General features: G+C 35.2%; 4 protein-coding genes across 5 annotated transcripts; 3 read left to right on the forward strand and 1 right to left on the reverse strand.

Moving 5' to 3' along the window:
• Window positions 1-935: 935 nt before the first annotated feature.
• LOC104105946 (probable histone-arginine methyltransferase 1.3) lies at window positions 936-12,882 on the reverse strand. The gene is made up of 15 exons (XM_009614383.4): window positions 12,547-12,882; window positions 11,567-11,629; window positions 10,861-10,963; window positions 9,800-9,943; window positions 9,484-9,587; window positions 9,253-9,351; window positions 9,004-9,073; window positions 7,330-7,426; window positions 6,518-6,572; window positions 5,640-5,723; window positions 3,545-3,622; window positions 2,732-2,835; window positions 2,482-2,654; window positions 2,232-2,362; window positions 936-1,258 (listed from the first exon to the last, which is right to left on the reverse strand). Exons 1-15 carry the CDS (start codon window positions 12,733-12,735, stop codon window positions 1,169-1,171), a joined length of 1,584 nt encoding a protein of 527 aa, XP_009612678.1. The 5' UTR covers window positions 12,736-12,882; the 3' UTR covers window positions 936-1,168.
• Window positions 12,883-20,705: 7,823 nt separating this feature from the next.
• Window positions 20,706-24,396, forward strand: LOC104105947 (heat shock factor-binding protein-like). Its single transcript, XM_070191929.1, has 5 exons — window positions 20,706-20,850; window positions 22,938-22,991; window positions 23,425-23,448; window positions 23,530-23,577; window positions 24,047-24,396. Exons 1-5 carry the CDS (start codon window positions 20,848-20,850, stop codon window positions 24,182-24,184), a joined length of 267 nt encoding a protein of 88 aa, XP_070048030.1. The 5' UTR covers window positions 20,706-20,847; the 3' UTR covers window positions 24,185-24,396.
• An 18,465-nt stretch (window positions 24,397-42,861) lies between these two features.
• On the forward strand, window positions 42,862-44,997 carry LOC104121400 (WAT1-related protein At3g30340-like). 2 transcript variants are annotated; one of them, XM_009633391.4, is made up of 6 exons: window positions 42,864-43,180; window positions 43,260-43,322; window positions 43,428-43,544; window positions 43,661-44,069; window positions 44,303-44,454; window positions 44,562-44,997. In XM_009633391.4, the coding sequence occupies exons 1-6, from the start codon at window positions 42,999-43,001 to the stop codon at window positions 44,716-44,718; spliced, it is 1,080 nt and encodes a 359-aa protein (XP_009631686.1). In that variant the 5' UTR covers window positions 42,864-42,998; the 3' UTR covers window positions 44,719-44,997. The 2 variants fall into 2 exon arrangements, with proteins under 2 accessions (XP_070048263.1, XP_009631686.1); XM_070192162.1 differs by lacking the exon at window positions 43,428-43,544 and having other exon boundaries at window positions 42,862-43,180.
• Window positions 44,998-51,788: 6,791 nt separating this feature from the next.
• LOC104121399 (probable protein phosphatase 2C 40) lies at window positions 51,789-56,108 on the forward strand. Its single transcript, XM_009633389.4, has 4 exons — window positions 51,789-51,971; window positions 53,556-54,674; window positions 54,929-55,193; window positions 55,761-56,108. Exons 2-4 carry the CDS (start codon window positions 53,562-53,564, stop codon window positions 55,886-55,888), a joined length of 1,506 nt encoding a protein of 501 aa, XP_009631684.1. The 5' UTR covers window positions 51,789-51,971; window positions 53,556-53,561; the 3' UTR covers window positions 55,889-56,108.
• The last annotated feature ends 15,981 nt before the right edge of the window (window positions 56,109-72,089 follow it).

Genomic DNA, 72,089 nt, shown 5'->3' on the forward strand with positions numbered 1-72,089 from the left:
CTTTAAGGGCCACCTATGTATTTGGCCAAAAATAAATCTGAAGATCTAGTTTTTGCTTAACAGCTTATTTGGATGGTTGTATTATATGATGACCAGAAAGGTTATCTTTAAATTTAATGTTTATTTCTGTGTTATGAGACCTTGAATAGCACCTTTCAGCATTCCTCGACTTGCGTGCGCAGTTCGTAAATTTTACCAAAAAGTTTTTATGTAAAAATTTGATAAAAAATGTGAAATAGATCTTCAAAACTCATTTGAGTGACTTAGGAACACTTTGAACAAACGGACCCTGATTAGTATTTTGACAGTTCCGATAGATCCATATCGTGATTTGAAACTTGGGCGTATACCCGTAATTTAATTTGGAGGTCCCTAGCTCGAGTTATAGCCAATTATAAAAAATTAAAAGTTTGAAAGCTTAAAGATTTCAAAGTTTGATCACAAATTGATTTTTATTGATATCGGGCTCGAATTTCGATTCAGAAAGTTGAAATAAGTCTGTTATGTCATTTATGGCTTGTGTGCAAAATTTGATGTCAATCGGACTTGATTTGATAGATTTCAACATCGAATGTAGAAGTTGAAAATTCTTAAGTTCCTTAAGCTTGAATTGAGGTATGATTCGTGGTTTTAGCGTTGTTTGATGTAATTTGAGGTTTCGAATAAGTTCGTATGATGTTTTAAGACTTCTTGGTGTATTTGATTGGGGCATTGTACCAAACGACCCCTAACAATATATGTTGCTTGGATCCTCCAAAAATGCTACTGTGTCGGTATCAAATCCTCTAAATATGCATTAATTTTCAAAGATCCACATAAGAGTGGCAACATTTTGGCGGGGATCCGAGCAACATAGCTAACAACGATGCCAAACCCGAACAAAAGGTCACGTAAATGGCATTTGAATGTCCAAACGCCACAAGGAAAGAAGGAAATTGAAAAAACTGTACCAGTAAAACTGGGGAGTATATACTACTGCACAGCTCAAATAGCCACATATATGAAGTTTAATATGGAAGCATTCAACATGCAGTCTGTAATGTCAATTGAAGATGTAAATGGTAAATTATTCAGGTTAGAACTTGGACCATAGCTTAGCCAAGACATTTATAATGTTACACATACAAGAGAGCGTCGACATGCACATCCACATAGTTGGATTTTAATATCAGAGTGAATGTAGCTCAGCGCCTGAATTTGGGGAGGGTGGTTGCATCAGGATTGAGCCATCTTCATCTCGAGATGGTAATTCTATGTCCTGTTCAAGATAGAAAAGGTAAAACTTGAGCTCACTAACAGCAATAAAAGGTACTCCCTCAGTTCCAGTTTATGTGAACCTATTTCCTTTTTGGTCCGTTCCAAAAAGAATGAACCCTTTCTAAATTTGGAAACAATTTAGCTTAAACTTACAATTTTATCCTTACTGAGAAGCTTTTATAACCACACAAATACTATGGGCCCCTTTTTGACTTGTTTAGGACCACAAATCCAAAAGTCTTCATTTTTTCTTAAACTCCGTACCCAGTCAAACAGGTTCACATAAATTGGAACGGAAGGGAGTAACAAATAAACCCTGCTTGTAAGCCAGCCTACAAATACAGGATATCATGCTCTATAAAAGTAAAGAACATGTATTAAAACTTTTGTTGCAAATTTACAATTAAACTAATTTGTGCTCTCTTTAACACTTTAAGCTTTTAGAGAAGACAGTTACAAACTTTAACATGGTGATAAAACATGCAGAGGTGCTTTGCCAAGAAAAATAGTTGGGATCGCACATGATGTGGCGTGTTGCAGACTAAAGTAAATAAGGTGGCTGCTCTTGAACAACTTAAAACCTTTTTTTTTCATAATCAAGAAATCTCGAGGGCTATGGGCACATGGTTCAAAACTTGGTGGATAATGAGTCCGTTCCTCTACCTCTCTACTTAACAACTTGAACTTTTAGTCCCTTAGATGAGGCTCATAAGAGAAAGCAAGTTTAAGAAAAATGAATTAGATCAAGCAAAGTGTAAACAGGCCCAACTGAAGCCATCATTTGCTATTATAAAAAACTGGAGCCTAAAACTACCACTGTACAGGTGTGGCTCAAAAGAATTTAGCACGAATCTCAACACCTCAAATATATTCAAAATCACCAAAAGCTTAGGTACACCTAGAAAATTTGGATAGGGGGAGGGGGGCAGAGTAGGGCATGACAGCGAAAATTGTGATTATGAAATCTGCAATACCTGTGTTTGTAATAGCTGATTAGGTTGTTGATCTTGTGCTAATGAATATGCCTGGGGCTGGGACATCCGGTAATACGGTTCCTTCAGATCAAGTTTAACAGATGACGTTTGGAGCATATCTCCAACAAGAGCTATTCAAATTAATGACATGTTAGATTCTTGAAGAAACATCAGCAAATCTTGACTGGATAGGAGTTAGAGATAACCAAACATGATGGACATGTTGCAAATAACCATAATAAAGACCTACCTGACAATGTTAAGTAAATGGTATAACTTTGTGCCTTATGGGCAACTAGGTGAAGCCGACCAGTTATCTCCTGTCCCGGCATGACATAAAGTGGTTGTGGTAAGACACACCGAAGCTGATACCAATGAGTTGTTGCTGCACCCGGAGCAGTGGTCAGCCACCTTTGCACAGTGCTGCAGAAAAGAGGAAATGATTTAGCAGCAAAAGTAAAAAGACCAAGTGCCAGAACCCAGGGGATGAAAAAGTTTACCTTCCATTAAAAAGTACATCAAACCAGCAAGCCAGCCCATGAATTCTAGTGCTAACAGAAGAGAGAAATCTCAACGGGATGTCAATTTCATATAAATCTTCTTCCTGTAATATAGATGCGGGAAATATCATGTTTCAACAATTTCTGGATAGAATGCCCACAATCTGTGTTACTTATTCAGTAAATCTGATAACTCTCAGTTAAAAGAGCAATATCACTTCAGCTAAATCTTCCCTTAATTAACACCTCCCACTACACGGTAAATACATTTTTTGTTCATTTCAAGAATATCATAAAGAATAAATATAAATGGAAAGCATATCAGTAGTAGATTTGGAAAAGCATACTTTACACCTAAAAGTTACCGCTACCTTGTGTTTATGTTAAGTTTATTTCTTTTCATGATTATCCATCAAATGTTAATTTCACTATCTTGAACCCTGAAATTGAATCTCTGTGAAGCCTTTATTCAATTTTCATATAAAGAACAAAGAGTGTATCTTTTACTTTAAAGATCTTTTTAAAATAACCCACGGACAGATAAAGACCTAACCTGCAGTGCATTTTTTGTCAGAACTACGCATTAGGAAACAGTATCTGTATAGTTTCCTCCCCGTTCATTTCCTTTACATTTTAACCAAGAGACCCCCAAGTCAGTAAATTGTTTTCTAATTCAAACATTGCCATACTTTATCTAATAGTATTTTTCCTGTATTAGAAGGAAAGAAAAGGAATAGTAGGCCTACTCAGAATTCAGAATGCATCGTCACTTCTTTTGCACGCCATACAGAATAAAATGTTGATTGATAATACCTTTACAGAATTGAAGTTTATCACATGGGACACTGCAGGAGCTACCAATAACCTAGGATCAAAAGCATCAACAACTGGCTGCAAAAGGACAAGAATATCCAAAGAAAATGGAAAAAGAGTATGAGTCAGAAGCATGCATACCTCAACCAAAACATTATCTAGTATTTAAGCTTGGACTATAAATCACAAATACACAAAATCTTTGGCTAACAAGTACATCTATTGCATTTTTTTTTCCTGAATAAATTACATCTATTGCATCTTAGAAGCCAAATTATTAAATTAAAAGTAGCTGGTTTATTGCATTTGAATAAGAAACCAATTGATTCATTCACCAGTTCAATATCTTGGACAGAAAAAAACAAGTAGCCCCTCCTATCATATATTCATATTGAACTAAGATAATACCCCTCATTAACGCTTTTTCTTATGTCTTATGTGGCATATTGATTGGTTACACACATTTTAAGCGTTAAGTAAGATTTGGTAGGACTATTCCCTTGATCAAACTAGTAACCTAGTATACTTTATAGCATCTGGATCTTTCAAGTTCCTTCAATCAACTTCCCATTAGAAAATGTTAAAGACATAACACAATAAATAGAAATGTCCCCTCTCCAATGATGAGGCGTTTGAAGCAATTTGACATGGTGTTAAATCAGGCAGAGGTCTTGAGTTTGGTATCACATCTACACATCAACAAAAAAACATTTTCACATGCTTGACGAGAGAGTGAGAGCGAATCTATCCCTCACGTGAAGGGGCATCTTTTAATTACCCTCTATAATAAATAAACTTTTATATGATTAACACAGCCAATCAAAATAGTTTCTTCTTAAAACATTGACTTTGAATAAGCCCAAGCCTCCACACACTCGAGGAGGGGAAAAAAAAGAATACATAATGTGTTAGTATAATGAACTTTCAAGGAGCATTTTTGGGAGTTTCTAAGCATTTTTGGGAGTTTCTAAGGACCCGTTTGGCCATAGATTTTGCCAAAATAAACTTGGGTTTTATTTGGCAAACACATGTTTGGCCATAGATTTTGCCTACATTTTGGCCAAATCCCAAATCCCAAAACCAGCTCAATAGCTGGTTTTGGGCCAAAATATCTCTATTATATTTTTTAAAAATTGCCCCAAACTTTTATATTTTATAAAAGATCCCACCATTTATTATTTTGTAACGATTTTGCTTCGTCTTCTCGGTTATATGATAGTGTATCATGTAGTTCATTATAAAAATGATAATTTTGTATCAAATTTATTTATGTTCAGGACTATGATTTGGGATAATATAATGAATGTTATTGATAATGGTACTGTTGGGTATTTGTGATAATTTTTAGAACTTGTGGGTATAAGTCATGTTTCATGTTTTTCCAAACCAAAATTCACCCAAAACAGATGTCCAAACACATTTTTATCTTCAAACCAAACTTCACCCAAATCAGATTTTTCAGAATAAATTTGGGAATCTATGGCCAAACGCTAGCTAAAACCCAAGAAAATATCTGAAAAGTCATTACAAAATACAACGCTCTCACACATGCCAAAAAACGAATGGATGGATTTAACACTGGCGCAAGCTTTCAAAACAAATATGGAACCCCTCCCCCCCCCCCCCTTTCTGCACCTAAGCAAGTAATGCAGTGACCATTAATATGTAGACATATTCCAGACGAATGTTTTTTAATTTCCTTTTCTATTTTTTTCTTTGATAAGTGAGACTTGTGTAATCCAGACTTGTTTTTTTTACCCCCAAGACATCTAAAGACTACAGTTTTTCTCCTTCCAAACTGACCACCAAGTACATGTAGGGATAATTCTAGATACATAGAAGTCAAACAAAAGTGACACTTCTAAAACACCCTTATTTCTGAAGTTTCCATAATACAAATTGGATATTCTAGCATAGATTGCACATTTAGAAGTACAAGTAACTAATCAATAAGAGATTCCATACAGCAGGAAAATGAAACATTTAAGAAAGCCCTAAAAATGCTGCCAAGTCAAAGTGAAGTATTCAGAGATCAGACAAGTATAGTCATTAAAGCCAGTCCAAGTCAAAAGTTCCTAATCTATAGGATATTGACCTGAGAAAAGTATCCTTGGTAAGCAGATCCGTGCAAAGGTGTCAAGTCAACCCCAAAGTAGTTTTGTTGCTGCCAAAAGGTCGCCTGGATGACGAGGAATAAAAGTAATATCAAGACATTGTCTGGCAGTTCAAAAAGATAATGAAAACAATGGTAACTAAATCATATCATCCAAAAGGAAGAAATAAAGCGTATAAAAACAAAAGAAAGCCAAAGTGCAGACTATCAGACATTTGTAGAAGCTAGTGGTAAATGCTAGTAGTAATTGGAAAATGGTTTTGGACAATGAGATTTTTGCCAATAAACTTTGCCTGAATCATTCAAACTTGTTAAAAAGAAAAAGGAAAGAAAATGAAGATTTAATAGACAGCCACGGTGATGTTGAAGCTTGAATAACAAAAATTCTATTTGTCACACTGAATTTAGATGGCATTCAGTTTGCTTCCCAGCCACAGATTCATAAGATATTCCGTTAGCAATCGAGGTCTTATTCTCTTAAGAGCACAAGATGAACAAAATTTCAGTACTTTTCATTGGCAAAACTGCAAAAGAACTTTTACAGGAGGTATACAGTGCATTCAAGAAAAGTTTCAGATTCTTCTCTGGGAACCCCACAATTACAAATGAACACTATCCACCTCAACAACTACTACTACGCCTCAACAAACCTCTTAAATCAATCAAAACACTTAATATGGAAAAACACATAGTATCCATCAATCTTCCTTCCCTGAAGAGAAGGAGCTGCGGTTTTCTTTCCTCTCTTTCTCTTGGTTGGAGGAGGGAAACATGAAGGGCATCCAGAGAAGAAAGGAAAAATTTTTAGAACAGAACTACTCCAAGATCAAGAAAAAAAGGTGATATGATCCAGTGTGTACCTTATTTGCTATTTCCATATACAAATATTCGTCACTAAATGGTGCCATGTGTATTCTACAAGAGTAAAAGGAAACATAAGCTAAAAATGGTGATAACATCATATCCAAGACAAAACAAATGAAGGAAAATAATAAAACGGTTACATGCTGGTTTATGTAATGCACGCTAAGACACTTGATGGAATTCGTGCAGAAATATGTAAATGCAACCATTAAAGAAAGGTAGGAAATATGCATTAGATTCAGCCCAAATGCTATGAGTAATCAGGCAAACATGTGCAAAAGGGGAAAGAAGATCTTTAGAAAGAAAAAAGGGGGAACTGGCAGCCAACATATACACACACCGGACGAGACTGAGAATTAAGCTTGAAAGTTCATATAATACCCTGAGAAAACAAAACTAGAGCGGATAGTTGAAACTGTGGGTCAATTAGTTATATCAACATACTCCAATCTCCTAAACTAATCCATTTAAGGAACAAGCTGCGCTACTCAAGATGAAGCAAATAATCATTACCAATGCAACTCACAAGCAAAAGTTGAGATATTATATCTAACACTAATATTAATTTCACATTTCATTTCTAAATTAGCAGCACACTCAATATGCCAGAAAGATAAGACAGTAAAATAACAATTTAATGAAGAATATTAGCTTCAAATTATTTGGCATGACAGAGACGTTTGAAGGGATAAAAACAAACAGTTGCGCGAAATGACTATGAGAACAAAATTTTACAAGAAAATTGCAGACATCATCATTGATTTGACAAGGCAAGGCTCCTCAATGTGCTGACAAGAAATAAAATTACCTTCCGACACCAGGAAACATTTTTCCATTTTGAACAAGAAATCGGTCTCTTGCAATCACATAGGACTCCAACATTCTTTCATTAACCAACAAAGTACCTGTAAGGTATAAGCACTGTGTCACACACTCAGCAGGTTTAAGCATGTCTCTTTTGAATATTTTATTAATTGCATTCTGGTTATTCTGGATTAACACGTTCTACCATATCTTGGAAGATTACAATCCTATTTTTTGCTTGAACTGAAAAGAGAACTGAACAAAATTCATATCACAAGCAAAGCAAGAATGTCCAGTTAAATAGATGATAGCCCTTCTTTTCTTCTTCTCCGCCCAGTGTTGCCAAAGGCTCATTTAAGGCGCGTTTAAGCTTAGAAAAGCTCAAGGAGGGCGTTTCTCTTAAGTTGCGCTTCAGTGTAAGGCAAGGCACTAAGACATGCGCCTCATTGCCCATGAGTTGTATTGGGAATCAAGTGGCACCAAACAACAAATATAATCAGAAAATAAATGTATTAGGTGTAAAGGAAAACATTATAAATGAATTGGTTACTTTGTTCTTGAATAATATATATATTTTATTTTTTCCCATAGTCGCGCCTTTTTTTACCAAAGCCCACATTTTAAGCGTGCTTTGCGCTTAAGACCCTAATAGACCTACATCGCTTTTTAGAGCTTTTCGTTTTTGATAACACTGTCTCCACCTACACACACACACACACACACACAGAGCTTTCTTTTTGCAAAATGCTGGACTGCATTTGACTCGTAATGAACAAAGCAGCCTCTCCTGAAGTCCTCTATAACTTTGACCTCCCATTTCATTATAAGGAAAAAAGACGGAGACAAATGACAGAACCAAAATTATGTTGTTCAGATAACTAAAATGAAAACCAGAATTGAAAGAAAATAACAGAAAATTATTTCTTGGACTTAAAAAAGAAGTGCTCATTTTTAAAGGCCCAAAGAACCCTATTGTTTTAGTTAGCTATAAGATGCAGATGCAAATATTACAAAAAAGGAAAAAAAATTCTTTCATGATTGATGCATCTGAGAATGAAGTTTCTGGCAAAAGCTGCAGCTGTCTGTAGTAAAATAGGACTTTAGATTCTACAATATGAAAACAAATATAGCAAATGCTGAATACTAGGAATTCTTCACCCTATAAGGAAAATAGTGGACAATCAGGCAATACAAATTTAAATGCAACTCAACTTGTAGTATGTATGAAAGTTGGTTTTTAGGATGTGTATTGGCTACTGGACATGTATATTTGTGTTTATTGCTCTCAGCTTTTATAGACAATCGGAATTGTTCCTAGCACATAGGAAAAATGGACCTTCTCTTCATTTTTGTTTGGTCCATAGATTGCACAAGCATTCATCAGATCAGATGTTGCCATTGTCTTAATCTTTCATATACTCTCCGTCTTTAATAGTATAGGTTCTTGAAACATACTCTAACAGCAAGCTTATCTTTACTCGCTTTGCAAATAATTAATCAAATAATTAACACTGATATAGTTTTAGTGATGTTTCATAAAGAACTTAGCCGTCAATCCAGAGGAATAACCTAAAGTTCTAACAAACTTGCAGCACGACCAAAGTATACACAATGCTTCATCTTAGAAGTTAACATGATCTATAATGAATTAAAAATGAGACTAACTAGACAAGCTTACCCATTGGCTCAGAGATCAAAATATCAGCTTTCTCAGGTAACTCTACATCTTCAACCTTTCCTTTGATTACCTAAACATCCATGGATGAAACATTACAAAAAAGCATAAGAAGCACTACCAAGACACTATTTGAATATGTCGGATAGCATTGGAAAAGACATCGAAAAGACAAAAGAACAATCAATCCATAAACAGCACCTCAATACCATACTAAGAGGGATCAGCTTAAACAAATAAAAGAACACTTACTGTAATTCTTTCATTCAGTGATGGATTTCCAGCAATAAGTTTTCTTGCATATTCGGCCATTTCAGAAGCCTCTATGGCATAAACATGCTTTGCACCAGCCTATGAGGATTTTTGGGTGTAGAGAGGTGGGAAAAAGAAAAGATTTAGAGTAGAGATATCAGCATAACTGGCTGTGCCATGGTTGATATCATTTATCGAAATACACAAGATGCATTGGTACAAACAGATCACCTGAGCAGCAAATAATGACAAAATGCCACTACCAGCACCAACATCAACCACTATGCGACCAAGAAAATCGGCACGGTTCTCAATTACAGCAGAATAATAGGTTCCTGCAAGTTTTCATACTTGCCAAGTCAAACTCTCCATAGTGCGATTTAACTGTATGATCCCTTAGAAATGCAAAAGGGGAAGAGTTCCGTAATATTCTAGGAGCAACAAAAGGGAGCACATCATCTCATGACACACTATGAACCTCTATAAAGAAATTCCCAGGTCATGACCAGAGGAAAAACATAGAAAATATTAAAGTTCAGAATACTACCTGTCCTTACAAAATCCTGCAACATATTCTGCTGATGCAATAGCTGCCCATAGTAGTGAAAGTACATTTTGGCAGAAGATGACTCTATTTTGTCATCAAATTTGCTTTTCGAAGTTGATATTGCTCCATTTGTCAAAGGACATTCTGAAAGAAAGACAAGAACAAGTTACAGTTACACAAGTCAGCATTATTTATTCTTATATCAAAAATTTCATTAGCCCATTGTGGTGCTTTTGTGGTGTAAGAAACAAAAGTTTAATATCTTAAGAGATTGAAAAGCAGTTACATTGCAGATTCATTTTCATTAAGTAATTACAGTTAGCTTCACTGAGTAGAGCAGTACTATAGATGTCCTTAAATGCATTGATCTTACGTAATTAAGCTAAACATAGTCGGTATCTTCTTTTGTCTTTTTTGATAAGATAAACATAATCAAATATCTAAAACCAGCTTTTTCTTATTAGGAAGTCAAGTATCTAAACTGTAGTTTTTGTGGGGAATAAAAGCAAGTGCTTTAGAAAAACTCAACAAAGGAATTAGTAATCCAAGGCAACCCATAGTAGAATAGATGACAATAACCAATCAAATGTTGATAACACTTGGCAGATTATGAGGCTCTTAATACCTCAGGACATGTTAGGAAAGTAACTATCTAATTTATCTAATTCAATAACTATGCTTCCATCTCAACACTGACAATGGATTAATAGCACTTTGCTGCACTTTAATAGAATACCTTTATCAATCGGAAAAAAAAAAGAAGCCATAAACAAAGTCCAGTAAAAGTAAATATTCTTTCCACAACACTTCAAACATTCACAATTTGGTATCTAAGTAAATGTCACGTAGAGAATGCTATAAAAAACAAGTGTTATTTCACCACACAGAATCATGAGACTAGCATCTCAGTAACAACAATATCTAGACAACTGCAAAGAATCAAATAAATCTTGAACAAACATGAAAAGCTGCAGCAGTTGTTGGAAAGGAGAATGTGGCTACTCCACAAGGTAGCATGGAAACTTGTTACAGAGCAATTGCAGACATACATCAAAACAGACCTTGAACAACCACTTCCTTCTTCCATTGCTCAAATGCACAATGGAAGGCCCTACTTTCCTCCTCGTTTCTAAATTGAATGGAGATTCCCCTTGAATATGTTTTCTGGTTCAAAAGACCAAAGTTAATGCATAACATTAATATGACAACATCAAATTTCACAAACATATTCCAATTTAAATTTAAAGTAAGTACATTTGACTTATTTTCCAGGACAAGATAAGTGATGTATACCAATTGACAAACACACATATTTTACACATACATAACTGTGTAATCCTAATGCAACATGTTAAATTAATAATATGTCGAACACAAGTTTGCAGTATTGCATGTTTTCGGCATTATGCAGATTGCAGAGTAGTGCTTGGTCATCTACAAACAAATATGTGAGCATGAGACTCGTACAGGCAGCATATTCTAATAGATAATCTTTTAATGCTACTGCAATTATGATAGGTAATAACCAGATTTTGTTCTTGCTAATCAAAATCAAATGAAGTGGAAGCATTCCTAATAGTCTGTTGATTCCATTGATGGTATAACATTCACTAGAAAAATCATCATTGACAAAAGGTATCGCAACATCACAACATTTCTAGAAATCCTTACCGGACTGAACAGGATTCTAAATTGATTTGCAGGTAAAAAACAACTAACCGGTCCAGTATCACAATTTAATACGACCTTATGCTCTATATATCATACCTCTTTATTGGCTTCAGAAGCTTCAGATATGCATAGAGATTCAGCAGGGCCTAGCTTGAATAACTGGAAAAATGAAAGAAGAACCAAGGCTAAGATAATGCCCCTCAAACACATAGCTAAAGATAAATCCTAACGAACAAGCATCAGTTAAAATTATCACGTTTTCAGTTTTATTCTCCATTTTCTGCACTTCTCTGCTAAAAAACACTGGTCATTCTGTTTGACTGTTGATTACTGACTAGAAAACGTGAGAAAATGTACTAAATGTGAAAGCCCCACCACAACTTTAACTAATTCAATAAGGTTATTCATGTATAAGAAAATGCAGAAAATGTGAGCCAAAAGATCACCATCATTATTATTACTTCATACTTCCCATCCATCCCAAATATAATATTAACATGGTTTGGTTATTCAAATGGCTTTTTCAACTTTTAAAGTTTTGTTCTTTATAGTATATTAACGTAGTTTCCGAATATATAGTAGATTTATCTAAAAGAAATTTATGAGTTTATAGTATTTTTACTAGTTTTAAAAAATTACTCCCTTCATCCCAATTTACGTGATACTCTTTACTTTTTATATTTAAATTTAATTTTAAACTTTCTATTACCCTTAATAAGATGATTTATAACAACACAAATATCACTGACTTACTTGTTTTAGAGCACAAGCTCTAAAAACGACTCTTCCTTTCTTAACTACATGCCCAGTCGTCAAATTGCATCACGGTAAATTGTGACTGACGGAGTAACATGATTTGTTGGTTCAAATGGCCTTTTTAAAATTAAAATGTTTTGTTCTTTATAAGATTCTATGAAGTTTCTAAAACATACGGTAAATTTATCGATACGAAATTAAGAAATTTTGTGATTTGTAGTGTTTGCGTAGTTTCTAATAAAAAATAGTTTTTATCTAAATCCTCAATATTCATACATGAACAAAAATGAATTATATATACAAAATATATAAAAACTTGCCTGGGAAGATTGAAGATTAAGCACAATGGCGTCAGTTGAGCCTTGACCAAATCGAAGCTCAGGTGAACCGGACTGTAAAGTGAACCGAGAAAAAACCGGTTCGGTTTCCAAAACTATAGAATACGAAGAACGTAAAACCTCCGATACAGATGAAACTAAAAATTTCTGCTCTTTCTGTTTTTGCTCCATTAATACAAACTGTTGGGAAAGATATTCGACAAAAATTACGAAGAATTAATAGAAAATAGCATATGAATCGATGTTAGGGTTTTGAGTGGAGAGTGAAGGTGTAAAAGGTGGTGTGGGACTGAGAGGGAGTGTGTTTATGGCGCCGCAATCTTTTCTTTCTTTCTTCTTGTTTTTTTTTTTTTATAGGAATATACGAAGAGGTAATAAAAACATAATTAAGGAGAATTAAGTACATCATGTTATAAATATATTATATTATGTATATTTATTTATTATTCCGTTGAAAATAAACCTTTTATATGAGACTCCGCCGTAAATATATTTATCTATTTAGTACTCTATTAGAAATAAATCCCTTGAAGGAGCTTATCATTTCAGTACCCTATTATGGATAAATATCACACCGGTAGAAGATTATCTATATCTTGTAGAATGAGCTTATCCTTTTAGTACCCGTTATGGATAAACATCACAGCCGATAGAAGATTATCTATATCTGTTACAATTAGTTTATCCTTTTGGTACTCTGTTATGAATAAATATTACCACCGGTAGAAGATTATTTATATCTAGTACAATGAGTTTATCCTTTTGGTACTCCGTTATGGATAAACATTACCACCGATAGAAGATTATCTATATCTGGTACAGTAGCAGCTTACACGGCAGCTTGCAAAAGCAGCTTACACATCAGCTTGCTTTCTTCTATAAATAGAGGAGATTTCAGTTCATTATATACATAAGTCTGAAGTTTGAATAATATATCAGTTTCTCTCTATACTTGTCTTTACTTTACAGCCTTTATTTTATAACACATTATCAGCACGAGACTCTGCCATCTCGAGCAAATACTTTGAAAGTATCAGAGGTACGAACTTTCTTTTTCTAAATAATGTCAAATCTTTCTAAACTTGAGTTTGTAACCCTAGATATATCAAGCAAAAGCTACATGTCTTGGGTGCTTGATGCTGAAATTCATCTTGATGCGATGGGTATGGCAGACACCATCATGGACAAAAATCAAACATCAACCCAAGATCGTGCCAAAGCAATGATATTCATACGCCATCACCTTGATGAAAGCTTGAAAATGGAATATCTCACTATTAAAGATCCAGTCGTACTGTGTAATAATTTGAAAGATAGATATGACCACCTTAAGATGGTCGTTCTTCCACAGGCACGTTATGATTGGACTCATCTAAGGCTACAAGATTTTAAATCTATCAGTGAGTATAATTCTGCTATGTTCGTAATTATTTCCCAATTGAAACTATGTTGTGATAATATTACTCATCATGATATGTTGAAGAAAACTTTCACCATTTTTCATGCCTCGAATATGCTCGTGCAGCAGCAATATCGAGATATGGGATTCAAAAAATATTCTGAACTTATCTCACGTCTTCTTGTAGCCAAGCAACATAATGGGCTATTAATAAAAAATCACGAAAGTCGGCCTACTAGTTCTTGTCCATTCCCTAAAGTGAATGAGACGAACTTCCACCAAGCTAAGCGTAGAAGAGTACGTGGCCCCAGTCGTGGTCATGGTCGTGGTCGGAAAAGAAACTCTAATCATGGTAATAATAATGCACCAACGAACCCTCCTCACCACCAGTAATGGAAAATGAAGAAACAAAAGCATGAAGCGGTGCAAGTAGCAAAGCCAAAAAATGCATGATATAGATGTGGAGGAAAAAGGCATTGGTCACGTACATGTCGTACGCCAAAGCACCTGGTTGAGTTGTATCAAGCCTCCCCGAAGAAGACAGAGAAAAATGCTAAAGCAAATTTTATTTCTGAAGATAATTTAGACTTCATGCATTTTGATGTAGCTGATTACTTTGCACTCCTGGAATGAGAAACAAGTCATGTGATCGGTGATGAATCTGTAGAGATGTAAATATTTTAATTTTTGTTGTTTGTAGTAGATAGTATGGTTATGTAATTGTTGTACATAAATAAAAGTTATGTTTTGATAGTGATGTTTACTATCATATTTATTTTGTTTATGTCATTTTGAAGAATATGAATAATTCTCAAATTATGTTTGGATCAAAAACCAATCATGTAGATATTTGTGTAATTGAAGTGGAGCAACTCATGCCATATTCAAAGATCAGAAATACTTTTCTTATTTGCATAAGGAAAAAGCAAATGTTTCAATAATTTCTGGTAATATAAGTTTGATTGAAGGTTCCGTAAGAGCCACTATATTTCTGTCTAAGGGAACAAAACTTATTATAGATAATGTATTATTCTCCTCCAAGTCCCAAAGAAACTTGTTGAGGTTTATAGATATCCGCCGAAATGGGTCTCATATGAAATGAATATGGAATATATTTGTATTACAAAGAATGTTTCTAGTCAGAAGTGCATTGTAAAAAAGTTACCAACTTTATCTTCCGCTTTATACTATTCAAAGATTAATACAGTTGAAGCACACTCTATCGTAAACCAGAAGTTTACTGATTCAAATATTTGTGTGCTTTGGCATGGCCGTTTGGGCCATCCTGGATCAATAATGATGAGATGAATTACTGAAAATTCGAGTGGGCACCAATTAAAGAACGTGAAGATTATTACAAATAATGAATTTTCTTGTGATGCTTGTTATCAAGGCAAAATGATCACTAGACCATCACTAATAAAGGTTGGCATTGAATCCCCTGCCTTTTTAGAACATATACGTGGGGATATATGTGGACCTATTCACCCATCAAGTGAGTTGTTTAGATATTTTATGGTCCTAATAGATGCATCTTCAAGATGGTCTCATGTGTGTCTTTTATCATCTCGCAACCTGGCGTTTGCAAAGCTATTAGCCCAAATAATTCGATTAAGGGCACAATTCCGAGATTATCCTATAAAGGTTATTCGCCTTGATAATGCCGGAAAATTCTCATCTCAAGCTTTTGATAATTATTGTCTATCAGTTGGGATAAAAGTTGAACATCCTATAGCTTATGTTCATACTCAAAATGGCCTTGCAGAGTCACTTATTAAACGCCTGCAATTGATAGCAAGACCACTATTTATGAAAACAAAATTGCCCACTACTGTTTGGAGCCATGCTATCTTGCATGCAACATCACTTATCCGTCTCAGATCGACATATTATAATAAATATTCTCCGTCATAATTAGTTTTTGGTCATGAACTAAATATTGCCTATCTACGAATTTTTGGATGTGCTGCATATGTGCCAGTAGCACCACCACAACTTAGTAAGATGGGCCCGCAGAGAAGATTAGGAATATATGTTGGGTTTGAATCACCCTCTATTATTCGCTATCTTGAACAATTGACGGGAGATTTATTTACTGCTCGATTTGCAGATTGTCGGTTTGATGAAACAAATCTTCCACAATTAGGGGGAGAAAAAAAGGAAATCAAAAGAGAAATTGTGTGAAAAGTTTTATCATTATCCAGTTTTGATCCACATACCCCTATATGTAATCAGGAGGTCCAGAAGATCAATCATTTATAAAAATATAGCAAATCAAATGTCAGCGCGTTTACATATTTGAAAAGGATAACTAAGTCACATATCTCTGTAGAGAATATGCCTATCCGAATTGATATCCCAACATGACCATTTACTAGCATGAGAGCTAGTGAACCTAAAGCACGCCTGAAGCTTGGTAGACCTTTGGATTCTAAGGATCGAAATCCTCGAAAAAGAAAAACAACAAATGATCAAAACGATACTATGAAGGGATCCCCTGAAGAGACCCAATATCTGATTAGTTTTGAGATTCCTGAAGAAATCAATTAACCGAGACTCAAGTGAGTGTGAAGGTTTTAATAAGTTCTATTGGTGAAGGGATTAATTTAAATCAATCTGAAATAGTGGTGGATAGTATTTTTGCATACAATGTTGCACTTAACATTATGCAAGATAGTGAGGATCTCGAACCCCGATCTATCGAAGAATGTCGACAAAGATCTGATTGGCTAAAATGGCAAGAGGCAATTCAATCAGAATTGAACGCACTTGCTAAAAGAGAGGTCTTTGGACCAGTAGTCCAAACACTTGCTGATATAAAACCAGTTGGTCATAAATGGATTTTTGTGCGAAAAAGGAATGATAAAAATAAAATTGAAAGATACAAAGCTCGCATTGTCGCACAAGGATTCTCACAACAACCTGAAGTCGATTTTGATGAAACATATTCACCTATTATGGATGCCATAATATTTCGATATCTAATCAATTTAGTACTACATGAAAAGCTTGAAATACATCTAATGGATGTAGTTACAGCTTATCTGTACGGTTCACTTGATAATGAAATTTATATAAAAATCCCTGAAGGACTTAAAATGCCCGAAGCAAATCCAAAATCTCGAAAAATATATTCAATCAGATTACAAAGATCTTTGTATGGTTTAAAGCAATCTGAGCGTATGTGGTATAATCGCTTCAGTGAATATTTGCTTAAAGAATATTACATAAATGATATTATTTGTCCATGTATTTTTATAAAGAAAATGGCATGAGAATTTGTTATACTTGTTGTTTATGTTGATAACATAAATCTTGTTGGAACTCCAAAAGACAATTGAATATCTTAAGAAAAAATTTTGAGATGAAAGATCTTAGAAAGACAAAACTTTGTCTTGGTCTGCAAATTGAATATTTAGCAGACGGAATTTTTATCCATCAATCTGTCTATACATAAAGAGTCTTAAAAAAAGCCTTTACATGGACAAAGCGCACCCATTGAGTACACCAATGGTTATTCGATTACTTGAAGTGAATAAGGATTTATTCCGACCTCCATAAGAGGACGAGGATCTCCTTGGTCCCAAAATACCTTGTCTTAGTGCAATTTGTGCACTTATGTATCTTGCTAATGCTACAAGGCTTGACATAGCATTCTCTGTTAATTTACTAGCAAGATATAGCTCTTCTCCTACATAAAGACATTGGAACGAGATTAAGCATATATTGCGATATTTAAAGGGAATACTTGATATGGGTTTGTTTTATTCTAACAAAGGTAGTGCAAATCTCGTTGGTTATGCAGATGCAGGTTATTTATCTGATCCACATAAAGCTCGATCTCAAATCGGGTACGTGTTTATATGTGGAGGTACTGTCATATCATGGCGCTCCACAAAGCAATCTATTGTTGCTACGTCTTCAAATCATGTTGAGATAATAGCTATTCATGAAGCAAGTAGGGAATGCGTGTGGTTGAGATTAGTGATTCATTTTATTCAAGAAAAATGTAGTTTGGAATGTGATAAAAAGATCCATAATTTTATACAAAGACAATGCTGCATGCATAGCCCAATTAAAGGGAGGTTTTATAAAAGGAGATAGAACGAAGCACATTTCCCCAAAATTATTCTACACACATGATCTTCAGAAAAATAGTGACATTGATGTGCAACAAATCCGTTCAAGTGACAATCCGACAGATTTATTCACTAAATCTTTGCCAACTTTAACTTCTGAGAAGATGGTATACAAGATTGGAATGCGGAGACTCGAATATTTGAAATAAGGTTTTTATTAGGGGGAGTAAAATACGCACTATACTATTTTTCCCTTACTAAGGTTTTTCCCATGAGGTTTTCCTTATAAGGTTTTTGATGAGACAACTAGTTATGCGTATTACTAAATATGTGTATTCTTTTTCCTTCACTAAGATTTTTTTCCCACAGGGGTTTTCCTAATAAGGTTTTAATGAGGCACATTGTCTTTTAATGAACATCCAAGGGGGAGTGTTATAAATATATTATATTATGGATGTTCATTTAGTACTTAGTTGAAAATAAGCTTCTTGAAGAAGCTTATCTATGTGAGACTTTGCCGTAAATATATTTATCTATTTAGTGCTCTATTGGAAATAAGTCTCTTGAAAAAGCTTATCCTTTCAGTACCTCGTTATGGATAAATATCACACCCGGTAGAAGATTATCTATATCTGGTACAATGAGCTTATCCTTTCAGTATCCCGTCATAGATAAACATCACACCCGGTAGAAGATTATATATATATGGTACAATGAACTTATCCTTTCGGTACTCCGTTATGGATAAACATTACCCCGGTAGAAGATTACCTATATCTGGTACAATAACAGCTTACACAACATCTTGCAAAAATAGCTTACATAATAACTTCCTTTTTTCTATAAATAGAGGAGATTTCAGTTCATTATGTACATAAATTTGAAGTTTGAATAATATATTAGCTTCTCTCTATACTTGTCTTTACTTTACAGTCTTTATTTTATAACACATGATTACTTCTTTTTTACTTCTTCAGTCAAAGTCAAGTATTTCTTATTATTAGGAGTTTAAAAAAAAACGCAAAAAAATTAGCTGGTCGGCCAAAACTAATTATATAACTAACCAAAAAATTTATAATATATATATATATATATATATATATATATATATATATATATTTATTTTTTAGAGCGACTAAAAATATAATTTTACAAAAGATTTACTTTTATATAATCCTTTAGAATGACCATGGACTATGAACTCTAAGAACTTATTTGGGTAGAGTGTTAATGTTAAGATATCTCTAATCCTAAATTTTACTCTTTTTTGTGTTAAAGGCGAGTTCATTTATTATCTTGCTCAAAAAGTGTTTAATTTATTTCGGTTTAATGCTTATAAATGTTTGAAGCTAGTGTATAAAAGTAAGTGGATAGACATTAGTGCAAAACACATGTTAATTGTCCATAAATAATGACAAAAGCATAATCTATATCTATATTATATTAAAAGCACGAAAGCCTTTAATGAAATATCGTTAGCCTTTTTAACCCTTTAAAAATAAAACTAACACTGGATAAAATAGTTATTTGATTATTTTTTTTAATATTTAAAAATAGTCATTTAATTAATTCCCTAACATTTAGGAGTTTGTATAATAAACTTTTTTCTTATTTGAATTGTATTAAATATTCTGACATTTAAAACTTTAAAATCATTAATATTTTACTTTATATAAATTTTACACTTAAATTATATATAAATAATAAATAAAATAAATAAAGGATAGAATAAAAACATTAAAGAAAGAGGAAGTACGTTTGGCTTTGGATAATATGGAAGTTTCTTTAAATTTCTTTAAAACTTGTTTACGTTCTAATTTCTTTGAAACTCTTCTATATTAGAATACTTACAATATATAGAAGACTAATCCACTAATAATAGTATTCTATATTATATTAGTTTTCAAAGTTTTTAAATTAGTTATTACAATTATTTGGAATATTGAACATAAATTAATAACAAACTCCAAAAGTATCAATTATTTCAACAAGATAATTTATGAGATCTTTTAATTTCTCTAGATAGTATTAAATTTAGCTGAATATAATCGAGTTTCTTGACTATAATTATGTCTTTTAAAAGGATATTTTAATTGTAGATTTTATTTATGGTATAAAGTGATTCTTAAATTTTTGAGATTTACAATGAATTATCATTTCTTTTTTCTGTGGATGATTTTTTACCTAATCGACATTTTACTATTTGAAAAAAAATTGTTATCAAATAAAAATATAATTGCAATTAAATACTTAAAATTTGGTATGAACTAGCTAATTAGTATTATTTAAATACTAATCTCACTTGAAAAATGATACTTCCAAACTAAATATACATTTCCCATTCTAACTTCAGTCATTCTTTGAAATGCATTTTAAGTTGAATTATTTGACTGATGATTGAGTATTTCCGTGGAGCAATTTTATTTTTTATTAGTTATATACGACCAACATTCATTATTTTCAAGAACTTATATTTTTATTTTATATCTCAAAGAAAAATTTTAAATAAATTTTTTATTGAGTTAGGTACACACGCAAAGCGTGTACACTAAGACTAACAAGAAAAGAAAAACACATTTCATGTTTTTAATATAATTGAAATCTAATTATTATTGATTCAAAAGGTTAAAATAAGTGAATTTTACTTTGCTTTATTGCCGAGTGTCGGGTCGGGTCACTGCGAAAGCACCCATTTTGGTCATTTCAAATTCAAATTATCTTTCATTTTAGACCCCCCAAATTTCACCATTTTTGGTATCCCAATTTCTGTCTGTCTCGTGGCGCTACTATCGAATTCTGAACAAAATGGTAAGCTCATTTTCTCTATCAATTCTAATTTTCAGGTTTTCTACATGTAATGAAGTAATCCAAAAAAAAATGTTACCTTTTTGCACCTTTTCTGCTTTCAGATTTAGGCATTATATTGACTCCGTTTCTGTTTGCGTTGTGATTTATTTTGTAATCGGACTGAATATTATTAACGGAATTGCTGCAGTTGTTTCGGAGATTTGATTCAATCGAGCTGAAATTTTAGCAATTACGAAGATTAAAATTTTAACCCGTAAAACTTCCTCTTTTCATTAAAAATGTCATTTTTTTGTTGTATTTTGTTTTCTTTAGCTAAAGGAGGACTGGAGTTGAAGCAAATTTGTGATTATTGATTTGAGTGAGCACAATAAATTAACCAACAAAAACAATTAGGGCTCCCAAAGTTGAGACTGGTTATGCGAATTGTTTATATCCATATTGTTCTATTTGCAATATTTTCAATTATAAGACAAATTAGAGGCTCTTTCGAGGTGCTCTAGATTTTGCACTTAATAATACTGATCACTGAAGCACAAATCTCTAGAGTTCTCAAGGTACTCGAACCCGAGAACTCTAGTTAAGGGTGAAGGTATAATATCCATCCCACCACAACCACTGGTGGTTAGCGGAGGCGGATCTAGGAAATAACTCGATGCGTTCAACCTTTAAGGTGTTTAGCGTTGAGCTCATTTGTTTTTATAAAATTATGGGTTCGGAACTGCTATTTGTTGCAAAAATTAGATACTCCCTCCGTTCACTTTTACTTGACATGTATACTAAAAATAGATTTTTATTTTTACTTGTCACTTTAATATCAAGAGAATGACAATTTTTTTTTTCCTGTTATACCCACCGTATTTATTACTCACTTCAAATCATTTTCTCAAATCCAATAAAGTATGCATCAATTAATATGGGTATCATGGTAAATTATGCACTTCATTTATTATTTCTTAAGGGGCGTGAAAAGTCAAAACGTGCCAGGTAAAAGTGAACGGAGGGAGTAATTTTTACTCATAAGTTTATGCTCCGCGCCTAAAGTACTGGGTTCAGATGAGCCGTTTGCTGCATCTGCCTCTGAAGTTAGTAGACTCTATATTTTGTTTTTATAAATGAAAAATTTCTACCACTTCTGTATAATGTATGAATTAGGGGTATAGATTGCTGTTAGAAGTGTGTGAAAAGGGTTACTGAGGTGCATTCTGCATCACCTTGTTCTTAATGAAGTCAGAAATATGGTACTTGCATTCATTTTGGGAACCTGCATATATTGCAGCTTTCTTGTCATGTGTTGGTTGTCCCGAGGCTACCATGTACTCTGTTACTGTGTATATCTTTGCTTAGCATTCTTTTTTAGTTGATGGTTATAATTTCAATAACAATCCCACGTTTTGAATACTTGGGAAAGGATTATTGTCGCGAACTCTTTGAGATACTTTATTTTTTATATCCAATCAGTTGCCTTGATGAATTAAACTTAGCAATTCAAGATAAATATATTTGTTCAATGCTGTTTAGGGCATTTAGTTTAATAGAGTTGATACCCTAAACATGTTTGGAAAAGTTGCCAGTGACGTTGTAAAGCTTTCTAAAATACTAGTAGTACTTAGATTTTTTAAAACAGTCCTAGAAAATTAGAACAGCTTTCTTTACACTTCACAATGTGTTCTAATTCTGAGATCTCTTATGAAACTTTCCTAGTACTACTATTGCCAACAATATCATCTTTCATCGTGGGAACTTTAATTCAGACTCTTAAGTGAATTAGTTTTCATGTTAGTCCTTGACTTTGCAGTGTACCTTGTTAGCATATGTTTGCGTGTGGGATGGGGGAGGGCAGTTATGGATTATTCAATTCTAATATTTCCAAATCTTTTTCTTGCTGAAAGTAGTCCATGTGGAAATAGAGGTCAGGTCATTTGATTAATTCATCTAGACCACCCCCCCCCCCCCCCCAAAAAAAAAAAAAAAAAGATTAGAGAATGAGCTCTCAATCAGTAGTATGTTTTATTCAAATGCATGTTCTTCTGTGTCTGAGCTGCCGTATTGGCACTCTTCTAAAAGTAACTATCACAATTTTCTGGCAGGATGGGCATGATGGAGATAATTCAAAGCAAAGCACTGCTGATATGACTGTGTTTGTAAGTTTTCTGGCAAAGACAACTCTAATTTCTTTAATTGATTAGCTTAAGGCTCACTCTCCTGCGCTTAGCTTGCTAACAATCTCTAAAATTTCTAATCATCTCAATCTGTTCACCACACTGAGTTATCAAGCGTGATTACTTTGGAATTTGGAGTCAAAAGTTACTTTCTTTTTCATAATCAAATTAAAATTCTAACATACAACCTTGGCCCTTTAAAGAGTTAGCTTTATTCATAAATATGGCTTTATCATGATGCTAATACCATGACATTTGGATCAATGTTGTGCACTTGACATATAAGTATAACATATTTGGTATCGCTGTCCCTTTTTTTGGTCTCTGATAGCTTTCACTAGCACATCATTTGACAGAAACGAGAACATGCATTTATGCTATCTAACTCTTACTACCGCCCTTCCTTCTCTTCCAGGTCCAGAATCTTCTTCAGCAAATGGTGAGTCCGGTCACTCTGCAACCCCTTGGATTCTTCACATGTATGAATTAGAGTTATCTAACTGATATTTTCTCTTTGCAGCAAACCAGATTTCAGACAATGTCTGAATCAATCATCTCGAAAAATATCCTTTTCAAATTTGATGTTCCCTATCTGATCCAGTTGTTGCTTACATTAGTGTCATCTAAAATGCATTTAGTTATGTATAGCATTACATAGAACTGTGAATTCAAGAATGTGTTAACTGCCTTCTTGGTTCTTAGGCTCTTGAGTGGCTCATGGTTTCCAGCTCGCTGTCTTTCAACTTTTTAGGTCGGTAGGGGTTCTGGTAATCCGTCAACATAATCTAACCTTCTTTAGTCTCTTAGAAAAATTTAAAAGGGGTTTCATTACTGTCATCAACTACAATTTTTTAGTCTGTCGCTCTTGCTTCCAATCCACTTTCATACTGGTGAGAGTTCTCATATTGGATGGTTTGCATATCAAATTGTTCCAAATACAGTCTTTATATTGTACAGGGCATCTACCTCTCTTTTATAGTTTTATTAGATCAAGCTTGAACAAAGTACGTTTAGTCCTTGACAAGGCTGCACTTGACGAGATGGGAAACCGGATTGATGAACTTGAACAAAGCATCAACGATTTGAGAGCTGAAATGGGTCAAGATGGTGCTCCATCGCCTTCAGCGTCTTTGAAACCAAGAGAGGAACCCAAGACACCGGATGATAGTGCATAAGCAAGTGATGATACTTCACGTTTGTTTTGGAGCCAGTTGGCTATGTTTGTTACAATTGTTTAGATTTGAAGGTCTTGTCTCATTTTGTCTACTATGACATTTGGTTTGTAATGTGATACATATAGTGTGTACATGACTTCTTGGGTTGAAAGATATTGACTTGTGTTGGTCATTGTTGAGGTTATCAAAATATGCTATTACCATTGGATTCATTTTAGACAGTATAATTTATACATTTTCGTCAACTAGTTATTTGTTGAGAGGTGCTAAATTTGAATATCTACACATTTTCTCTTTTTTCTACTTGCTTTTGTATAATCCTTCTTTGTATCTTCTTTTAGATTTCGGACCAAATATATCCCAGTACTTGAAAGATTGTTTACACCGTCAAATCTTTCTACAATTGCTTTGGTTGTCCTGATATTTTTTTGGTTTTTATAGCGATCGGCTGTTATAACAACATTTGATGTTCAAATGTTATTTGACTGTTATAGTTAAAATTATCCAATAAATCACTTTTTTTTTTTTAATGTTATAAAAGATAAAAAAATAATATATGTGCAGATCTTTCAAGGGAATGAAATATTTTAATTAGAGGAGCAAGGCATGCTTAGAAGGGCATAGAAATCATATCGAATTGTTAATAAGTATTTGTATAATCTCTATTTCTAGTGTAAAAGCAGTCCCTTAGTTTAAGGAAATTTTCAGATTCATTTTATGACTAGAAAAGTTTCAGCAATTTGATTTGGAAGAAGGCAGAATGTTGAATAATGCAAGTTTTGTTCTCATTATTATGATTTTTTTGTGATTTGAAGTACTTAGCATTTAACATGTATACAAAATGATGCTCCAGTTTATTCGGTGAAACTAGTTGTATACGGTCGAAATAGATTTCGGCCTTAGCACGTCCGATCGAGTTCGAACGATGATCTATCGAAGTAAGATCCCGAAGGTGGAACAAACTAACCTCGAACCCGGGGAGGCCGATTCGTGTCGAGGTCGATATAATTATCAAGCTCGAATCTAAATCGAACCATGATGCAGAGTAGATCTATCATGCTGATAATCCAAAGACCAACCAACATTGACCTCGAATCAATTCGAGGGCTCGAGCCAGGATCTGGCTCGAACCAAGATCAAAGAGCTCGAGTCGAAATCAAGCTCAAACCAAAATCGAGGGTTCTAAGCAAGATCGAGCTCACAGACAAAAGCCGTTGCAATCCCACTAGAGAGAATCTTGGCAGAAATGGTGGAAAAGCTGACTTACTATGGGTCTCCCACTGAATGTTTATTTTATTATGCTTAGAGCCAAATTCCTCTACTATAAAAGGGCTTGGTTATCATTTCTGTAAAATAAGTTTTTTCTCAGGCTTATATTGTAATAAAAGCGCTATATTCTTCTACAGTAAAGAATCGTTCTTTCAGATTTCTTAGATTGATTCTATTTGTTGAATCCTAAGATTCATTGTTCCTAACAACCTTATCTATTTCACATTCTCTACAATCTATATTTATATTTCTATTTATCCTTATATTTTGTGTTAAGTTACGCCACATATCCTCGGAACTGCGTATAAATTTAACTCTATCCATTTTTCGGGTAAACAGTTTGGCGCCCACCGTGGGGCCGAGGATAATAGTGGTTATTTGATACAAATCTGAAAAACACGCCATTGTGCTTTGCGCTTATTTCCGAAAACATCTTGAATTTCGGATCAGCTACGAATAACCACCAATCAAATGGCTTCACTGATGGATAACAAAGCCGGCCTTCAAGATGAAACCAATAACTTGGCACCCGGGGCCGGAAGGTCAATTAACGATGGCACCGAGGCTCGAATCGAAGTACCAGAAATTCGAGCCGAAATACCATTGGATGTCAATTCACAAATAGCTTTGGAGGCGAATTAGCGTTCCGAACCGGAAAGAAGCATTCAGGGCGGTACTCGATCCGTAGCCCGAGACACCTAAAACGCTGAAAAAATCGGGGCCAGCTTACGTATGATCTTCAGGATGCTACAAGTCCAACAAGTAGCGATAGCTCAGCTACAGACCCAAACTCGCGCACAAAGCAGGCCGGATTCCAATCCACTTCGAGAAGTCACCCTCAGAACAGAGCCTGCCATAGTGAAATCTAACGAGCAAGAATCGGGCACTACTCCCGGAATTACTAAATTGCTCGAGGAACTCACAAAATGAGTCGAAGCCAACGACAAGAGGGTGGAAACGTACAATGCCAGGGTCGATCAAATCCCGGGGGCTCCACCAATGATAAAAGGGGTTTCATTGTAAAAAAATCATACAAAAGCCTTTTCCGTCGAGTGCAGCGCCGAAGCCAATCCCCAAAAAATTTTGTATGCCGGGAAATCCCAAATATAATGGTACGACCGATCCTAACGAACATGTCACCTCTTACACATGTGCCATAAAAGGCAACGATTTGGAGGACGATGAGATCGAATCCGTGTTGTTGAAAAAGTTCGGGGAGACCCTCTCGAAGGGAGTGATGATTTGGTATCACAATTTACCACCGAATTCCATCGATTCTTTTGCCATGTTAACAGATTCGTTCGTAAAGGCATATGCTGGTACCATAAAGGTTGCAACAAGGAAATCAGACCTCTTTAAAGTAAAGCAAAGGGAGAATGAAATGCTAAGGGAATTCGTATCCCAATTTCAAATGGAACACATGGAATTACCACCGGTCACAGACGATTGGGCCGTACAAGCTTTCACCCAAGGGTTGAACGAGCTAAGCTCGACAGCATCACATCGGCTGAAATAAAATTTGATCGAGTATCCAGCGATAACTTGTGCAGATGTACACAACCGATACCAATCAAAAATTAGGGTCGAGGATGATCAGTTGGGAGCTCCGTACGGACCCGTGCATCAGAACAGGACAGTTACTAAAAACCAAAAGAAGATCGACAGAGAACAAAGGTCAAACAGAGACCGATATCGACCGTACGTCGCAGGTCGGGTAAACAACGGTTCAACACGTAATGCAATTCGGAACAATCGAAGGATTGATCGAGGGCAAAATTCTCGGGGACTTATGAGTAAGAGCGGCTTCGATAAATATGCCGATCCTATAGAAGCACCTCGATTATCAGAATATAACTTCAGCGTTGGTGCATCCGCTATCGTGTCGGCCATCGGACACATCAAAGACACTAAATGGCCTCGACCCATGCAGACCGATCCTGCCCGAAGAAATCCCAATCAAACGTGCGAATATCATGGTACCCATGGCTACATAATGGAAGATTGCAAGCAACTAAGAGAGGAAATAGCACACTTATTTAACAAAGGGCACCTTCGGGAATTTCTGAGTGATGGGGAGAAGGACCATTTAAAAAACAGAGATTTCAGCAAGCAAAACGAGCAAGAAGAACCGCAGCACGTTATCTACATGATCATCGACGGCATCGATACCCCTCAGGGACCAGTGCTTAAACGTACTAAAACATAGATTGTAAGGGGAAAACGATCTCAGACTCAAGATTACGTACCCACGAGGACTTTGTCCTTTGATGATGAAGATGCAGAATGGGTCATCCAACCTCATAACAATGCACTGGTAATATCCGTACTCATGAATAAAACTAAAATTAAGCGTGTGTTAATCGATTCAGATAGCTCAGCCAACATCATCCGATTGAAGGTGGTAGAGTAGCTCGGCCTACAGGATCAGATTGTACTAGCAACTCTGGTTCTAAACGGGTTCAATATGGCATGTGAAACCACCAAAGGCGAGATAATCTTACCACTAAACGTGGCCGGAACCATCCAGGAAATAAAGTTTCACGTGATCGAAGGCGATATGAGATACAACGCCCTTTTCGGAAGACCATGGATCCACAACATGAGAGCTGTACCTTCGAACCTACACCAGGCCCTCAAATTCCCGACATCAAGAGGTGTCAAAATAATGTATGGAGAACAACCAGCCGTGAAGGAAATGTTCGCCGTCGAGGGAGCTAAACCAATGTCCTCACCTTCGCCGATAAAAGGATCGGGCTCGGAAGGAGAACGGGACACCAAATAGCAATCACAGACATCGGCTTCGACCCAGCCAGACAACTAGAAAATCGAAGAGGATGATGATCAAAGGGTCCCTCGATCTTTCGTGATTCCCGAGGACTCCGACGCCACCAAATCACCAATCGAGGAACTAGAGCAAGTCACATTAATCGAGCACTGGCCCGAGCGAAAGGTATACTTGGGAACGGGGTTGAGCCCCGAACTCAGGAAGAAACTCGTTCAATTTCTTATCGATAACATCAATTGTTTTTCCTGGTCCCATTTAGATATAACAGGGATCCCGCCGGACATAACGACGCATCGGCTAAGTTTGGACCCCAGGTTCAGACCGGTGAAGCAAAAGAGAAGACCCCAGTCCGAAGGAAAGCACACATTCATAAAGGACTAGGTAACCAAGCTTCTCAAAGCAGGGTCCATTCAGGAGGTAAAATATCTCGAATGGTTAGCCAACGTAGTTGTAGTCCCTAAAAAAGGGAACAAACTTATAATGTGTGTGGACTATAAGGATTTAAACAAAGCATGCCCCAAAGATTCCTTTCTGCTGCCCAACATCGATCGCATGATCGATGCCACGGCCAACCACGAGATCCTCACTTTTCTCGATGCCTATTCCGGGTATAATCAAATCCGGATGAACCCGGAGGACTAGGAAAAAACTTCATTTGTGACTAAATATGGAACGTATTGTTATAATGTGATGCCCTTCGGGCTAAAGAATGCAGGGGCTACTTACCAATGCCTAGTAAATAAAATATTCGAAGAACAAATAGGAAAATCAGTGAAAGTTTATATTGATGACATGCTAGTTAAATCCCTGCGCGCAGAGGACCATTTGACCCATTTGCAGGAAACGTTCAAAATTTTGAGGAAATACAACATGAAGCTCAACCCCGAAAAATGTGCTTTCGGGGTCGGTTCGGGCAAGTTCCTCGGCTTCATGGTGTCAAATCGGAGAATCGAGATTAACCCCGATAAAATCAAGGCCATCGAAGACATCACCATTGTGGACATCGTGAAAGTTGTACAAAGGCTAACGGGACGGATTGCAGCCTTAGGCCGATTCATTTCGAGATCATCAAATCGAAGTCACAAATTTTTCTCTTTACTAAAAAAGAAAACCAATTTCGCTTGGACCCCCGAGTGCCAACAAGCATTAGAGGAACTAAAGCGATATCTATCAAGCCCACCACTACTTCACACTCCAAAAACAGACGAAAAACTTTGTTTGTACCTGGCAGTATCGGAAGTCGCCGTAAGCGGTGTTCTAGTTCGAGAAGGGCAAGGTACGCAATTCCCCGTTTATTATATAAGTCGAACCTTAGGAGAAGCGGAAACTAGATATCCGCTCCTAGAAAAATTGGCACTTGCACTGATAAGCGCCTCTAGGAAGTTAAGGCCGTACATTCAATGTCATCTTATATGTGTGTTAACCACTTTCCCGCTTCATAATATTTTGCACAAACCCGAGTTATCAGGCCGACTGGCCAAATGGGCCGTCGAACTCAGTGGGTACGATATCGAATATCAACCCCGTACGGCCATCAAGTCTCAAATTTTAGCAGACTTCGTGGCCGATTTCACGCCAACCCTCATACCCAAAGTCGAAAAAGAACTTTTGTTGAAATCAGGTACATCATTGGGGATATGGATCCTTTTTACGAATGGGGCTTCGAACGTGAAAGGGTCCAAGCTTGGCATAGTTTTGAAACCACCCATGGGTAACACTATTAGGCAATCTATTAAAACTATCAGGTTGACTAACAACGAGGCCGAGTATGAAGCCATGATTGCAGGTCTCGAGCTAGCTAGAAACTTGGGAGCAGAAGTCATTGAAGCCAATTGCGACTCCTTGCTGGTGGTGAGTTAAGTAAACAAAACCTTCAAAGTTCGAGAAGGTAGAATGCAAAGGTATTTAGATAAACTGCTTGTCACTTTGCACCGTTTCAAACAATGGACTTTACAACATGTACCATGGGAACTGAATAATGAGGTCGATGCGCTTGTGAATTTGGGGTCGTCGGTCGAGGTAGATGACTCGGGCTTGGGGAATGTTGTTCAACTTTCGAGATCGATAATCGAAGAAGTTCACGCCGAAATAAATTCTACAAGCTTAACCTGGGATTGGAGAAACAAGTATATTGAATACTTGAAGAGCGAAAAACTCCCATCGGACCTTAAAGATTCCAGGACCCTACGGACAAAAGCTGCTCGATTCACATTGGCTTTGGACGGAACGCTGTACCGAAGAACATTCGATGGACCGTTGGCAGTATGCTTGGGTCCGGGAGATACCGATTACATCCTACAGGAAGTGCACAAGGGTACTTGTGGGAATCACTCTGGAGCCGATACACTAGTTCAAAAAATAATCAGAGCAGGGTATTATTGGATCGATATGGGCAAAGATGCGAAGGAATTTGTTCGTAAATGTGACAAATGTCAAAGGTTTGCACCGATGATCCACCAACTCGGAGAGCAACTCCACTCAGTCCTATCCCCATGGCCGTTCATGAAGTGGGGAATGGATATCGTTGGCCCTCTGCCATCGACCCCAGGTAAAGCCAAATTCATTTTATTTATGACTGACAATTTTTCTAAATGGGTTGAAGCGCAAGCGTTCGAGAAAATAAGAGAGAAAGAAGTTATAGACTTTATTTGGGATCATATCATATGCCGATTCGGGATACCCGCCGAAATAGTGTATGACAATGGAAAACAATTCGTTGGCAGCAAAGTAACAAGATTCTTCGAAGACCACAAGATAAGAAGGATACTATCGACGCCATACCACCCTAATGGGAACGGACAGGCCGAATCAACGAACAAAACTGTCATTCAAAACTTAAAGAAGAGGTTGAACGACGCTAAAGGGAAATGGAGAGAAATCCTGCCCGAAGTCCTTTGGGCATATCGGACGACGTCAAAATCCAGTACGGGGGCGACCCTATTCTCCTTAGTATATGGGTCTGAAGCATTGATACCAGTCGAAGTTGGTGAACCCAGTGCCAGATTTTGATTCGCGATGGAAGAATCAAACAACAAGGCTATGAATGCCAGCCTCGAACTATCAGACGAAATATGAGAAGCTTCTCTCGTCCAATTGGCCGCCCAAAAGCAGCGAATCGAAAGATATTATAATCAAAGAACCAAGCTCCGCCATTTTAAGCCTGGGGACTTAGTGTTAAGAAAAATTACCATCAATACCCGAAATCCGAATGAAGGAAAACTAGGACCGAATTGAGAAGGACCATATCAGGTGCTCGAGTACATCAGAAAGGGATCGTACAGGCTCGGCATTATAAACGGCAAACAACTATCAAGCAGCTGGAATGTATCACATCTAAAACGGTACTACTGCTAAGGTACGACCTTTCCATATTCGTTTATATTTCAAAACTGACCCCTGCAGAAGTCTGAACAAGGGCTAAGATGGATCTCTCACTTGAAGGCACGCGTTGCACTCTTTTTCTCTTAGACCATTTTTATCCCAAATGGGTTTTTCGGCAAGGTTTTTAAAGAGGCAACCATTGATCGTGCAGCATTTACAACAATATCTGAGGCCTCGCAAGAAAGTTATTTCACAACAACAGGGTTCCAATAGGAAAATTTTTAAAAGAGCCAAATGGTCGAAGCGAACCATGCTCATATAGATTGGCCCGAACCCAGGCGTGTAATAACGTGCGAAGAAAGTTCTCTTCTTTATCGGCATCTTATATCCAAGGAAAATTCCTCTATTTTGAGATTTATTATGCAATCTGAATTAAGATAAACTCGACCACTAAGCTAACGGGCTACTTTTATTTCGAGTTCGAGCAAACACTCACTTGACCATTACGCCTACGGGCTACATTACTTCGAGTTTGAATCATTCACTCGACTAAGCCTACGTGCTACTTTTATTTCGAGTTCGAGCAAACACTCACTCGACCATTATGCCTACAGGCTACATTACTTCGAGTTCAAATCATTCACTCGACTAAGCCTACGTGCTACTTTTATTTTGAGTTCGAGCAAACACTCACTCGACCATTACGCCTACGAGCTACATTACTTCGAGTTCGAATCATTCACTTGACTAAGCCTACGGGCTACTTTTATTTCGAGTTCGAGCAAACACTCAATCGACCATTACGCCTACGGGCTACATTACTTCGAGTTCGAATCATTCACTCTACTAAGCCTACATGCTACTTTCATTTCTAGTTCGAGCAAACGCTCACTCGACCATTATCCATGCGGGCTACATTACTTCAAGTTCGAATCATTCACTCGACTAAGCCTACGGGCTACTTTTATTTCGAGTTCGAGCAAACACTCACTCGACCATTACGCCTACGGGCTACATTACTTCGAGTTCGAATCATTCACTCGACTAAGCCTACGAGCTACTTTTATTTCGAGTTTGAGCAAGCGCTCACTCAATCATTATGCCTACGGGCTACATTGCTTCGAGTTCGAATCATTCACTCGACTAAGCCTACGAGCTACTTTTATTTCGAGTTCGAGCAAGCGCTCACTCGATCATTACGCCTACAGGCTAGATTGCTTCGAGTTCGAATCATTCACTCGACTACTAAGCCTACGAGCTACTTTTATTTCGAGTTCGAGCAAGCACTCACTCGACCATTATGCCTACAGGCTATATTTCTTCAAGCTCGAATCATTGACTCAACTAATAAGCCTAAGGGCTACATCGCTCCAAGTTTGAGTAAGCGCTCGCTCGGTTATAGAGGCTACGAAGTCCAAATTTGATTAAGTTGTTTAAATCATTGTGAAAATATTCATAAGGCATGAATAAAGTCCTCACAAGACAGGAAACAAAAACAGAAGCAAGTCGGCAAAAAAAGGGATATATCTATATACAAATTTATTCGTATGGGTGATTACAACATAAAAACTAAGAACTAAACTTCTCGGTCAGGAGCAGTCTCTTCTTTATCAGGCTCCCTCCCTTTCTCGGATCTGCTCTTGCTCCCATCATCATCATCATCGTCATTATCATCGCCATCAGAAACCAGAGCTTCAGCATCGGCTTCGAGTTCTTTGGCCCTTTTTATCTCTTCAGCGAGATCGAAACTACGAGCATGGATCTCCTAGAGAGTTTCCCTTCGGGATCGGCACTTAGCAAGTTCGGCGACCCAATGTGCTCAAGTATCGGTGGACTCGGCTGCCTCTCTTGCCTGGACTTGGGCAGCTTCATCATCGGCCCGATAGACGACCACGAGCACATCCGCATCGGTCTTTGCCTTTTCGGCATCAGATTCGGACTTGGCAAGTACAGAGGCCAACCGAGCCTCAAGCTCTTCAATTTTTCTTGCTTGAACCAGGCCTTTTTCCTTCATTTTCTGAAGTTGGGTTTCGGACGATGATAACTGGGCTCGAGCAGTCTCTTTTTCTGCAGCAAAGCGGTCCATACCTTCTTTCTACCGCAAAGACTCCTTTCTTATCACGTCGACCTCCTCACAAAGCTTCCCGATCATCTCGATTTTTTGCTGTAGCTGTAAGACCGAAATGTTAGCTATCGTTCCGGTATCAAGCCCATAGGCTTTCAAAAGCATCATTACCTGCTCAGACAAATCGGTCTAATCTCGATAAGCCTTGGCCAGCTCAGCTCGGAGGTCTTTTATTTCCTCTTCTCTCTGCCCTAAGGAAAGTCTAAGGGAGTTCCTCTCGTCAGTAGCCCATTGTAGGTCGGCCTCGTATCGATGCAACTCATTTTGGGATCGAGAACATTATTCTCGATGAACTATCGCTGCCTACAAAGAAACAAGAAGCGAAGTTAACGAAAAATGAACATAAAGATAGTACCGACAAAATAATTTTAAAAATCTCACCTGATTCAAAGCCTGCCGCAATCCGTGAAAAAGATCTGATTCATCACCATCACCGGCAACGTCCTCAATGCCGATAAACAGGTCACGAAAGGGATCTTCTTCATCGTGAGGCCTGTCTAGATCGAGGGCTCCCAGAGCTTGAGCTTCCCGAATCACCCCTGCGGAAAAAGTGGGAAAGGTAGGCGAATCCTCGATTGTTGCTGCCCCAAATGAATCGCCTGGAGCATTCTCCTCGGTTCGAAGGGGTTCGAGGGCCCCTTCGGTCATATCCCCTGCCCGTTGACTCTGATGAGATGCGTATTCGATATCCTATAGTTCGGGGACTCTACACGAATATCTCTCCGGTATATCCTCAGTTCAAGGCGGAGCCTCATGGAGCATCATCGATCCAGCCGCTGATGAGGCATCGGTGGTTCTCTTCATTCGGACCACCGGCGCGGACTCATCGTTTCCTTTTTCTTCTTCTTCTTCATCTTCATCCCTTAGATGCAGAACGGATTCCACGGTCAAAGGAATGACATTCTTGTTCGGCTTATGAGCCATCCTCTTCTTCGGTTTTGGATCTTCGGGAACGGAGGCTCTTTTCCTTTTATTTTCCTTCACCGGCTTTGGAACAGAGGCCGAAATTTCCTCCTCACTGGACAAGGGCCTCAAAACCGCGTCTTTATCTAAACCTGCATATAGAAAACCTTAATAAAATATTTTGAAAACCACCTCGTTCGGATCATCAAAGAGTACGAGAAATGAGCTTACCGTGATTTTTGGCCTCCCACCGACCCTTTGACAAATCACGCCATGAACGCTTGGCGTATGTGGAGGTTGAAACAAGGGCTCGTACCCAGTTCTTGAGATCGGAAACTGCTCCGAGCATCCAGGGAACCACTACATCACAAAAAGAGGAGTGTCGATGAGAGAATAAATGAAAGAACAAAGTAGAAGTAACGGCAAGATCACACTTACATTTCATATTCCACTCCTCGGGAAAAGGGCATCTTTTCAGTCGGAATCAGGTCCGAAGTCCTCACTCGAACGAACCTGCCCATCCAGCCCCGATCCCTGTCCTCGTCAATACTCGAGAATAGGGCCTTGGTAGCCCGACGCTGAAGTTTTATTAACCCTCATCGAAAAAGTCGAGGACGATATAATCGGATAAGATGGTCGAGGGTGAACGACATCCCCTCGATTTTGCTTATGAAATATCGGATCAGGATAACGATCCACCAAAAAGAAGGGTGGACCTGGCCTAGGGTTATTTGGTATTGACGACAGAAATCAATGATAATAGAATCGAGGGGACCCAACGTGAAAGGACAAGAATATACATTCAAAAACCCTTTCACGTGCGAAGTGATATCTTCGTCAGAAGAAGGAATCATTATTTCTTTTTTATCCTAATTGCAATCTTTCTTTAGCTGTTGGAGGTACTTTTCGGTTATCGAACATATATACCTCGATACCGGTTCACATCGACCGACACCGATGATCCTTTATCGACCTTGAAATCAGAAGTAAGGACGCACACCCCAGGAACGCACTCCTCAGGCCATGGTTCTGCCGGCGTATCATCGGCGGCACACTGTGAAGATGAAGTTTTCTCTTTCTGAGGGATGGTTTTTGACGTTTTTGCCATTTTCGAGGTCAGAAGCAAGGAATAGAGAAAAATGACAAAGATTTGGTAAAATTGAGGAGGGGCTTTTGCAGAAAGAAATCACAGATTTACTGGTAAGTTGGAGAGTATGAAGAAGAACTTGGGAAATTTGGAAAATAGAAGATGTAAAAGTGGTAAAAGATAAAAGAAATGGTTATTTATAGGTTCAGGTGATGGCGGTTCAGTATCAGCGGTGGCCGAATGGCATGCATTAAATGCCTTGAAAGACTAAACCGATGGGACAACTACCAGATGCGTTATGGTCGAACCCGATGGAAACGTCAGGTTATAATCCGATCGAGCCGTTAAAAAATCATATCGTTTCTCACCATATTCTTTTTGAGAAATGAGGGGACTATCTGTATACGGTCGAAATAGATTTCGGCCTTAGCACGTCCGATCGTGTTCGAACGATAATTTATCGAAGTAAGATCCCGAAGGTAGAACAAACTAACCTCGAACCCGGGGAGGCCGATCCATGTCGAGGTCGATATAATTATCAAGCTCGAATCTAAATCGAACCATGATGCAGAGTAGATCTATCATGCTGATAATCCAGAGACCAACCAACATTAACCTCGAATCAATTCGAGGGCTCGAGCCAGGATCGGGCTCGAACCAAGATCAAGAGCTCGAGTCGAAATCAAGCTCAAACCAAAATCGAGGGTTCTAAGCAAGATCGAGCTCGTAGACAAAAGCCGTTGCAATCCCACTAGAGAGAATCTTGGCAGAAATGGTGGAAAAGCTGACTTATTATGGGTCTCCCACTGAATGTTTATTTTATTATGCTTATAACCAAATCCCTCTACTGTAAAAGGGCTTGGTTACCATTTCTGTAAAACAAGTTTTTTCTCAGGCTTACATTGTAATAAAAGCTCTATATTCTTCTACAGTAAAGAATCGTTCTTTCAGATTTCTTAGATTGATTCTATTTGTTGAATCCTAAGATTTATTGTTCCTAACAACCTTATCTATTTCGCATTCTCTGCAATCTATATTTATATTTCTATTTATCCTTACATTTTGTGTTAAGTTACGCCACATATCCTCGGAATTGCGTATAAATTCAACTCTATCCATTTTTCGGGTAAACACTAGTCAAAATGGAAAAAAGGTATACTTAGCAAAAAGAAAAGGGTACCAAATAATGGATGGTCAATATTAGTTGCTTCTGTCTCATTTAGTAGTTTAAATAGCACGGACTAGCCAGTTTTCGGGCTGGTAATTAAAAAATAGCCAGCGTTTGCAAAGTCATTGAAAAATAGCCACTATTTTGCTGCAACACGAAAAGTTCCAGCATAATATACTGGAGATTGATGCACTGTGTATGGACTTCAAGCATATTATGCTGGAACTCCATCACACAGAAAGTTCCAGTATAATATACTGGCGATTGGAGCACCTGTGTATGAACTTCCAGCATATTATGCTGGACCAGCTTAATATACTGGAGTTCCAGTATATTATTTATACTGGGATTCCAGCTTAATATACTGGAGTTCCAGTATATTATGCTGGAAGTTCACATGTAAAAAATTCGAACTCCAGTATATTATACTGGAATATTTTCCGGATTTTGAGCTGTATTTTCGTTCAGATTCATCTTTACATGAAAAGTGGATAAATTTTGATTACTTTTGAAACTATATCTATTTTTTAATTATCACTTGTAAATTTGACTATTTTTGAATTTCACCCCATTTCCATTTGGTAAGTCCTTTTTCATGGCCTATTCTAAGTACCTGAGACAGCATATAATACTAGTTACGTTTTACGTGGCTGTGTATGGATAGACTAGAATCTAGATCTTGCAAAGATAGTGGCATTGACGGATCTATAATTTTTATGCTATGAATTCTGAGTTGAGAGACACTATTGTAAAATGTATATCTAATTTTATTTATATATGCTTAATTTTCTCACATATATATAAAGTTCGGCCAAGAAACACATGATAGCTACATAATATCCTTAATTTTATCCTTTTTAAAGATAATAATTTTATTACGCAAGTTGGGATTCCATACATTGGGTTAATCATTAAGGTCTTATACAATTTTATATTAAATTATTTTGCCCGAGATTTAACTATGTCTTAGTCTTTCTTATTGTCGTTACTTGGCCGACTGTCACGTATTAAAATACTGAATTATGCTGAACTTGCAAACATGTGTGAACGCAGAAATTTTTGTAATCGTAGTCGAAATTTATAGAAGAACAATATAAATAACTTTCATTATCATATTTCTAGACAAAAACTAGCCTTTAGTCCATTGGTTTGTTGAGTCTTAAGTTAGAAAAAAGTCTTGATTTCAATTCTATTGATTCATGATTTTTTACCATAAAGGCTTCTCAAATATTTGTAAAAAATACGAGCTAGTTGAGGTTCGAACCTCTTTAGAACAAAGTTAGGCATATGAGCAACACGCCAGGAGACAATCTTTTTGTCTAGTGGTATTATTTTTTTTTAGTTATCTGTTTCCTCACAATTATATATATATATATATATATATATATATATATATATATAGAGAGAGAGAGAGAGAGAGAGAGAGAGAGTAGAATTTCCGGCAAAACGGTGTCGCGCGACACCGCTTCGCTGCAAACCCGTAATTGGAGCCGCCACTGGTTTGCAATGACATTTATATTTTTGTGGGTGGATAATGACTCAAGAATGCAGGTACAAAAGGGTTGAAGGACATGCCTTAACTCGACTTTTAACACAAGTAATTGACTACTTTAACTACTTTAACAAAACAAGACATTAGCTTCGTTACTCTCATTTAGGAATATTCGAAATCTATTATTTGTGCTTATGTATGGATTTTTAACACACTATAGAGTCTAAATCAAAGTTGATGAGTTCGGATGAACTCGTAGCTCTTTCACTAGATCCGGCGATACTGCACTTAAGGGTATAGCTTAACGGTCAACTTAGTAGGTAAAACTTAGGAGATAGATCCAAATTTAGAAATTTGTTAGTTATACAAAACCTACTATGTGTTGTCTTATCTATTTTGAATAATTGAAGGATGATTCATTTTTCCATATACTGAAGTGATCATCTCTTTAACTAAATAAAGCTATAAAGAATCTTTTCTTCCATGTCTCAGTAAACATAGTTAATGTACCTTTTCTAGAGATGAATTTTTTGTGTAATAATGTTCAAATACAACCACTTAAAATTTTGCATCAATAAGTTAATTATTTGCATACTTAAATCTGTACGATATATGAATTTTCTGAAGCCACGATAATTTTTTTTCTAATTTTATGCGTGAAATTCACATAGTTTGTGCCACTAATGCTTGCATTAGGATAGATTATCTATATCGCATCCCTTGGACTGCAGGCCTTTCCCGAATCAGTGTGAACATAAGATGTCTTGTGCACCGAACTGTCCTTTAAATTCACATGGTTTGTGGGAAAAGAAACAAATTTGGCATATAGTTAGTTGATGGTTCAACTGTGCCTATCTAATTCTACATTTAGTGCACACACAAGGGTGTTTATCTTTCCTGAGCCGAGGGTCCTATCTGCCTTCTTAAAGGTAGAGGTAAGGCCTGCCTACAATCTATCATTCTCAAACCCCACTTGTGGGAGAGTATATGGGCACATCCCTCTATGCTTCTCCTAACTTAAATAAACACGTTCGCTGATCCATTTAGTTGTCGTGGTTACTAAAAATAACTGGTCCAAAATAATATAATTTTCTAAGAGACATCTAAAAATGAAACATGACGACTAAAATGGACCGGAAAAAATACCAAATTTTGTTTGCACAAGATTCGTGACATGTAACTAAATCGCACATCATATGTTGCATCCTTACCAATGAACCAAGCCATGGAGCTAACTGTATACACATTAACTTACCATTGACCATTTATGTAGAATTGACCACTTCTATATATATTATTGAACAACAAATTAAAGTGTAATTATTTTTGAATTATATCAAATGGGATTTTTAAGTATCTTAATTATTCAAGTCATCATGCCTTTTAAGTTCTGTATTTTCCAAAAAAGGGAACTGAATATGAACTTGTTGTGTCGACACATTTTGTAAGATAAACATGTAATGAATCAGGTTAAAGTGCACAAAATAAGGTATTAATAGTGATTAGGCTGTTATTAAAGCAGATTATTCGGAGAACCAAAACTTTCTATTGTAAAGCGTCGAATGATTTACTGCATACTACTCGCAGAAATCTGTTTAGATGGAAGATGGGGAAAAAAATAGAAAAATTCTGAAAAGGGTTAAACATGAGTAAAAGAATATATGATGCCGACTATAAGAATCGAAGCAGAGGCGAATCCAAAATTTATATTCAGTGAGTTTGGAAGTCTGGTCTTAATAGTATATGTTTTATGTTTTAATACTTTTTTTTTTTTTTGCATAATGTATATATAGCTTGCCGACTATAACTATTTAATTAATATTCTTACTACTTCAATCGGGAAATACCAACTTTTTTGGATCTTTGGCAAAATAAATTTTCCGACTACAGTAGTCAGAAATTTACTAATACAGTAGGGACATGTTTTTCCGACGTACCATTTTCCGACTACATGAAAACAGTCGGAGAGTAGTCGGAACATATACTTTTCCGACTACTTTCCAGCTATTTTGGTAGTCGGAAAAAAGCTATTTCCTTATAGTGAGCTTGCTCAAATTGCTGGTGCCAAGCTCTGATAAAGGAGAAAGTTGCGGTAGCCAGACTGACAACTTGCATAAAACTAGTTAATTTATGATGGAGATTTATTTGTCAATTAGAAATACAGAGAACTTCTAGTACCCTTTTTAGTCTAATATTGATATGAGATGAACTTAAATGAAGCGAGATAGTCAATGAGGATTCATATTGCCGACCCCAAGTTACTTGGGATTGAGGCGTAATAATAGTTGTGTTGTATGTGAACCAAAAATAGTGTGTTCAGTTAAACCTATAGAACACAGTCCTATATCCGACCCTGTATTGAAGAAGGATTATGCCCTCTAAAGGTACTAGTAATCTTGATTAATTCTTGACCATTTATTAGGGTGATAATGCTTGGACTTTTAGAGGTTCCTTACTCATGAAAAAACTAAAAGTAAAAGCATATAATTCTGGATTTTTTGTTACTAAAGATGTAGGGTTCCAGCTCAAATCATGGTTAAGGAACAAAAGAATATGGATTAAGACAAGGGCATGAAAAATCATTTCTATTGTGTACCTCCTACTTTACATTGAAAAAGACTTTGATGTTACTTAAAAGCACTGATATGATTTGTTGCCAAAACTACTTCTTGGTGGTCCTCATTTTTGCTAAGAAAGTGGAATTTTTCTATTTAAAGCTTTTAAATTTGTACAAGAATTTCAACATTTGATCCATCATTTAGCACTTGCCATGTTTTCATTAACCAAATGACTAATGACTTAAAAAGGCAACCCATTGCACAAATCATCCAGCGTTTACACAGGGTTCGGGGAAAGGCCGCACCCCAAGGAATTGTGATGTAGGCAGCCTACCCTGATACAAGCATAGTTCTAAATTTTTCTAAGGCTTACACAAGTGAAATTCTTACATAGTTCCCAATGATTTTCCTAGTAGTCAAGACCTTTAGGTTGCTAATACTATGTTATATCCCATCAGTGGCGTGTTCAGAATCTAGGTTGTCTACATCGCACCCCTTCGGGTGCGACCCTTTTCCGGACCCAGTGTGAACACGGGATGTCTTGTGCACTCGGTTGTCTTTACACTTTTTTTGGCACATATATATAGGATTCGACCTTGAAACACTATAGTTCTACCAAACCCGCGAACTCATTGTTGGAATAATAGTTGACCAAACTATACCTAGCATTGTTCAAATGGTCTGACACTCTCTATTTCTCTTTTTGCCTAAGGCCACTGATGAGTCAAGTGGTCATGATCTTAAATTTGATCTTGAGCTAGCTTAGTTTTTCTTGGTTAGAACTTGGCCAACTTATCTCAAGAACTAAACTCAAACAAGTTTTTAGTCACTGATCAAGTTCAGAAGGACTCTTAGGCCAACCCGTTCATATTCGTATTGAAAATCAGAATCAAACGAGCTATTACCCTTCTGTTTCACACGAGATTTCTGTTCTCATTGAGCTCATCTTAGGACGCTTGCGTTATCTTTTGGTTAACTTGGAAACCATATCTTCCCTCACTCGATTCCTATCGACAGAATTGTATTTGGTTTGACAAAGGTGTATGCTTTCTGACTTAAAGAATTCGTAAGCTTATCCATTCAAGGAATATGATGTATTGACAGTAAATTTTTCTGTTCAATGTTGTAATCTCAAGATTCTATACTACAAGTTTTTTAAAAGCAGCATTAGATGCCTCCTACACTTACACATGAGAACTAAGGAGAGAGAATGCATTAGATGCCATAGGAAATTTTGACAAATAGAATCATATTTAATTGAACCCCACCCACAAGATGCCATAAACTGTTTATTTATTTATATACCAACAGAGAAAGATTGAAAAGAAGCATTAGTTGACTCACATGTTAAAAATGTTCAATATCATATCTAATTTAAGTCCAAGAAAACTAAATTTCCCAAAATAAGATTCTCTATACTGTGTATGTTGATGAACCTGTTGTTGCGGTAAACGATTCACATACAGTTAACATCTGTTAGTGCACTAAGCTCTCGCTATGCGCGGGTCTGGGGAAGGGCCGGTCCACAAAGGTCTATTGTACGCAATCTTACCCTGCATTTATGCAAGAGGCTATTTCCACAGCTCGAACCCGTGACCTCCTGATCACATGGCAACACCTTTACCAGTTACGCCAAACATATCAATCAAAAGTAAAAAAAAAAAAAAAAAAAAAAAAGCCCGATGCACTAAGTTCCCGCTATGCGCGGGGTTTGGTGAAGGGCGGACCACAAGAGTCTATCATACGCAGCCTTACCATGCATTCTGCAAAAGGTTGTTTTCACGGCTTTAATACGTGACCTCCTGGTTACATGGCAACAACTTTACCAGTTACGCCAAAAATATCAATAGAAAGTAAGGAAAAGGGAAATAGTTGCAATCTTTCAAGTAAAAGAAAAGTAAAAGGCAAGAGTATACTTATGTTAAACAAATGTCTAAATCTATTGAAGCTTTAAAGCATTGATGTGATTGCCATAATGTAGTGGAACAAACAACAGTCTTAACAGACTTTAAATATCTGCCTTCTGCCTCAGCTTCATCTTAAAAACCACAGAGTAATTCACAAAAAAAGAAGCACACAACAGAAAGGAAGTAAAGACTAACTAAGATGAAGAGATATGTGGAATGGTATCCAATTATTGTTATGTTGGCAATTGATTTTGCTTTTGCAATAAGTAATATACTTCTTAAGAAGATTATCATGGATGGAATGAACCATTTGGTTTTCATCACTTATCGACAGTCCATTTCGACTATATTTTTAGCCCCTATTGCTTTCTTTCTTGAAAGGTATGAATCATTCTTCCTACTTTTCACTAATCTGAAGTTATGATACTACTTTTCATATGATAATCTTCTTGTTTTGCAGAAATACTAGACCTAAACTCACCCCTCAAATCTTGTGCTACCTTTTCTTGAGTGCAATTGTTGGGTAAGATTGTCTTTTAAATAGCTTTCTTGTTGCTAAGTCCTTTTGTTTTACTCTGTGTTTCTCTGCTAAAATTTTAGCAGCATAACTAAGACGCCTTTTTCGTAGGGCATCTCTTACACAATACTTATTCCTTCTTGGCATACAATACACTTCTGCAACTTTTGCATGTGCCTTTGTCAACATGGTTCCAGTGACAACATTCCTTATGGCATTACCTTTTGGGTATGAGAATTCGTTCTCTCTTGTTTCAACAAGTAAAAATAACTTAAAAAGTTACAAGTCTCCCCTTTTCTTAATCTACTGATCCAATCTAAGGATATCGTATGATTGTAATGCAGGTTAGAGACAATTAACATAAAAGATAGAAGTGGAAGAGCAAAAGTGATTGGTACATTAATATGCCTCGGGGGCGCCTTGTTATTGACATTTTACAAAGGCATTCCTTTAATCCATTTTTCAGACCAACAAACTGAATCTCAATCAATGGAAGAGCACATTAGTTCCTCTAAAAGAAAAGAAAGATGGATTTTTGGGTCGTTGATCTTATTTGCTGGAACGCTTTTGTGGTCCTCGTGGTTCCTTCTTCAATCATTTATTGGAAAGAAATATCCATGTCAATACTCTAGCACTGTTATTATGACCTTCTTCAGTGCCATACAATCAGCTATCTTAACTTTTTCCATTAATAGAAGACTTTCTATTTGGATTCCAAAGGAAATGATCGATATGCTGAGTGTCATTTATACTGTAAGTACACTTAAACTTCATCTTATTTTGGAGTCTAAAATAACAATAATGTACGGTCAAACCTCTCTATAACAGCCTCATTTGTTTCGAATTTTTTTGGCTGTTATAGCGAAGTGCTGTTATATAGAACATATAATATAACATAGGCATGGATATTGGTTCCATAAAAAGCTTGACTTTTATAGTGAATGACTGTTATATCGAGAGGTCTGACTGTATTCTACTTGCGACAGGGGTTAATAGGTTCCGGCTTGTGCTATGTTGGAATGTCATGGTGTGTTAAGAAGAGGGGACCTGTATTTACTGCAGCATTCAGTCCTCTTGTCCAAGTTATGGCAGCCATGTTAGACGTTCCCTTTCTACACGAGCAACTCAATCTTGGAAGGTAATTCAACACTTTCAATGCTGCTAATTTTTACCTAAGACTATATTTCAATTCATAATATTATATACAGCTGACACATATTTCTTTCAAAAATTGAACATGATCAGTGTGATGGGATCAGTTATTGTAATCGTCGGACTATACTTTCTACTTTGGGGCAAGACTAAAGAAATTCAGAAAGTTCCTCAAGAAACTGCAGAGAAAAAGGACAAGGAGCTAACTTTTCAAGTTCATGAATCCAATGATGAATCCAGGATTCCTTGAAGTATTTCACTATTTCTTTGAACTAAGTTTTTTCCCTAAACATGTAGTAACTATGAACTAAATTTTGTTATATTTTCAAGAACCACCTTCAAAGAACCGTTCAAGCCATTAACGTGTAAGAATCAAGTCTATACCTTAATTGGATGAACATGAGAGATTATTGCCACTGTAAAAGTAACAAGAAAGAAAAATCCAAGGATGATAATATAGAAGAAAGAACTATAGTAGCAAGTTGTAATTATCATTTTGAAAATACAAATTACAATATTCTGCATTTGTTATACTTGTTATGTTAAACTCAATGAAGCTTAGTAGAATGAAAACAGCAATAATATAGTAATGGTTTTTAGCTCAAGGGAAATATTTGACTATAAACTTCAATGGAAGAACTTCTCATTACAAAGATATCAAGAAAGAGAAATTAGGAAAACATGGAGACAGTAAAAGAAACAATGCTCCAGTACACTAAAGGGCAGCTCGATGCACTAAGCTCCCGCTATGCGTGGGTCCGTGGAAGGGCCGGACTACAAAGGTCTATTGTACGCAGCCTTACCCTGCATTTCTACAAGAGGCTGTTTCTACGGCTCGAACCCGTGACCTCCTGGTCACATGGTAGCAACTTTACCAGCTACGCCAAGACACCCATTCTAATGCTCCAAGTACAATATGAAACTTATTCCTATGGAACATGTAATGAACTTTTAGCAGCTTCCTTCTTTTTTTGCTTTGTTATTTAGACCACACATACATATCTGAAAACTTTAAAAATTAGTATAAATATTATGTTATGAACTCATTATCTCAAAGAACTTAGAATGTTTGAACCTATAAAAAGATTTAAATTCTGAATCCGCCTTTGATATTGCCTTAGTCTGAATGTACCAAATAGTGGTCATGTTTAGAGGTTCCCCTTACTTTATTCTTTCCTTTCTTCTTTCCATGTCCTAATAGTGTTGGCTTTTGGTCATGTTCCATATAATCAGTTATATCCAAATGAACACCAGGAAATACAGACAACATGTTCTTGATATCATTGTCGGCTTGTTTTTGCTTCTCCCTATCATTCTCCACTAATTCATCTCCATTGTCTCGTGAAAATATAAATTTTGCGTGTTATAATTGAGTTTGTTGAGTTATATTAGGAGTCTATCGCGTTGATTGATTCACTTACCGTTTTTAAACAGCTGAAGACCTTTTTTTTTGCAGATTTCCATTACTGTATTCACGAATACAGCTCGCGAATACATATGAATACAATCTATGTTTAGCTGGACTTATTCGTTTTTCGCCGAATTTTGCTACTGTATTCATGAATACAGTAGCTTGAATACATCGAATATACTCTATAACAGGTGAAAACATAGCTATAGGAAGTAATTAAGTAAATGGTAGCTATATCAAGTTAATAGCCACTAAACAATAGTCATTTCTCAAAATTTCTCAATTAATAATAACATTTCATGTGTCTTCCATATATACTTTTATTTCTTAACCATGAAACCTAACAAAGTATTTTTACTTCAGTTTGTCGCTTAACCATGGTAAGTTGATGTGGTATGGCGTAAACAATGAGTGTAAAGTTTTTTCCCTGGTTGATTATGCACGTATAAATACAGTCAGACCTCTCTATAATAGCGTCATTATATAACAACACTTCACTATAAAAGCCAAGCTTTTTCAGAACCAATTTTTATGTTATGTTATAATATATGTTCACTATAACAACACTTCGCTAAAACATCCAAAAATATTCAGAACAAATGAGGTTGTTATAGAGAGGTTTAACTCTAGATGAAATAAAAGGAAGGAAAGGGTATGTTCCTTGACTTGAAAAGGATTTATTCACATGAATAGGGTCATGACTCATGAGGCAATCTTATGAGATCAATTTTAGACTATGTTGCTCAGCCACTTAAAAAATATAGCTGGATGCGTGTCAGATCCTCTAAAAATAATGCATTTTTGGAGGATCCGATACGAGTGCGATAATATTTTTAAAGAATCCCGACAACATAGATTTTAAGAACAAACGCTGATGCTAACACAGTAAGACTGTGGTACCTACACAGTTTTGAGGAGATTGTGCTGATTTGGTTGCTTTAGCATCTTTATTAGCTTTATATTATTGGTTGCTAATTTTGTATGCCTTTGACACAACTTACCAACCTTTTTACTTAACAACTACTCCACTAATTCTTCATGGGGAAAAAAGAAAAGCTAGAATTTTTTTCCATTCTCAAGTTCCAAAATGGGAATTTAGAATGGTTCACGAGTCAATGAATTAAATTCATGTATGATCTTAGAACTTTTAACCATTATAATAGTAACTTTATAATATTAGTTTTTTCACATACACGTAATGGAATTACGTGTGAATTGCTCAAAAAATACAAATCAATGAAAAAGTCAAATTTTCAGTAACAGGTTATAGGTTATGATAAGTCGCTCACCACGTTAGTGTTTTGACATTCTGTAAATTTTACAGTTAAAAATAATTTTATTTGATAGCATATTAAATTGATTTATATTGATTTAATTCTCATAATATTAATGTTTTTAATTGTCTTTCTTTAATTATGAGTGGTCACAGGGATTTGACCTCACGGTCAGAAGCAAACTGTATATTCTGCCTCATTGTTATAATGGGTAAAATTTAGTAATTATATTGGTGCAAGGTGAATGATGTCAATCTAGTTTTACCTTCCTATACTATATGAAATTTTATTACCCTCCCTAATCAAGTTTTAACTTAATTATATGGGCATATACAATTTACCAACTATATACAAATTAGTTTAAATGAGTATCCCTTTATATTAGAAATTGAATAGGGAATCCTCTCTCTCTCTCTCTCTCTCTCTCTCTCTCTCTCCCTTCTCTGTTCTTTCCCCAATTTTCTTCATTCGTTTTTCTCTGGTTTTCATCCCTTTTTTTTCCAGGAAATTCATCAATGAATTTCAATTGTTATAATATAGAGTTTTAACTTAACAATTTTCTTTCATATTGCACAATTGGTGTTCGAATTGAAATTGTCAATCAATAAATTTTGAAGATATTTGATTCTCCACCATTGACAGCCATTAAAAAACTCTGAAACTTTGAATTCGAATTTAGGTTTTCAAAAACTATTGTTTGTTTGGATTGGGTATTGTTACAAACAATTGAAAATATTCTTTGGAGTTTGTATCTCAATTTTGAGGGTGTTTGGTGAAGATTAGACTTAATTTTGACCGAATTTTATATTGAAACTCGAAAATGAAGAAGAAGAACACATGACATACAATATACTTACGAAATTGTATTAAAGTTGTATGTAAATTGTATTTAAGTTGTATTCTGTTGTAATTATATATATTTTTTATTTGAATATTATATGAAAGTTAAAAAATAATTGTATGAAATTTTTATTTAAGTTATAAATACTATCTTTTTTACATAAAGTTGTTGATATGTATCAAAATTATTTTAAGAGAGGAAGTTTTGACTAGAATTTCAGAGAGAAAGAAGAACACGCCACTTACAAAATATTTACAAATTATATACAAAAGATATATTGTATAAAAATTGTATTTAAGTTGTATGATGTTATAGTTGTATTTAACTGAGTAGAAATAATGTATGAAAGTTGTAGATAAGTTGTATACTATATAATTAGTTGTATGAAGTTTATTTTTATTATGTATGTTGTTGTAGATATTTAATTTGCATTAAATTTGTATGAAATTTATTTTTAATTTGTACGAAATATATTGATTTATTAAGAAAAGAAAAGTAGAGAATGCATTCAAATCGACTCATGTGCACTATACTTTGATAAATAAATAACTCACAGAGGAAAAAAGTACAGAAAACACAAATAATGACATCATAAAAGAAATCATCAATCAACTAAGATGTCTCAAACACAAATACTTTGAGAAGTATTTTTTTTAAAAGTGCTTTTGAAAAAAGTACTTTTGGAGAGAAGCAAGTTGTGTTTGGCTAATCACTCTGAAAAACACTTTGAGCAATAATTTATGTTTGGCCAAACTTTTCAGAAAGTGCTTTTAAGTATCAAATTATTAACAAAGACATGAATAGATTTACTTAATAGTTAATATTATAGTAAATAAATAATATTAAAAATTTATTATTACATGCAATAATTAAATCTTATCATTTTATTTAAGTAAAATATGAATATAAAATTTAAAGTACTTAATTCTTTTAATATAAGTTAAATATATTAAAAATTATTCAACAAATATAAAAGCATTCACCCCTAAAGTCACTATATATTAGAAAGTTATCCTAAAAATAATAAGAAATATTTATACATTAATATCCTAAGTATTAGGTTTAACGGTTATTTTGGTATATACTATATTTTGTTAAAGGTATTTTTGGTAAGAACAAAAGTCAAAACTGCTTCTGCTTCTACTTTTGGGAAGAAGCTACTTTTTTCTGCTTCTCAGAAACTGCTTCTGCTTCTTCCCAAAAGCACTTTTTTCCCCCAAAAAACTTGGCCAAATACCTAAAGTTAGGAAAATAAGTATTTTTGAGAAAAAAAGTACTTTTGGATTCTTGAGAAGCTTGGCCAAACAGGCTATAAATACCCTAATTTAAGGTACTAATAATTGATTGTATATAATTTGTAAGTAATCCTTGTTTAGGGCTGGTAATAAATAAAATTAGAACAATTTTAGTAAATAAGTTTTAAATATTGTATAGAAAGGAAAAAAATTACTTTATCCAAATTCCTTTGCCCATATTTACTGATTTACACATGACACAAGACAATTTTCCCAAAAAAACAATAAGAAAAAAAAATCTAAACCAGATGAAATGGTCATTGACTACCTAAAATAGTCGACTCAACACTTTTATCTAAATACATGATTGCAAAAGTGCTTATGAGGACTTATTTGCCAAACACCACATTAACTATTTTATTCTTTAGCACTTATATTCAAAATTGTTTATTAATAAATCATCTCCAACACTTAAAAAATATTTTAAAATACTTATGCTTAAAAACTACTTAAATTAAGCTAATCCAAATGGGCTCTCAAGCTGACATGTGCCTAAACTTTAATAAAATGATGGGCTGCACTGCAGCAATGATGAAGTTATCATTTTCACAAAAAGGGACTGGTCATTTAACAAAACTTCCACTGTTTCGTGGCTATATTCGCAAACTGTTAAGTTGGGCCAATTGGGCTGCATAGATCCCCTTATAGTCCAATAACATTTCCTCGAAAAACAATTTAGGACGAGTTCTGTGAATTTAACTGGAATTTATCGTCTCAAATTATTTAGACATATACAATTAAAAAATCAATATATATGTGTGTGTATAATAATAATAATAATAATAATAATAATAATAATAATAAAATTGCAATTATTTTGAGTTCATGGGTTTTAGATCTAGAATTCGCTTTTGAGTTATATCCCCTCACTTTAGCCAAACTTTAATAAAAGAAGAAAAGAAAGACCAAAGAGAAAAGAAAAAAGAAAGGGACTGACGTTGTAAATTTGCTGATTGCTAATACAATTATTGGAACTTTTACATACCTTGAAGAAGTTTGGTCACATTTTTCAACATGAAATAGATGTTAAATTTTGAAGTTGTAGTTTCTTTTGAAATATAAATTCTTGAAAGGGAAAAACAAATATCCCAAAGAAAGCAAAAGCGTTAGGTGATTTTTTTTATTTGTTCAAATTTTGATGGACAAAGTTATCCGATATTTATTATACTAGTGGAAAATAATAGGTATCATATGAAATTAGTCGAGTACACATAAACTGATACGGACATCACAATAATAGAAAGAAAAAAAACAAAAGGTGGAGATAGAAAGCTACAATAAATATCTCATATCTTCCAAAAGGTGTTGAGAAGGATGGGTGGAGACTGAAGGCATAGGCATAAAATCTTCCCCCATAATTATGTGGGGACTATAAATCTGACTATTATTGTGCTGGGGAAGCTGATATGTGGCTATATAGGAAAAAAAAATTACTCACACTTGAAATTACACCAAATTAAATTAATTTAATTATAAATGAACTAATTCTCTTTAGTTATCTTTCTTGAAATTCTTACTATAAAATTTAAAATGATGAATTTAAATCTTTGAAATATGTTATTTTTACTTACTTAGAACCGTGTGATGACATAATACTCACACGAAATTAAAATGCAAATACAAAAAGCATCATATAAAAAACCACACAAAAAACACATTCTACTTCATTTCTAAAGGATTGACACTTGAAGGGGAGCCTCAGAACAAAGGTAAAATTATTTTCGTGTAGCCTACAAGTCACGAGTTCAAGCCGTAGAATCAACCATTGTACTTGTATTACAATTGTTTACGTCACATCCCCTTAGGGCAGTGACATGAACGTTACGGATTATGGGTGCTTGTGCACCCATTACTTTTGGAGCAGAAAAAACTAGTAAATTATACAAATATATTACAGTTCCAGTACTAATTTTCAGATTAAATATAATTGAGCACCCATGATTTAAAAATTCTAGATTCGTCACTGCCTTGGAGTGTGGCGCTTTTTCGGACCTTGCGTGAACGCGAGATGCTTCGTACACTAGACTGCTCTTTCTCTAAAGGATTGACACTTGAAGGGGGAACCTTGGGGCAAAGTTAAAATTATCTTCGTGTGACTTATAGGTCACGAGTTCAAGCCGTGAAATAAGTCACAAATGCTTGCATCACGATAAGCTGCCTACATCATCCTCTTGGATGCGGCTCTTCCTCGGATCCTATGCATTGAAATTTTCCTTTTTCTAGAAGATTGACACTGTTATAATTTGGAATGTAAAAAAAATAAAAATAAAATTTGTTTCATTACTTTTCAAATAGATAAATTAAAGAGTCCCAAGCCAATTAGGAAACCTCCCAAAATAAGACAATAATAAAAAGGCGGCACTTTTTTTTTTCTCAATTACTGTATAACAAAATTACCACCATTGGTGTGAAGTGAATCTTTGTACAGAAAATTTGACTTCTTTCTCTCTTTCCCCTAAACGTCATCCATAGAAATTTTCTCCAACTGAGCCGCCCCTTATTTTGTTTCTTCCATTTAATAAACGCCATCCAATTTTATCACAAACTTTTATCTTTCTCTTTGTTCCTTCTGTTCTTTAACACTTTGCTTCTGTAAACAATTTAAACTAAGCAGAAAGATAGAGCATTTTCAGCATCTTGGGTGTTTTTGTCATTTGGGGTTGACATCAAATCCAAGAAAAGGTCAGTTTTTGGTTACAATTTTAACTCATATATTGGCAAATTACCAGTTATTTTAGTTGATGGGGTTGGTGTGAATTAATTACCAGTTTTTTTTTTTTTTTTTTTGTTTGTAATACTGATATTGTTATTGTAATCTGCATGTTCTATGATTTTATTTTCATATGGGAGATTTTGGATTGTTAATAGTATATTGGGATGTATAATCTTGAAAATGGTGAAATTCTTTGTAAAAGATTTGCTTTTTATCAATTTTTTCTTCTTCTGTTTTCCAGTTATTTCAGTTAATGGGGTTGGTGTGGATTTGCTTGTTTTGTTTTTTTCATGAGAAAATAGTCATTTTCATGATTAATCCTCACAATACGGATATTGTTGTTGTAATCTGTATGTGCCATGATTTTATTTTCAAATAGGAAATTTTGGATTGTTAACAGTATCTTGGGATATATAATCTTGAAAATGGATAAATTCTCTGAAAAAGATTTTGTTATTTATGATATTTAGTATTGCTTATTAGTGGGGAGCCTTATGAGACAAAGGAGAGCACTTAGACAATTCACTTTGAGAACATGCTGGTAGGAATTCCTCACGGCGTATTACGGTTTTTCACCTAGGGGGTGGATCGAAGCGATTGCAGCGAAGAATGCTCCTTTAGTAATATGCTGGTCACTAGGTTCAAGACGTGAAAACAACCTCTTATCTGAAATGCAATAGTATTACTTACTAGTGGGGAGTCTTGACATTATGCTCACTGGTTCAAGTCGTAAAAACAACCTCTGAAATGCAATAGGAAGGTAGTGCACAATATATCCAAAGAAGCTAGTATTACCAATTAAAATCTGAAAAAGAACAAGAAGAGAGAGCGAATGAGAATGTCTTCTTTAATGAGCTCTATATGGCGTGAATTCTGGATTTGTCGGACTAGTGGGTACCAGATACTAGATATCCAGCCTTATTTTCTTGGATTGAGTTGGCTATATGGATCCAATTTCTATTCAACTTCATCTAGCATGCTAAACTTTTATATTCAATAAGGATTAAAATAGTGATACAATCATATCCAATCTCAATTGGGCACGTACAATTTTGCGCTTTCACAGTTTTGGTTTGATCTAGGGTGATGTTCAAGGTTTGGTCTAGGGTACTGCAGAACTGTGTTGTTTGGAATAAATAGATTCTAGAAATGAAAACATCTAACGATTAATAATTTTTCCATCACACAATCAAGGATAAGCCAAGCAGGGTTATTTGAACATTTGTTTATGGCAATTTTCTACCTAATTAATTTCTAGTTTACGAGCCATTATCTGAATTCCCTCCTCGGGAAGGAGAAGAAACTGGAGATTCTTTTTTATTGACTAGCTTCTTTGTCCGTCCAGTGTGCAGTCATTTGTCTAATCGTTTTAAAGTAGTTGAGATTTGAGAGTGTCTGGTAATAGCATCATCAAGATTATTGAGAATACATATTCACATCAAAATGAAAATTGTATTTGCTGTAAAATACTACGTAGCATAGTATTGTCCTTGGCAGGAAGAAGTTTCTCCAAACGGTATTGGAATTAACGAAGATTGTTGACTTGTTTGTAGGCACAAATGATGGGTGGACAAGCAATAACTGATCCAGGAGCGGAAATCAAAATAAGTTTTGGATATCACTGTAATTCCAACACCGATGATTCTGGCGACGAATCAGATGGTATTGACATGCGTCCTGGAACTAAACTTCGAAGAGCCAACAGTTCCTTCTCTTGCCTTTCTGGTGCTGCTCTAAGTGCCAATGCCACTCTAGCTAACACAAATATTTGCAATGGATTGTTTGGGGCTGAGATACTGCCCGCACTGGATTCACCTACTTCATTCCGCCGGATACCCTCTTCTCCATCCTTTTCAAAGTTGGATTTATTGTCATCTTCTTTTCAGAGTAGTTTGTCAAACTTAAGTTGTAGTCCGTCCTCTCCGAGTGAGCTAGCTGAAGACAATTCATCTTCATTGAAGTCGATAAGTGCTCCTTCTTGGAGTGAAAGCTTCCTTAATGCAACAGAAGTTCAAATAGCGGGTGGTGCAGCGGGTGAAGACAGAGTACAGGCTGTCTGTTCAGAAGAGAACGACTCACTTTTCTGTGCCATATATGATGGATTTAATGGAAGAGATGCAGCTGACTTTCTGGCTGGAACATTGTATGAAACAATTAGACATTACCTTAGTTTATTGAATTGGGAACTTGAACGAGAGTCTAAAGTTAATAAGGGCTCATATGTTGATTGCTTCGCTAATGGCCTTCCTTATTTAGAGGCAGAAAAGTCGTGTAGCTCTTTTAAGCAAAAGGTACTTAATAGCCTGGAACAGGCTCTTACTCAAGCCGAGAACGATTTCCTTCACATGGTTGAACAGGAAATGGATGACCGTCCTGACTTAGTATCGATTGGATCCTGTGTATTAGTTGTGCTTCTACTCGGGAAGAACTTGTATGTGCTAAATGCAGGAGATAGTCGAGCTGTATTGGCAACTTATGGTGAAGCCATCGTTACTAATAGTGATGGACGATTGCAAGCTGTGCAGCTTACAGTTAGTCATACTGTCGATAATGAATCTGAAAGAATCCAACTATTAAAGAATCATCCTGAAGATCACTCCACGATCGTGGGTGGGAAAGTCAAGGGAAAGCTAAAGGTTACTCGGGCACTTGGAGTTGGTTACTTGAAAAAGGTGCAACTTCTATTTCTTTTACTTTGGTGCACCTTATAGTTACCTTATACTTTGGCGCACCTTATCTCAAACTGCATTTTTGTTTCTTTAAATGACCTAGAATCTTGAAATTTTCATTTTTGTAGCCAATTAATGTTTATAGACACTAGACGATTATCGTTTTTGGCATCGTGTTGGTGTCAGCACTGATGTAATCTTTTAAATTTTTGGTTCTTACCTATTAGGAAAGATAACACTTCATTTACTTATTGCAGAAGAGTATGAATGATGCTTTGATGGGAATTCTTCGCGTCCGAAATCTAATCAGCCCTCCATATATTTCTGTACAACCGTCTCTTACTGTACATGAAATATCAAGTTCTGATCACTTCGTTGTACTTGGAAGCGACGGTCTATTTGACTTCTTCAACAATGATGAGGTTGTAAAGCTTGTCCATTCTTATATTCAACGTTACCCTTTAGGTGATCCAGCCAAATTTCTGCTGGAGCAGCTTGTAATTCGAGCAGCAGATTGTGCAGGTATGACATCTGCATCAATATTCTCTCCATTCGACCACATCAACTCTTTTTTTATCTGTGAATGTTCTATACTCACTCCGTTCCAATTGATGTGATACTCTTTCCTTTTCAGCTAGTCCCAAAAAGAATGATATACCTTTCTATATTTTGTAACAGTTTAACTTTAAAATGACTATTTTACCCTTAATGAGATGATTTATAGCCTTACAGTTTATCTATGGCTTATTTTAGATCACAAGTTTCAAAAGTCTTTCTTTGTTTCTTAAATTACGTGCTCAGTCAAATACCGTCACATAAATTGAAATGGAGGGAGTATTAAATTTAATCAAACAATACCTATTAGACTACTATTTCTACTGTCAGCACAATCTTGCTTCCTTATGGTATAACAAAATCAATGAAACCACATTATATGACAACCACACAACCTATCACATACTGAAAAGCATTTTTTAGTTTAAGTAGCTAACACAGTGAGATCAGCAAAAGAATAGAAGGTTGTATCGGCTATCAACTGCATTGTCGATATACCCGCCAAAAGTTTGAGTTAATTATATGAATTTGCAGGCTTTAGTAAGGAAGAGTTGATGAGCATACCAGCTGGGAGGAGGAGGAAATATCACGACGATGTGACAGTAATTGTGATAATTCTTGGAATGAACAAACGCACCTCAAAAGCATCGACTCGCCTATGAGTTTGTTAATTCTGAAGAACAATTTTGTCTATTCTATTTCATTTATTTTTATATTTTGATCACGAAGTAAGGGAACCACGGTCCGGGATAGGGAGGAGAGGAGGGGGTTCTTTTGCTTATGTTAGAAATGAGTGTTATGTTATTCACCATTTTTGGATTTGTTTGAACTTGTTAAAAGACCTTCACTTCATTTGTAATCTATTGTATAGTTTGGTTATCATTTTCATGCCTTTTTTCCCTCTAAGTTTTGGTAAACAAAGTTATCCGACACTTAGGCGAATCTATGAATAAATTTGACTGGTTCAATCTTTATTTTGTTACAATTGAACTCATTGCACTTGTAGAATATAATTATGGGTTCAGAATTTATTAATTTATAGTGAATTTTCACATGCTTATTACTCAGTATAAAAAATGCATAGGTTCAGTTGAACCTGTACCCTAACTACATATGCTACCGCCTGTATTGGTGGAAAGTAGTAGGTAATCGAATGAGATGCGGACAAGCTAATCCGAACATCACAGTCGTCAAATATTAAGCTATAATATAAAATGCTTTGATTCTGTTTTTAAGGTAACAAGAAGAATCTTACTGCTTACAGTTATAACCAATGGCTGAAGAAGACTCATCTAGATTTGGCCTTTTTTTAAAAATCTGAAATGATTCTTGACTTTTCGAGCCCCCGAAGGTTATATATCAAAAGATTTGGTCTGGTCAGCCATTGAGTTTATGCCTTTTCTGTTATGAAATAAAGACCGACAAGTATAGAGAGAAACTGATATATTATTCAAACTTCAAACTTATGTACATAATGAACTAAATCTCCTCTATTTATAGAAGAAAGGAAGATGTTGTGTAAGCTTCTTCTGCAAGCTGATGTGTAAGCTGCTACTGTACCAGATATAGATAATCTTTTATCGGGGTGATGTTTATCCATAACGGGGTACCGATAGGATAAGTTCATTGTACGAGATATAGATAATCTTCTACCGGGGTGATGTTTGTCCATAACGGGGTACCGAAAGGATAAGCTTCTTTATGAAGCTTATTTCCAGTAGTGTACTAAATAGATAAACATATTTACGGCGAAGTCTCATATAGATAAGCTTCTTCAGGAAACTTATTTACAATGAAGTATTAAATGAACATCCATAATATAATATATTTATAACACTCCCTCTTGGATGTTCATTAAAATATAATGTGCCTCATTAAAACCTTACTAGGAAAAATTCCGTGGAAAAAAAATCATAGTGAAGGAAAAAGAGTACACATATTTAGTAATACGCATAACTAGTTGTCTCATTAAAAACCTTAAAAAGAAAAACCCTATGGGAAAAACCTTAGTAAGAGAAAAATAGTATAGCGTATATTTTACTCCCCCTGATAAAAATATTATTTCAAATATTTGAGTCTCCGCATTCCAATCTTGTATACCATCTTCTCAAAAGTTGAAGTTGGCAAAGATTTAATGAATAAATCTGTCAGATTGTCACTTGAACGGATTTGTTGCACATCAATGTCACCATTTTTCTGAAAGATCATGTGTATAGAATAATTTTAATGAAATGTGCTTCGTTCTATCTCCTTTTATAAATCCTCCCTTTAATTGGGCTATGTATGCAACATTGTCTTCGTATAAAATTGTGAATCTTTTATCACATTCCAAACCACATTTTTCTTGAATAAAATGAATCACTGATCTCAACCATACACATTCCGTACTTTCTTCATGAATAACTATTATCTCAGCATTATTTGAAGAAGTAGCAACAACATATTGCTTTGTGTAGCGTCATGATATGACAGTACCTCCACATATAAACGCGTACTCGGTTTGAGATCGAGCTTTATGTGGATCAGATAAATAACCTGCATTTGCATAACCAAAAAGATCTGCACTACCTTTGTTAGAATAAAATAAATCCATATCAAGTATTCCCTTTAAGTATCGCAATATATGCTTAATCCCGTTCCAGTGTCTCTGTGTAGGGGAAGAGCTATATCTTGCTAGTAGATTAACAGAAAATGCTATGTCAGGCCTTGTAACATTAGCAAGATACATAAGTGCACCAATTGCACTACGATAAGGTATTTCGGGACCAAGGAGTTCCTCATCCTCTTTTGGAGGTCGGAACAAATCCTTATTCACTTCAAGTGATCGAACAACCATTGGTGTACTCAATGGGTGCGCTTTGTCCATATAAAAGCGTTTTAAGACCCTTTTTGTATAGGTAGATTGATGGATAAAGATCCCGTCTGCTAAATGTTCAATTTGCAGACCAAGACAAAGTTTTGTCTTTCCAAGATCTTTCATCTCAAATTCTTTCTTAAGATATTCAATTGCCTTTTGGAACTCTTCTACTGTTCCAACAAGATTTATGTCATCAACACAAATAACAAGTATAACAAATTCTAATGCCATTTTCTTTATAAAAATACATGAACAAATAACATCATTTATGTAATCCTCTTTCAGAAAATATTCACTAAGGCGATTATACCACATACGCCCAGATTGCTTTAAACCGTACAAAGATCTTTGTAATATGATTGAATACATTTCCCGAGATTTTGGATTTGCTTCAGGCATTTTAAATCCTTCAGGGATTTTCATATAAATTTCATTATCAAGTGAACCGTACAGATAAGTTGTAACTACATTCATTAGATGTATTTCAAGCTTTTCATGTAGTGCTAAACTGATGATATATCGAAATATTATGGCATCTATAACAGGTCAATATGTTTCATCAAAATCGACTCCAGGTCGTTGTGAGAATCCTTGTGCGACAAGGCGAGCTTTGTATCTTTCAATTTCATTTTTATTATTCCTTTTTCGCACAAAAACCCATTTATGACCAACAGGTTTTATACCAACAGATGTTTGGACTACTGGTCCAAAGACCTCTCTTTTAGCAAGTGCGTTCAATTCTAATTGAATTGCCTCTTATCATTTTGGCCAATCAAATCTTTGTCAACATTCTTCGACAGATCGGGGTTCAAGATCCTCACTATCTTACATAATGTTAATTGCAACATTATATGCAAAAATATTATCCACCACTATTTCAGATCGATTTAAATTAATCCCTTCACCAGTAGAACTTATTAAAAGCTTCTCACTCATTTGAGTCCCGGGTTCATTGATTTCTTCAGAAATCTCAGAACTTATAAGATCTTGGGTCTCTTCAGGAGATCCCTTCGTAGTATAGTTATCATTTGTCAATTTTCTTTTTCGAGGATTTCGATCCTTAGAACCCAAACCTACCACGCTTCAGGCGTGCTTCAGGTTCGTTAGCTCCCATGCTAGTAGATGGTCCTGCTGGGACATCAATTCGGATATGCACATTCTATGCAGGGATATGTGACTTAATTATCCTTTTCAAATCAGTAAATGCGTCTGGCATTTGATTTGCTATATTTTGTAAATGGATGATCTTCTGGACCTCCTGATTACATATATGGGTACGTGGATCAAAATGAGATAATGATGAAATATTTCACACAATTTCTCTTTTGATTTCCTTTTTCTCTCCCCCTAATTGTGGGAAATTTGTTTCATCAAATCGACAATCTGCAAATCGAGCAATAAATAAATCTCCCGTCAATGGTTCAAGATAGCGAATAATAGAGGGTGATTCAAACCCAACATATATTCCTAACCTTCTCTGCGTGCCCATCTTACTGCATTGTGGTGGTGCTACTAGCACATATACAACACATCCAAAAATTCGTAGATGGGCAGTATTTGGTTCATGACCAAAAATTAATTATGACGGAGAATATTTATTATAATGTGTCAGTTTGAGACAGATAAGTCATGTTGCATGCAAGATAGCATGGCCCCAAATAGTAGTGGGTAATTTTATTTTCATAAGTAGTGGTCTTGCTATCAATTGCAGGCGTTTAATAAATGACTCTGCAAGGCCATTTTGAGTATGAACATAAGCTACAGGATGTTCAACTTTTATTCCAACTGATATACAATAATCATCAAAAGTTTGAGATGAGAATTCTCCAGCATTATCAAGGCGAATAGCCTTTATAGGATAATCTGGGAATTGTAACCTTAATCGAATTATTTGGGCTAATAGCTTTGCAAACGCTAGGTTGCGAGATGATAGTAGGCACACATGAGACCATTTTGAAGATGCATATATTAGGATCATAAAATATATAAACAACCCACTTGGTGGGTGAATAGGTCCGCATATATCCTCATGTATACGTTCTAAAAAGGTAGGGGATTCAATGCCAACCTTAATTGGTGATGGTCTAGTGATCATTTTGCCTTGATAACAAGCATCACAAGAAAATTCATTATTTGTAAGAATCTTCAGGTTCTTTAATGGATGCCCACTCGAATTTTCAGTAATTCGTCTCATCATTATTGATCCAGGATGGCCCAAACGGCCATGCCAAAGCACACAAATATTTGAATCAGTAAACTTCTGATTTACGATAGAGTGTGCTTCAACTGTACTAATCTTTGAATAGTATAAGCTATAAGATAAAGTTGGTAACTTTTCTACAATGCACTTCTGGCCAGAAACATTCTTTGTAATACAAAGATATTCCATATTTATTTTATTTATCGTCTCACCATGATATCCATTTCGGCGGATATCTATAAACCTCAACAAGTTTCTTTGGGACTTGGAGGAGAATAATGCATTGTCTATAATAAATTTTGTTTCCTTAGACAGAAAAATATAGTGGCTCTTACGGAACCTTCAATCAAACTTATATTACCAAAAATTGTTGAAATATTTGCTTTTTCCTTATGCAAATAGAAAAGTATTTATGATATTTGAATATGGCATGAGTTGTTCCACTATCATTTACACAAATATCTTCATGATTGGACTTTGATCCAAACATAATTTGAGGATTATCCATATTCTTCAAAATGACATAAACAAAATAAATATGATAGTAAACATCATTATCAAAGCACAACTTTTATTATGTACAACAATTACATAAATATACTATCTACTACAATCAACAAAAAATAAAATATTTACATTTCTACATATTTATCACTGATCACATGACTTGATTCTCCTTCCGAGAGTGCAAAGTAATCAACTACATCCAAATGCATGAAGTCTAAATTATCTTCAGAAATAAAATTTGCTTCAATATTTTTCTCTGTCTTCTTCAGGGAGGCTTGATAAAGCTCAGCCAGGTGCTTTGGCGTACGACATGTACGTGACAAGTACCCTTTTCCTCCACATCTATAACATGCATTTTCTGCCTTTGCTGCTTGCACCGCTTCATACTTTTGTTCCTTTCTTTTTCACTGATGGTAGTGAGGAGGGTTTTTTGGTGCATTATTATTACCATGATTAGAGTTTCTTTCCCGACCATGACCATGACCACGACTGGGGCCACGTCCTCTTCCACGCTTAGCTTGGTGGAAGTTCGTCTCATTCACTTCAGGGAATGGACAAGAATCAGTAGGTCGGCTTTCATGGTTTTTCATTAATAGCTCATTATGTTGCTCGGCTACAAGAAGATGTGAGAAAAGTTCAGAATACTTTTTGAATCCCATCTCTCGATATTGCTGCTGCAGGAGCATATTCGAGGCATGAAAAGTGGTGAAAGTTTTTTCCAACATATCATGATCAGTAATATTATCACTACATAATTTCAATTGGGAAATAATTCTGAACATAGCAGAATTATACTCACTGATAGATTTAAATTCTTGTACCCTTAGAGGAGTCCAATCATAACGTGCTTGTGAAAAAATGACCATCTTCAAGTGGCCATATCTATCTTTCAAATTATTCCACAGTATGACTGGATCTTTAATAGTGATATATTCCATTTTCAAGCCTTCATCAAGGTGATGTCGTACGAATATCATTGCTTTGGCACAGTCTTGGTTTGATGCTTGATTTTTGTCCTTGATGGTGTCTTCCAGACCCATCACATCAAGATGAATTTCAGCATCAAGCACCCAAGACATGTAGCTTTTGCCCGATATATCCATGGCTACAAATTCAAGTTTAGAAAGATTTGACATTATTTAGATAAAGAAAGTTCGTACATCTGATACTTTCAAAGTATTTGCTCGAGATGGCAGAGTCTCGTGCTTATAACGTATTATGAAATAAAGACTGTAAAGTAAAGAAAAGTATAGAAAGAAACTGATATATTATTCAAACTTCAAACTTGTGTACATAATGAAATGAAATCTCCTCTATTTATAGAAGAAAGGAAGTTGTTGTCAGCTGCTTCTACAAGCTGTTGTGTAAGCTGCTTGTAAGTTGCTACTGTACCAAATATAGATTATATTCTACCGGGGATGATATTTATCCATAATGGGGTACCGAAAAGATAAGCTTATTGTACCAGATATAGATAATCTTCTACCGAGGGTGATGTTTATCCATAACGGGGTACCGAAAGGATAAGTTTCTTTAGGAGGCTTATTTCCAATAGAGTACTAAATAAATAAACATATTTATGGCGGAATCTCATATAAATAAGTTTCTTCAGGAAGCTTATTTACAACGGAGTATTAAATAAACATCCATAATATAATATATTTATAACATTTTCAAATATGCCCCATTGTACTTCTAGCTAAACTGAATCTAAAAAGATATTATTATGGAATTAGTCAAAATACACGTAAACTGATCTGAATACTATAATTATCAAATAAAAAAATTATGTACTAAAATAATAGGCAAAAAATTATGTTAGTTTTAATGTGTGAAGATTGTTTTCATTTAATATAAAAATCATGGTGTTCACCATATTTCTTCCTCTACTTATAATTATAAACATTTTATGTAGGTATTTTTTTTTGTGGGTGTGTGTCAGTCCTGGAGAGGCTGTATAATATTATAGAAAGTGTGACTTAAATTTATTTTGATGTGACAAGTATATATGTAAAACTCCATTAATTTAATGGTACTTGGACAAGAGCTAAGATTTTTCCAAAACTTAGAAACAATAGTCCTTTGAGAAAATAACATTGTATGGGCACTCAAAGATTTTATTAACCCATATTTTCATCACTGATCCAAAATAGCCTTCCGGCTCAATTTATTTGTAATTTGTAGCCATTGTCTATTTACAATGCATTTATCTTCCCAAGACCACATTTATTCCCAGCCTTTTTATCTTTCTTTTATTCTATCCAATGCACATATCTTTCTTCCCATTACCACTTTCAATCCCATCCTCTTTCTTTCTCACCCTCCTTCTCACCTCTTTCTTTCTCTGTGTCTTCTTCGTCTTCCTTTTTTCTTTATTTGTTTTTTTATCATTTTCCTTCCCTTCTCTGTCTCCCATTTCAGATCTATATTTTTTTCTCTTTATTTATTACCTCACATTGAAAAAGCTTGTTTGAGTACCTAGAAAGATCATAAATTTTTTAATTCAATTCTAAAAAAGATTTACTTAATTACAATGCATGATACAAGAGTGGTAGCAAAAGCCGTGTGTTTTTCTAGTCAAGCTTCTTCTTCTTCTTCTTCGGGTCATAATAGTATTTTGTGAGTGAAGATATTTTACAGTAAGTATCCGATGGAGAAAAATGACACTGTATAGTCACTGTAAAAATAATAGCCAAAAAATATATAAAAACTTTATATTTTTGTATATATATACATTATTTATGTTATATACAAAAATTATACCGTTTTATACACTTTTTCGACTACCAGATGTAATTAGTTTTTGGCTCGAGCTAGAAGTGATAGCACCCCGATAGTGGATCTGAATTTAATTCGGTATTTGGATGATACTATATATATATATATATATATATATATATATATATATATATATATATATATATATATATATATATATATGCTATGTATAAAAGTTATATATACATTGTATCCTATGTTTGGCAATGCACTTTGTGTATATTGAGTGTATTTCGAACGTGTGTGTATCCAAAACGTATATTGAATTTTTTTTATACATGATATTATATACATAATTTATATACGATTGATACATATCGTGCAAGTGTATTTTTGTATAAAAATATTATATAAACTGTTATGTGTGTATATAAGATGTATATTTACAGTTATACAATATTTAAAATTTTTATATACAGTATTTTTCGAGTTTGATAATGTATTCTTAGTGTATTTCGAGCATATTATATATTTTAAGTGTATAAAAAACATATATTGTTCAACAATATATAAAAAAGTGTCTATACACACTGTACTAGTGTATAATATGTATAGTACGTGTACTCAATACATCACCTTCTTCCTCTTTTTCTTATATCGTGGATATTTTTGCTTATGCAATATTATATTTTTCTAGATTGGATCACTAAAAATTTAATTCTTTTTTCGTAAAAGATAAAAATGGGATTGTAATTTGTGTATAATAGGAAGTAGTTTGGTGATTGTGGAGAAGACAATTGGGTTTCTTCTTCTTTTTTGTAATAAATCTTTTGTATGAATTCTCAATCTTTCACTTTTTTCTCTTTTAGTTAATTCTTAAAAGTTGTATAAACTTGTAGTTTTGTATAAAAATTGTATATACACTCATAAATTTATATATACATGGTACTTGTATATTAATTTTATATAGAAGTTGTAAAGACATTGTTATGCAATGTTAAAACTATATATGCAATGTATACTAAGTTTGACGGTGTGTCATTTGTGTATATTGAGTGTATCCGAGTGTGTTTGTGTATCTAAAGTATATCTTGTATACATTGTGAAATGTACATCTCTTTCTCTCTCTCACACACACACACATATAATCTCTTTATCTGTGTGTATTTTTTCTTCTTTGAGTTGAGTTTTTAAGTAAGTTTTTCTCTTTTGAAAAATATTTTATTTTTTTGAATTCACCAGCTTTTTGGACTTTTGACCGAATTATTTTATTTGTGTAATTAAAAACTTATTTGCCAGAAATAGTTTTATACTTTAAATTGCTTTGGACGAAGATATATTTTTTATTACTGTAAATGAGATTTCTAAGATAAAAAATGACTTGAAATACTTGACATGGTATTAGAATACGACTACTGGGATTTTTATTTCACTGGCTAGCTTAGGGGTGGCAAGTAGGCCGGTCCCGGGCCTAAACGAGTCAAGTGGGCCGGTCCCAAATTAAACAGGCCAAATGGTCTTTTTGTAGGGACCGGCCCGGGATCGGGACCGTTTGGTCCCGGGCTAAACGGTCCCGGCCCGCGGGCTAAATGGGCCCAACAGATTTTAAAAAAAAAAATTAAATAGAAATTAGAGACAAAAGGATGTTAAAAAAATATCTAAGGCAATGCCTTGTAAATTTTATTATAGAATTGTGACCTAAATTTTTTATTTCAAATTGAAAGTCTAACGACAAAAATATTATAAAGAGATATTCAAAGCAATGCCTTGTAGTTTTATATTCAATATTTAATATCGAATATAGCTTATATATATATATATATATATATATATATATATCGAATATAGCTTATATATTATACACTTAGTATATATACTATACTATATATACATCTTATATAGCTTATATAAGATGTATATATATTAAAACTTAAGAGTTGGAACGAGTTTACCGAATTGACGAACAACTTGTTGAAAATTGATTATCGTTGAAGACTTGAAGAATTTAATTCACCAACTTCACAAATTTTTCACAAATTGTAACAATAAAGTAAGCAATAGTAGCAATTATAGAATAAAATTAGAGAGAGATTGTGATAGATTGATGATTTTGTAAGAAAAATAAAAGAATGAGGGGGTATTTATAGTTGAAAATAGGAAAAAAGTGTGATTATAAAAAGTTTGGGGTTAAAACAAAGTTGGGGGGTTAAATGGCTATTTTGTAAATAGCCAATGGCTATGACAGCCCAACGACTACTTTTTAAATTTAATTTTTTTTTAATTTAAAAATTTGACCGTTGGGACCGTTTGGCCCGCGAGGGGACCGGTTCGGTCCTGGCGGGCCCAAAATATAGGAGCGGCCCAGGGCCACTAAAACCGGTCCTATCGGCCCTGGCTCGTTTGGCCCGCGGTCCCGGGCTTGGACCGGCCCACTTGCCAGCCTTAGGCTAGCTGTTATAATTAGTTTTTGGTTTCAAATTGCATAATAGATTTGTGGGCTAAAACTTGTTAAAAGTTTCAGCCGAGTGGCTAAAAGTGAAATTGCCTCTAGTCCTTTGGCCCTTTCTAAGCATTTCTTTAATCTCATATTCTAATTCTGCTATCACCAAGAGTTTGCTGGGGGAAGGATAGGAATCTTTCATTCTTAATTAAAAATTTCGGGTTCTAACCCTGAAATTGAATATGTTATGTAAATATAGATTAATCGGTGATCCTCCTCTCTTCAGGGGTGCCCTTAACGTTGAGGATCATATACTAAGGTGTATGTGCGACTCGTTTATATCACGAGCAGGCACAAAAGCAAGAAAATGACTTTTACAGTACCAATGATTAGTATTGGTGAATAGGATAGGATGGAAGAAGGAACTCCGTTCATTATTAAAAAAAAACTAATCATATCCCTCTATTGTGTACGAAATTTATGGTTTCCATTAGTATAAATTTAATCACCTGAATTTAAGATGATAAGAAATTCTCCATTGGTAACAAATGGTTATCCATTAAACGGAGGAATGGAGAAATCAAACACCGAATAAAAAACCAAAATATTCTAATTCTGCCTGAGCTAAGAGCAGGGATCGAACAGGGGTTAGAGGGAGTTAGAAGCTATGACTCAGCTGTGAAGAATATTGGTGGCATAAAGTAACAAAAAACTGAAGCGCCATTGCCGGGGATCGAACCCGTGTCACTCGGGTGACAGGCGGGAATACTCACCACTATACTACAATGACTTTGTTGTTACACTTCGGTTGGTGTTTTTAATATATTAACTCATCCAATATATGTCAACTGAAATTAGATAATGGGTGGGTTTTTTTATAGGGGTTGATGTGTAATATTATAATAATATAACTAGTGCTCATGATGAGAAGTATTTTAAGAATTAGGGGCATAACAAAGAGGTTGGTTTCTGATTGGGGGCATGCTATTAATTAAATAAGTATACTTTTTTAAAAAACAATTGTCTTTCTCACTCAAATTAACTTATTTTTCAAAAATAATGAGAATGGATGCAGCTTGGCAGAGGAAGACTTAAAATTTAAACTTGACAGGTTCAACTTTTAAAGTCTTAAAATTGAATTTATAAGGATTTTCTAAATTAAATATAGCATTTATTGTTTTTTTACACATATATATTTATGTACGTGTCAAAATACTGGATTTCGTTGAACTAGTAGCTTAATAAGCTATATATGTCATTGATCTCATTTATTATGGATAAGTACAAATAATTTTATATTGTCCATGTATAAAAGTTAAACTTCTTGATTTGCCTTTGAGAAAAGAAAAGTAATTAAATGGCATAAAAATATTGTTTGGTTATACGAAAAGATTCATAAATAGAAATCAAAGATTATATATTCCAAAAGCTGTACATGGTACACTAAATGTATGGTAAGACTGCGTACAATAGACCTTTGTAGTCCGGCCTTTTTTTCGACCCCGCACATAGCGTGAGCTTAGTGCACCGGGTTGTCCTTTAAATGCACGGGAAGCCATCAAAATCAAACTCATGACACAGAGATAAAGATCTATCATGTCCCATACTTTGTGTATATAATTGGATTGGATAGGATTCATTATTTATGGGAAGAAAATGAGAGAGAAAAAAATAAAGAAATACAAAATACATCTCCCTTTCCCTATTTTCTCTTTTCGTACCAGGTATCCGATATTTATATTGGGATCCCGACTAATTCGTATTTTTTTTAATAATTAAGCCATTAACCTTCGGGGGTGTGCCTTAGGTTGTGGGGAGTTTGGCTAGACCCGTAACACCCCGAAAGATTTCGAAGTACTTAAGCGCTATTAAGAAAGTCGATGTGCGCTAATTATATTATTTTGTGTGAAGATGAGGACTATTACTAGGATGGATATCAATTGAATATGATAATAAGTGTACAAATCACATTATAAGTGATGTGGGGTCTAGGGAGAGCCCTAAGTCCAAGTCAAGTTGGAAATTTCATGATAGACTAAAGTTCCAAATGAGTGCGCATAAGACTAAATTTTTGATGGGAATATCTACATATATATAAGGATTTATGTGATGTATTACCTATCAAATTAAAGGTCTTCGAGTCTAATTTCTAACCTTCAAACCGTTCATCATTTTAACATTCCTATAAGAAGTTATGACCAAATTACCAAAGGCTAGCGGAGGAGCCTCCAGATGCGAAACATCCGATGCCGCGTCTGAAAGAGAGGCTGGCAGTGAAGTGCTGCCATAGCGTCCGGGTCCGCATCCGAGCTTCAAAGAGGAGTGAAGTGGGGATGCGAAGCATCCAGGGCCGCATCCAAAACCCAAAAATCTGGGCCTATAAATACAAGGTCGGGGAAGAGGGGTATTTTGAGTATTGTGGGGTTAGGGTTCTTGAGGTGAATGGGCGATTTTGAGCTCAAATCAAGTCCAATCAACCAAGGTAAGTTGTTAATGATATTTTGGGTTGATTATTACTCAATATACATGAGTTCTAACATCATTCTTAGATCCAAATACTAGATTTTATCATCAAATCCTCAAGAACACAAAAATCACCAAAGTTGTGATTTTTCAAGATTGATCTACTATAGGTAATTCTAATGCTTCAAACTCATTTATTATGAGTAGTTAGAAGTATTTGAAGCATTTGTTACAAGTTTTAATGGTTGAAAGATTGGATTATAAAACTCTAGTTCATGGCATGAATAGTACTTTTGAAAAAAATAAGAGAGAAGATGAATGGTAATCTTGGCGATGAAATTTATGAATACAATGAACCTATGAGATTTGTTACTAATATTGGTCTCATTGGATATTGTTATTATAGATTGAAGTTGATTAGTGTAGTGCATCGTTGTAGTATCATTAAGGGATGAATTTGAAGTATGTTGGCTAAACTCCTCTCCTAGAACTAAATCCCACGGTATCCATGCAATTTATGTAAAGTCCCGAATTGTTCATTATGAAAGCGGCTATTCCGAATAAGCTTGTGATGAAAGATATATGTACAATATGTATCCCAAGATGATTTTACTATATTATGCTATCATTTGAGAATATGTTCAAAGTATGGGTTGTGCGTAAATAATATTGCGACTTTAAGTCAAGTTCAACGAAGTATATTAAGCCAAATTTTGTGAAAACCCTCTATGTTCCTAAGACTCTTAATTGCTCACATGTGTACTAAAAATATTGATTTGTAATGCCTTATTGTTATTGATGATGGTGATGATGCTTGAAAGTGAAAAGAGTGAGTATGGAATACTAAATGTGGCCATCGTGCCCAGAATGAGAATTACATATGTGGTCAATAGTGCCAATGAAATGAAAGAATGCGTGAACATTATGAGATGAGTTTTAGGTCCTTTACATAATAATGTCATTAATGTCCTATGATCACCCGTGGCTAGTGCAAGTAAGCGATAATATGAAAATGAATTGTGGCAGTTTTCCAAAACACGAATAATGAAACGCATAGGTATATCATGTTATGAAATCCTATGGACGGTCTATGAAATACATAGGTATATTGTGTTATGAAATCTTGTGGACGGTCTATGAAACGCATAAAACGCATAAGTATATCGTGTTATGAAATCCTGTGGACGGTCTATGAAACGCATATGTATATTGTGTTATGAAATCCTGTGAACGGTCTATGAAACGCATAGGTATATTGTGTTATAAAATCAAGTGGACGGTCTATGAAACACATAGGTATATCGTGTTTTAAAATTCTGTGAACGGTCTATGAAATGCATAGGTATATCATGTTATGAAATTCTGTGGACGGTCTATGAAACGTATAGGTATATCGTGTTATGAAATCCTATGGACGGTCTATAATATGTATAGGTATTTGAGAATATGTTCAAAGTATGGGTCATTGGGTTATGCGTAAATAATATTGCGACTTCAAGTCAAGTTCAACAAAGGATATTAAGCCAAATTTTGTGAAAACCCTCTATGTGCCTAAGACTCTTAATTGTTCACATGTGCACTAAAAACATTGATTTATAATGCCTTGTTGTTGTTGTTGTTGATGATGATGATGCTTGAAAGTGAAATGGGTGAGTATGGAATAATAATATGGCCATCGTGCCCAGAATGAGAATTAAATATGTGGCCAATAGTGCCAATGAAGTGAAAGAATACATGAACATTATAAAATGAGTTTTAGTTCATTTACATAATAATGTCATTAATGTCCTATGATCACCCGTGGCTAGTGCAAGTAAGCGATAGTATGAACATGAATTGTGGTAGTTTGCCAAAACACGAATAATGAAATGCATAGGTATATTATATTATGAAATCATGTGGACGGTCTATGAAACGCATAAGTATATTGTGTTAGGAAATCCCATGGATAGTCTATGAAACGCATAGGTATATCGTGTTATGAAATCCTGTGGACGGTCTATGAAACGCATAGGTATATCGTGTTATAAAATTCTATGGATGGTCTATGAAACGCATAGGTATATTGTATTATGAAATCATGTGGACAGTCTATGAAACACAAGGTATATCGTGTTATGAAATCCTGTGGACGGTCTATGAAACATATAGGTATATTGTGTTATGAAATCCTGTGGACGGTTTATGAAACACATAGGTGCATTGTATATGAGATGTATATGTATACTGTATGAATAAACACTATGGACGGTCTATGAAACACATAAGTGTATAATATGATATATGAACACAAAGGACAGTCTAATGAGACGCATTATTAATGCAGACAATAGGTTCCACCCTCGTTGTCCTCGTTTGTACATGTTGTTTGAATTACATTATATTATGTGTTCTGAGTATAGATTATATGGCTCGGTTGACCCTAAAAGAAGTTTAGAATGATGCAAGTATAATAAGGCTTGATATTTGAACCTACACGATATTTTGTAGTCTTATGATGTACTTTAATGAAAGAAATACGAAATGCTTTGATAAAAGAAAAAAAACAAAGGGGTTGATGTCTCGAATAAGACAGCCTAACCGATCGGGTCGTGATCGGACTCCGTGCTAAGAGTACGGTGGTATTGGCGGTGTTGTGAATAATGATATTGTGAACAATGGTATATCGGTGCTAAGAATCACCAATTTGAAAATATGGGAATTTACGTAAAACTTAATGTTTTGGTATTGTTCGAGACTTTCATTGATTTTATGATTATTCCTCCTTGTAATATTATTTGTTCTATTGAGAGGGCGTTTAGTTATACATCCTAGTGCTATTCGACAGTACTAACGTCCCTTTTATCGGGGGCGCTGCATCTTTAAATGGATGCAGGTGGTTCCACAGCAGGAGATATTGATCAGTGATAGCAATACACCTTCTTCCCACCTGACTTGGTGAGCCCCACTTCATCCTGGGGTCATGTATCTATTGTACTTTGTATATTCTGTTTGAGGTATTATCGGGGCCTTGTTGCCGACATTATCATTGTACTCTTCTTTATCTATAGAGGCTCTGTAGACATAGTGTGAGTTGTATATTGGTGCTCGAGAAGTTAAATGCGTTATGTTGTGTTTGAATTACTATTTCCACTTAAGATTTTGAAAAATGTGTGGGAAATTGAGACTTTGAAATGAAGTGACTAATGGTAAAAAAAAATTGGTATTACAGACATGATCACTTTATTGTTTGATTAACGAATATATATATTCTCTTTATTCATGAATGAGTTTGGGTAGAAGGAAATCTAATAGGCTTGCTCGGCCGGGTTCACTCGGTTGAGCGCCGGTCGCGCTCATCGGTTTTGCGGCGTGACAAGACCCCTACCATATATATACCCAAAGTACGTAGCAATTTGTATTCATACCACGTAAGATTCATTAAATAGAAAAACGCTTTTTATCAAAAAAACTACATACCAATGACTCGAATTCGAAACTTCTAATTAAGAGTGAGAGAAATCCTATCCATCGCACCGCAATCCTAGGTGATCTTATACCACCATTTAAGTGTAGGAATGTTAAGTTAAAAACTGTGTAATTCATCGCACCACAATCCTTTGTGATCCTATATCACCATCTCAGTGTAGGAAGGTGAAGTCAAAACTGACCATAAATTGATGGATTGGCCTTAAACTG

This window comes from Nicotiana tomentosiformis, chromosome 12, assembly GCF_000390325.3.
Source record: "Nicotiana tomentosiformis chromosome 12, ASM39032v3, whole genome shotgun sequence".
Taxonomy (NCBI): Eukaryota; Viridiplantae; Streptophyta; class Magnoliopsida; order Solanales; family Solanaceae; genus Nicotiana; species Nicotiana tomentosiformis.

Excerpts from the sequence above, each read along its gene's own strand:
- LOC104105946 (XM_009614383.4), bottom strand. The coding sequence starts at position 12,735 with ATGGAGCAAAAACAGAAAGAGCAGAAATTTTTAGTTTCATCTGTATCG. Across the intron at positions 9,944-10,860 it reads GAAGGAAGTGGTTGTTCAAG|AATGTCCTTTGACAAATGGA; the intron begins GTCTGTTTTGAT and ends TCTTTCTTTCAG. Across the intron at positions 3,623-5,639 it reads ACCAAGGATACTTTTCTCAG|CCAGTTGTTGATGCTTTTGA; the intron begins GTCAATATCCTA and ends GTCCTTTTGCAG.
- LOC104121399 (XM_009633389.4), top strand. The coding sequence starts at position 53,562 with ATGATGGGTGGACAAGCAATAACTGATCCAGGAGCGGAAATCAAAATA. Across the intron at positions 54,675-54,928 it reads GAGTTGGTTACTTGAAAAAG|AAGAGTATGAATGATGCTTT; the intron begins GTGCAACTTCTA and ends TACTTATTGCAG. Across the intron at positions 55,194-55,760 it reads TCGAGCAGCAGATTGTGCAG|GCTTTAGTAAGGAAGAGTTG; the intron begins GTATGACATCTG and ends ATGAATTTGCAG.
- LOC104105947 (XM_070191929.1), top strand. Across the intron at positions 22,992-23,424 it reads CTGCTGATATGACTGTGTTT|GTCCAGAATCTTCTTCAGCA; the intron begins GTAAGTTTTCTG and ends CTTCTCTTCCAG. Across the intron at positions 23,449-23,529 it reads AGAATCTTCTTCAGCAAATG|CAAACCAGATTTCAGACAAT; the intron begins GTGAGTCCGGTC and ends TTCTCTTTGCAG.
- LOC104121400 (XM_009633391.4), top strand. The coding sequence starts at position 42,999 with ATGAAGAGATATGTGGAATGGTATCCAATTATTGTTATGTTGGCAATT. Across the intron at positions 43,323-43,427 it reads TTCTTGAGTGCAATTGTTGG|GGCATCTCTTACACAATACT; the intron begins GTAAGATTGTCT and ends CCTTTTTCGTAG. Across the intron at positions 43,545-43,660 it reads CTTATGGCATTACCTTTTGG|GTTAGAGACAATTAACATAA; the intron begins GTATGAGAATTC and ends ATTGTAATGCAG.